At 42.6% G+C, this 70,328-nt stretch overlaps 6 protein-coding genes across 9 annotated transcripts in view; 5 read left to right on the forward strand and 1 right to left on the reverse strand.

The window, feature by feature from the left end:
* Positions 1-249: 249 nt before the first annotated feature.
* LOC310789355 (aspartate aminotransferase, mitochondrial-like) lies at positions 250-11,306 on the forward strand. The gene is made up of 10 exons (XM_083650982.1): positions 250-372; positions 4,986-5,142; positions 6,257-6,385; positions 6,486-6,545; positions 6,628-6,789; positions 7,034-7,138; positions 7,366-7,516; positions 8,416-8,581; positions 9,479-9,629; positions 9,845-11,306. Exons 1-10 carry the CDS (start codon positions 290-292, stop codon positions 9,965-9,967), a joined length of 1,287 nt encoding a protein of 428 aa, XP_083507108.1. The 5' UTR covers positions 250-289; the 3' UTR covers positions 9,968-11,306.
* Positions 11,307-12,516: 1,210 nt separating this feature from the next.
* On the forward strand, positions 12,517-23,962 carry slc38a7 (solute carrier family 38 member 7). Its single transcript, XM_083651226.1, has 12 exons — positions 12,517-12,563; positions 15,017-15,526; positions 15,817-15,870; positions 16,775-16,919; positions 17,565-17,709; positions 18,239-18,337; positions 18,591-18,648; positions 18,775-18,889; positions 20,071-20,218; positions 20,809-21,008; positions 21,107-21,158; positions 21,276-23,962. The coding sequence occupies exons 2-12, from the start codon at positions 15,272-15,274 to the stop codon at positions 21,376-21,378; spliced, it is 1,374 nt and encodes a 457-aa protein (XP_083507352.1). The 5' UTR covers positions 12,517-12,563; positions 15,017-15,271; the 3' UTR covers positions 21,379-23,962.
* Positions 23,963-23,980: 18 nt separating this feature from the next.
* LOC310789583 (lysosomal protective protein) lies at positions 23,981-29,010 on the reverse strand. The gene is made up of 11 exons (XM_083651227.1): positions 28,705-29,010; positions 27,832-27,943; positions 27,605-27,742; positions 27,358-27,516; positions 26,976-27,067; positions 26,083-26,170; positions 25,723-25,878; positions 25,472-25,608; positions 24,726-24,888; positions 24,540-24,629; positions 23,981-24,373 (listed from the first exon to the last, which is right to left on the reverse strand). The coding sequence occupies exons 1-11, from the start codon at positions 28,878-28,880 to the stop codon at positions 24,284-24,286; spliced, it is 1,401 nt and encodes a 466-aa protein (XP_083507353.1). The 5' UTR covers positions 28,881-29,010; the 3' UTR covers positions 23,981-24,283.
* Positions 29,011-29,380: 370 nt separating this feature from the next.
* LOC310789587 (transcription factor E2F4-like) lies at positions 29,381-37,105 on the forward strand. 3 transcript variants are annotated; one of them, XM_083651231.1, is made up of 11 exons: positions 29,381-29,585; positions 30,241-30,397; positions 31,629-31,738; positions 31,834-31,994; positions 32,599-32,643; positions 34,192-34,256; positions 34,348-34,657; positions 35,981-36,028; positions 36,162-36,206; positions 36,313-36,447; positions 36,952-37,105. In XM_083651231.1, the coding sequence occupies exons 2-10, from the start codon at positions 30,245-30,247 to the stop codon at positions 36,420-36,422; spliced, it is 1,047 nt and encodes a 348-aa protein (XP_083507357.1). In that variant the 5' UTR covers positions 29,381-29,585; positions 30,241-30,244; the 3' UTR covers positions 36,423-36,447; positions 36,952-37,105. The 3 variants fall into 3 exon arrangements, with proteins under 3 accessions (XP_083507357.1, XP_083507358.1, XP_083507359.1); XM_083651232.1 differs by having other exon boundaries at positions 30,244-30,397; XM_083651233.1 differs by lacking the exon at positions 36,313-36,447.
* A 4,977-nt stretch (positions 37,106-42,082) lies between these two features.
* LOC310789066 (stereocilin) lies at positions 42,083-59,310 on the forward strand (the record flags this gene model as incomplete). The annotated part of the gene is made up of 29 exons (XM_083650667.1): positions 42,083-42,182; positions 42,290-43,426; positions 44,359-44,383; positions 44,760-45,348; positions 46,068-46,979; positions 47,092-47,154; positions 47,261-47,386; positions 48,208-48,374; positions 48,467-48,653; positions 48,854-48,969; positions 49,074-49,206; positions 49,370-49,552; positions 50,376-50,414; positions 50,506-50,682; positions 51,097-51,246; positions 51,895-51,953; positions 52,112-52,235; positions 52,428-52,510; positions 52,629-52,764; positions 53,228-53,433; positions 53,904-53,994; positions 54,123-54,294; positions 55,197-55,366; positions 56,619-56,774; positions 56,895-57,037; positions 57,542-57,690; positions 58,357-58,454; positions 58,583-58,727; positions 59,222-59,310. The coding sequence occupies 29 exons, from the start codon at positions 42,083-42,085 to the stop codon at positions 59,308-59,310; spliced, it is 5,925 nt and encodes a 1,974-aa protein (XP_083506793.1).
* Positions 59,311-61,640: 2,330 nt separating this feature from the next.
* Positions 61,641-70,328, forward strand: part of furina (furin (paired basic amino acid cleaving enzyme) a) — a 118,066-nt gene continuing 109,378 nt past the window's right edge. The window contains exon 1 of one of the 2 annotated variants that reach the window (XM_083651121.1): positions 61,641-61,717. The gene's annotated coding sequence lies outside the window, so the exon portion shown is untranslated. Of the gene's footprint in view, positions 61,718-68,265; positions 68,328-70,328 lie in introns of those variants that run through there. The other variant, XM_083651122.1, reaches the window with a different exon arrangement.

Below are 70,328 nucleotides of genomic sequence, written 5' to 3' on the forward strand. Positions count from 1 at the left end.
AAAGACGATGGGATTCAAGCTCAAGCAAGACGGCCCAACTTCAACTCACTTCCTGTCATTTTATCGCGTGGGTTCTGTTTTCCACGGACACGCCCACTTAGGAGACTTGCGGCAGGTTTGACTCATGTCTGACTTAATGGTTGACCACGCCCATTTAGGAGACTTGCTGCTACCATTTGTTAGAATTGGCGGAGCCTGCGGTGACCCATCTATAGTAATATAATATCTATGGTTGTGCCTGCCCTTCATCCACATCCTACCAGGCTCGATTACCAAGTGCAGCACAGCGATGGCCCTCCTGAAGTCCAGCAAGGTGCTCTCCAGTCTCGGGAATGTTTCCCCTTCCCTGGGAGTTCTTTCCACCAGAAATAGGTACTAGTCATGCCCAAACGTAATGTTCATGTTGAGATATTACAGTTTTGGCACATGCTATCACAGCATTAGCTGTGTGACAGCAGACAGCTAATGTTAGCTTAACTTGTTAATTGTCATCTAGAGGTTAACGTCAACGTTCCTGGCAAATTGTCAATTAACCAACAAGCTGAGCCTTTTGGTGAGCTGGCTAACTTAGCCAGCTGGGGTCAAGTGGTCACTGGTCACACAACAGGTCCGTTGTGTACGTTAGCTGACGATCACGTTTAAGTTGTGCTATCACATTTGATGTCATTGGGAACCACCTATGACATAGGCGAACACCTATCGTTATCATCCATCCCCTCTGATTTGAATGCAGTTATCGTGCGCTACGGTAGTTTAGCTAGTAAAGTTTCCTTAGCGTTAGCTAGCTATTTCATATACACCGTTTTCGTGTCAAGTGCATGTGTACCGGTTAGGTTTATTGAATTATAGAGACTCTACTTTCATAACATGTCATCTAGGCTGAACATTAATCCAACGTGGTCTACTTAAATTGGGTGGATTTGCAACGTTAACATGGTTTCATGCGTCGTGATTAGTTAGCTTCATGTTATGACGGAAGTAGTTTTATATTTTGATCTAAGCGACTTTCCGTAGTTGGTGAATTCGTGCGAGTTGATTGGTCATCGTGTTCGCACCTCTGATCGTCGATTGGCTATATTCTGATGACGAAGTGGAGAAGTCACCGATGTCCTTTCATGATCTGGTTGGAGGGCAAACTCTCCCAGTTCGGCTATCTGCTATTCTGCCGGATATTATGTTCACAATGTATGTGCAGGGTGTCGTCTGTTGATATTCTGATTCTTATCGAGGGGAACTGAATCTATTCGGCTTCTGAATCTGTAGTAGTACAGTAGGGGAGGCTTGGCGATTTGCTAGGCCGCTCCTATCAGGTTTCCCACTGTGGAGGTGTAGGAGGTTTTCTACTCTTTTCCTGTACTCTCTAGTCTAGTGTCATGTTGATCTCGTTTCAAATAGTAAAGACACAAATATTGGCCTATACTCCCATGCCACTAGCCAGACACATCAAGAGAAGCTCCTTACTTGCTGTAAAGAATAAAGTAGAACCCATGTAAGTCCTCGATTTGGCCAGCAGTCATCTATGAAGCTATGCCTTTGGTATATTGAACCCTCATATTGGAAGCTTACCATGACGTTTGCATAAAGCTGAAAGTTCAGATGTTCAAAGGTTCAGTGGCCATGCTTACTACATGCTAGAAAAAACATATTGGGCAACTGTATGCTTTCTATACTTGCAAGATACCCAGTCTTTAATGCAACATAGCTTATATGGGATTGGTAAAAAAAAAAATACTCTGGAAATGTCAGTTCCTGGATATATTTTACTGCTAGGCTTGAATTATAAAATAGCCTACATGTATATTGTGACGTCACATTATAAAATGTAGCCTAGACTAATTATTTGAGGGGAAAACCTGTATTCAAATGCATGATGATATTGTTCTGTGTGACTGTCACCTCACTGTCAGTTTTGTCAGAGTAAACTATAGGAGGGGATATGCAGCAAAAACGGAATAGTAAAATGAGTCCTCCTACTCTGCATCCTTGAGTGAGTGTACAGATAGAAAACATATAATATTCATAAAGATAAATCATCTAATATGCATAAAGACAAGCAATTTTAAGTTACTTTAATTTAAGTTATGTTTTACCCCCCTCACAAGTGTAGCTAGTTGATTTTAACACACATTCAACATAAAGATCACCCATGCATGTAGTGTTAAGAATGATCTTATTCTTTTACAGTATTCTTAGGTTGGGAGATTGGAGACTCCTGCCCTTTGCAGAGCCTCGAGTCCTAAGTTTAGCTGCAAGCTTTAGTGTTTGAAAGGAGTTGAAACCTGAGATGAAGTGTGAGCAGCGGTGCAATGCAACCCACATCACAAGATCCTCATTTATCAACCAAGGCAAGTGTGTGATGCAATTAGATCCAAACCAAAAAGTGACAAGAGAACTGAACTGTTGCATTAGTAAACAAGGCATTTTGAAATTGGATCTGACACTGATAATGACAAATGGTAAAAACTAAAAAGAGAAATCCTGCTACAATCATGGGATCTGGTAACAGTCTGTGAATGAGACGACTGAATGTAGCCATTTGAGGCAGGTGAAATTAGAATGCTACTTTCTTTAAAAAAAAGTGGAGGTGTGTACATGCTTGCATTATATTTGAACATGGAATGTTGGAAACATGAGTTGTACTCACAGTCACATAGCCTCAAATGTCTCTAATCCACTTGTAAAACAAGGACCACTGTGCTGTGACAGATTAGCCTGCAGGTTCTGTGTGGCCTGATGCTGAGGTCAAGAAGACTGTTATGTAATTATAAATTGTAAATGTAAACTTATCTAATCTTATGTATACATTGTACATTTGATGTGTAACAAGCTTGCTGCTTTAATCTTCTATTTACTCCTTTGTATTGACTTTTAGTTTTTTTGGTCAGGTATTATTCTCATTCTTACTATTAGGGATATTCATTCCCTTTTCACAGATTGATCAATTCCAAGATTGAATTGTCCATTAGAATAATTTAATATTTGAAGATTAACTTAAAACTAGCTTGTCTGTGGTGAGAGTCCATCCTGTCACCAAAAGGGAACAGGTTTGATCTCGGCAACAGATCATGTGTCCAATCTCCAATGTCCATCAATGTCCAATGTTTGTTGCTCTGGACAATAGGGTCAGCTCAATGAAGTGTAAGCTTTGTTAAATGTACAACACCTGTTATTGAAAAGGCTGATGAAGCTACCATGGAGGATTTTGTGCTAACTGTGAAAGGGGATGTGCTGCTTGAAGCGATGGGAATGCAAAAGAAAGGGACTGGCTGAGTAGGTCGAGGCTACTTCTTCCACTTTGTGACATGTGGCTACCAATTACATGACCACGAAAAGGTCACGCAACCGCTGGGTAAGGATGTTTTCCCACGGCCTAAATGCAACACTTATTTTGTTGCATTTAGTGGGAAGTCCAATAGAAAATGTAACTGTTTATGACTCACCTTTGACCTTTTGACTGATGATTATATTTTTTAAATGAGAATGAATGAGAAAGTGTTCATTGTGTAAGCAAAGCAAATTGGAAATGTTAACAAACGCGGATCAAGAAAAGGTAACAAATAAGAGCTAAAATTGGCACGTTTGCTCATGATATACGTTCCCAAAATCAGTTTCATGATTGGCTAAATATTTTTGCTGATGATTTTGCAGCTCTATTTTGTGGCACACTGGTCCTTGGAGTATTTTAGCATCTGTGATTCAAAGTAAAAGAAAATAGTAAAAAAAAAAATAACATCAAGAAAATAACATGGGCAATTTGGGCAATAATTAGCAGATACAATTTCCAAATTATGACCAAAGTGACGACATTTGTTCATTGCAAGTGCTGAACAGAAGGGGTTACACCCGGTCGACGAGGAGACGAGTTGCCAGAACTGCACGAACTGTATAACCAGCGGTGCCTCAGGAGGTCCCTGAAGATCATCAAAGACACAAACCATCCCCACAACAGCCTGTTCTCCCTGCTACCCTCAGGGAGGAGATACAGGGTTCCAAAAGCACGCACAAATCGCTTGAGGAACAGTTTCTTCCCGCAGGCCACGAGACTCCTTAACATACACAAATAGTGTAGTAGTCGTACCGTACCGTACTGCAGCTGCTACCATTATGTATGCCTAATGTTTAATTGTATGTCTAACAAGGTACATGCTATTTGCACCTGTATGTCAATTACGTCGAATTTAAAATGTCTGAACACGTCTAACGTATGCACAATGCCTAATGTTTAATTGTATGTTTAATAAGGTACATGCTACTTGCACTGTAATGTATGTCAAATATGTCGAATTAAAATGTCCGAACACGTCTAACGTATGCACATGACGTGCACCTATGTGCAATGAATATGCCACTGACTTGTCTTATCGCTATTCTGCCGCATTGCCTATTGCTGCTTAGTATTGCTTATTGATGCCTATTTCTTATTGCCTATTGCTCATTGCTTGTTGCCTATTTGTACTATGTCGTAAACGGAGTCCACAGCACAAGAATTTCACACGTGATACTTGTACCATGGAGTGACAATAAAAATCTTGAATCTTGAATCTTGAATCTTGAATCGTCACTTTCTCTTATGTATACACCCCTGATTAGCTGCCCTACTTGTTTTTGGACTCTGGACTCTCTGTGAATGGATTATAATGTTTGTTTCATGAAACGTGCCCCCTCAGCGTGCACCACTCATGTCTATACGTCAGTGTGTTAGCCTCAGCTCACATGGGCAGTTAAGCTGCAGTATTTGGTCCAACATGTGTGAGAGGGCACAGCTAGTAGTAAGTTTAGTTTAGTGTGACCAGTGTTGACCAGAATTGGTGTTTCATGTTTTTTTTGTTGAACACATATTTGTTTGTCTGTTTCTTAAGGCCTTTGTTTTTCAGTGCAGTACACTCAGATGACCTTTCACCTTTGCCTGACAGTCGCCTCAACACAGTCAATGTTTCAAGCCTGTTTGTTCAACCATGCTGTGTACCTGCTTGGTGTGGTTGCAGCTCATTCTGGGGTGGAGTGCAGATGGGTCCCCCCGATCCCATCCTGGGGGTGACCGAGGCCTTCAAGAGGGACACCAACCCCAAGAAGATGAACCTGGGGGTGGGCGCCTACAGGGACGACCAGGGCAAGCCCTTTGTGCTCAGCTGTGTCCGCAAGGTACAGCTACCTCTACTCTCCATTGAAAGCACAACTGTAGTACTAAACTTTTGTAAGCACGCGCGCACACACTCTCACTCTCTCTCTCTCTTTCTCTCTCATACATTCACTAAACAAAATCAATGTAGTTGCACCATACTATTAATCTTTCATTGAGTCTAACTGCCATGATGCAATGGATCGTTTCCACGCCGACATCGAGAGAGAAGTGGAAACGGTCCAATGCAGCCTGATGCAACAGCTGGATCCCGCAAGCGTAACCCCCGTAAGGAGGATAGTAGTGCTCATTATATCATGCCTCCACCGGTGATAGCCGTGGCCGGAGGCATTATGTTTTCAGGATGTCTGTCCTTACGGACGTCCGTCTGTCCGTCCGTCCGATGCTCGTTATTTTATTTTTATTTATTTATATAGCACTTTTCAAAACATAGTTACAAAGTGCTGTACAATAAAAACAAAGTCCTTCTGGGCACAAAGAACATGAGGACAGTAAACAAAAGCAAAAAGACACAGCATAGAAGAACAGACAAGTAATCAAACTTAAGGGAAGGTTAAAACCCAGCAAAACAACTCAACAAGTAATAGAAACCTAAAGGAAAGTAAAACCAACGTTAAATCACATAAAATTGGTAAAAGCTTCCCTATAAAAATAGGTTTTGAGTTGAGATTTAAAAGAAAGCAGTTATGCGATATATCAAGAACGCTTCCACTTGGACTCAAGGATGAACTGATTAGATTATAGTGGTCAAATTTCAAGGTCACTGTGTGTGACCGCCCACCTGTTCCATCAAGGAAGGGGGCGGGGCTCAGTAAAAGGGGCAGAATCTAGGGTTAGGCTGGATTCACACCGGATCAGGTGCTCTGCATTGAACCCCCCCCCCTCGTCCCGCGCTACATTCATAGTCAATGGAGGTCGTCCATCAGTGGGCGACGCAGAGGTGGTACGGCGAGAGAGCTCAGGCCGAACCTACTTTGGGGGGATGCAATCCAATGTCACGCTGCGGGGATAAGGGAAAAAAGCCAACTACAACACAAAAGTGAGTATTACAGTGTTGTATAGGTAACTAGCTTAGTTCTATCTGATCCCTTTTGCATCTTCCATCTCGTTTCTTAGGCAGAGGCTATGATAGCGGCTAAGCAGCTGGATAAGGAGTACCTCGCCATCGGCGGTCTGGGAGAATTTAACAAGTCCTGTGCCCAGCTGGCTCTTGGCGCTGATAGCGAGGTCTTGAAGAGCGGCAGGGTAAGTGGTGTCTGAGCTACTCTAAACTACAGGAGTATCAGATCTTTTCTGAAAGGTTTGGAGCCAAGTCAGTAAAGCAGTTCTCCTCCTCTCCCAACAGAACATCACCGTCCAGACCATCTCAGGAACTGGATCTCTGCGCATAGGAGCCAACTTCCTGGTGAGGAACTTTTTTTATTTGTTTATTTGCATAAATGGATATTTGGGGCTGGCTATCTCATCCGATCTTTTCCTCGCCATAGGCCCGTTTCCATGGTGGTCCACGCGATGTGTACCTGCCCAAGCCTTCCTGGGGCAACCACACACCCATCTTCAGAGACGCCGGCATGCAGCTCAAAGCGTACCGATACTACGACCCCTCCACCTGCGGCTTTGACTTCAAAGGAGCTCTTGAAGACATCTCTGTAAGAGAAGAGTGGGGGACAGTCGAGGGTGGGAAGAGTGACGGGGGAAGATGACAAAAACAATTCTTAAGCCGTGATTTCCACAAGCATGTTGAGTCAGGGGTGATGAGGCCTAGAGAACATTTATTGTGCTTGTAGGAGAACACTGATTGGCTCCATTTTAAGTTGACTAGCCAGAATTTGGGATGACAATTTTGAAAGAGAGCAACAATTGTGTGCTTTGTGTGGTCCGTGGATTTGACAGAACATCCCAGAGAAGAGTGTGATCCTGATGCATGCTTGTGCACACAACCCTACTGGTGTGGACCCCCGGCCCGAGCAGTGGAAGGAGATCTCTGACCTTGTGAAGGTGAGGATGCACCATCTCTGCTGTAAAGGTCTTTTTGAATCTTTGCAGCATTTGTGCAATCTTACATAAAATGTCAATACACTTTTCCAATCATCTATAAAAAAAAGTAGAGGGTCTTTGAATGTTTAAAAGTCACAAACGTATACTTGGAACCAGCTGTTCTCCCATAAATTTGTATTCACCTGTTGTCCCTCTCTCCACCCCTCCCTTCCTCTCTCCCCAATCAGAAAAGGGACCTGCTTGTGTTCTTTGACATGGCCTACCAGGGCTTTGCCAGCGGAGACATCGACCGCGATGCCTGGGCCGTGCGGCACTTCATTGAACAGGGCCACAATATTGTTCTGTCCCAGTCCTTTGCAAAGAACATGGGTCTCTACGGTCAGTCCCACTGCGCTACAAGCTCCTCATAGATCATTGAATTGTTCATTGATAAAGATGACGTATTGACAACAGCACAGAAATATAATGGATATACAGTTCATCAACACTTAACTGCCACTGGATTCTGGTAATGATGTCCCCGAAAGGAAAATGTGTGGACAGAGACGAGATGTGATGTTGGACTGTTTAATCGGTGGTAGGAAGGGACCCAAATGTATTTTGATCAAGTAGAACTATCCAAGAAAAAGTAATATTCATTTGAGTGTGTGTTTGTGAATGAGAATTATCCAGGTTTTGGCCATGCTGCAGTCTGTCTTCCCATAGAGATTAGATGAAAATTAATATAACTGTGTTGGAGGCGAAAAGGCATGACCCCTAATTACAAAGGATTGTATACTATTATTGTATACTATTATTGTATGGTGGTTGGAGATTAATTGGGAGCCAAATGACTGACTACAGTACATGTCCCACAGAAAGGACTGGTTTGAGGAACTGCCATTGGTGCCTTACTGCCACTTAGTGGTAAAAGTTATGTAGTGTAACAACAGTTTGCCACATGTGTGAGATTGGCTCCATAATCCACATAGTCAAAAGGACTTGTTCTCTCTATTGTTATGAACCAATACTTTTAACTTGTCTATAAAAGCTGTTATAATAAACATACAGACTTTTCCAAAGTAGTGTTACTAAATATGTAAAAGTACAATAATCAAGTCAAATTAATTAATTTCCATTTGTGCTGTTATAATTCACTTTGATTTAATAGCCAGGTGAAATCCTAGCAGTCAATCAGTCATAGCAAGTTATCTTTCCTTGATGAGGTGGTCCTAATATCTTTTAGGCTCCGTTTAGATCAGCTGAGTTTGTTTCACACTGTGTTTTCCTGCTGGCAGGTGAGCGTGTGGGAGGCTTCACTGTGGTGTGTAACGATGCAGAGGAAGCTAAGAGGGTGGAGTCTCAGCTTAAGATTCTCATTAGGCCCATTTACTCCAACCCCCCGATGAATGGAGCCAGAATCGCATCAACCATTCTCAACACACCAGACCTGCGCTCAATCTGGTATACGCACACACACACACACACACACACACACACACACGTACACACACACACACACACACACACACACACACACACACACACACACACACACACACACACGTACCACTTACCCAAACAAATCTGTTTTCTATTTTTGAGATTTTTATACTGAAATAAAAACACTTCATTTACACCTCTCCATCTCTCATATACACTAAACCAGCCATTCCCAAACGTAAGAATGCCGCAGCTGCTAAACCCCAACAACTTGTCTGAAGATGGAGATACCAACTGTTTGACTGCAGTAACGACATAGACGGGAGTCTTTCCCTCTCTAAATAGCTTAAATTCTGTTTATTTAACATGGCATCATGTAGAAAATGATTGTTCAAACAAATTGATGTTCAAGATATTTATTTACTTATTTATTGTATATTGTTTAACGGTATTCCTAAAACCACAGATGAACGATTAGCCGACTATGATGCACAGTGTCGACTAGTGATTTTGGTAAACGATTAGTCTGTGAAACCCCTAAAACTTTACCTTTGTCGAAAACGTTGCTGATTTGGAGCTATATTTCGCCGGCTTCTCGGCAAGCTAGCATAACATGGCTGATACCTACGTATTTGTCTGGATGTCTAGTTTCTGGTGATACCGCGTGTTTATTTATCTGGTAATACCAGAAACTCTAGGGTAAAAAGTAACTGAGCCAAACATGGCTTGTGTCGTGCCATAAGAAATTACCGAGGTCCTCCTCTGACCTCATAGCCGTGCTCGTAGCTCACCTGCAGTACCTTCACGGCCCACACTTTGGGAATTGCTGCACTAAACTGTTCCAATTTGCTATAACGTATTCCTTGGTGTGTTTTTACTTGAAAACCGTGTGTTTATTTGCACCTCTCTCGCTCCCAGGCTGGAGGAGGTTCATGACATGGCCAATCGCATCATCAAGATGAGGGAGCAGCTGGCCGCCGGCCTGAAAAAGGAGGGCTCCTCCCACAACTGGCAGCATGTCATCGACCAGATCGGCATGTTCTGCTTCACTGGCCTCAAACCTGAACAGGTACACGCAATCACACATTCTGTATCCATAGGATTTGGCCAAGAATGTAGCTTTCCTTTTGACCCCTGTTCCACCACCTAGGTATATTGATTTGAATGAGTGAAAGTCTCTTTTACAATCTTCCTTTGGCCGGGTTTGGGAGGGGGGGGGGGTTCTGATTGTCTCGATTGATCCGATTTATCTTGACTTGTGTATATTCATTTATTTCCCTGTAGGTTGAGCGCCTGACGAAGGAGTTCTCTGTGTACATGACCAAGGATGGCAGAATTTCCATGGCAGGTGTAACGTCGGGCAATGTGGGATACCTGGCACAAGGAATCCATGCAGTCACCAAGTAGAGCGGATCCAAAAATCAACGCAGCAATGTTAAAGAGGAGCTTTACGTCATTTTCTCTCTCCGTTCCCTCCATTCCATCTTAGAAAAAGACCTGGTATTCTGTTAGACATTTCATGGATTGGATTTCATCAGTTCAGCTTTGACTTGCATGTCTCTATTGTGAGGGTTGTTGAACTATTCAGATTACAATTACCCCTGTTTGTTTTATTTGTTTTCCATTGGACAGGCAGCCGTGACAGGTTGTAAAAGACAGGTTTCCCCCACTACTGACTGAGCTGATGTCTTGCGTTCTCTTGTCTGTGCTTATTTATTACGTGGAATTAACTGTTGGCTGTTCACCAATGTTAGTGATTTGTTTGTCTGCTGTGGGCCCTCTCGTTAGAAAAAAAACAAAACGCAACCAACATTGGGGTAATGTTAGTCTGTACATTACGTGAATGCCTACCTATAGTCGTGAGTACAAGTTCTTTTTTTCTTTTCTTTTTTTCTTGAGGCTGACCATAATAGTGGTGAAGTCGTGTAGCACTTTAAGAGAGATAAGGCACTGTTTCAGTTAAGACTGGCATTCTGCATTTCTATCATTGAGCTATTAATACTGTAGTAACAGGCAAACATTTGTCAATCAGCCAATCAATCCACTATCAGCCTAATCTATTGTTGTTCATCTGATCTACTCACTAATTTACTCTCTTTATTGTCTTTGTCTCTGGAATTGCCCAATCATGCCTCCGTTGTAAACGGTAAATTATATTTTTGTCTCAATCGAATCAAAGTCGAGTTGGTTGCAAGGCAACAGTCAGTTGCTCAGTCAGTATATTTTAAGCCCCTAACAAGGAACACTAGAGCCATGAGCGGTAAACGGTATAGAGAAGTATTTGTTGTTAGATTTCCACCATACAGATTCCTAGACACTTGTTATTCCACTTTAACCTTACATCTAACGCCCTATTTGTTTTTATTGTTTTCATAATGGAACGTTTGTATTTAATACAAGTACAGATGTCTCAGTGTGAGGGGGACAATATGAATGGTTGCTTTGGGGTAATGCCACCCATAACTTGGTGGTCAGTTCATGAAGAAATAAGCACACACTGCTGCATAAATCACATGTCAAAGTCCTGTGTCTGAGTTTGTCCATCATTGAGATTGTGGGATAGAAAGGTACAGATGACATTTTAGGAATGTGGGGGATTCCCCCGTCCTCTCTGTCCTCTCTACTTGTGTTTCATAAACTGGGCATTTAGCCTCCATGTTTTGCATTCTGTCATAGGTTAATGGAGCATCGGTCATGTACGTCGCCCAGAAAAATAAATCCGTAAAGAATAAAGATATTAACTACTTTTTGTTTATTTTATTTATTTTGTGTCCTGGGATATAATGGAGGGTAGACCACTGAAACCTTTTTATTTACAAAGTACACCTCTTTCTAGGCTAAAATGTAGGCTATACCAATATGTAAATTGTTGATATACATCAATACAGCTATACTTTAAATGTATACAAGGTATATGCAAATGAAGCCTATTGGGGTGAAAAGCTATGTACTATATATGTGTGTGTGTGTATATATATATCTATCTATATATATTATATATAAAGTCTAATCTACTGCAGCCTGTTGCACCAGCTGAACGTAAGTTCTGTCTTAAGTTAGGGTGTAAAGTCCACACTAACTGCTACGTTCAAACTAGTTAGTTTGACACTAAAGTTGTGTCTTTGTTGAGTTGCACCACGGAGACGTAAGATACATCTTAACTAGTAGTCCTTAAACCTCACACTAGCCAAAATAGTGTCGCAGAAAATGACGTGTACAGTATCTGTGACCAATCAGTGAAAAGCACGGTGGAAACGGTGTTTATTTACCGTTGTTTAAGTAAGTGGAGTGAAAACAGGACATGTTGCCCACCGCAAATTAGTGCTTTTATATTTCATCAACACTAACCAAATGAGAACGTTATTGAGTAACGTTCGTTTAGGTTCATATTACTGTTAACGTTTATCTGTGAGCTCTATCAGTATTGTAGGCTAATTTAGCACCATCCGCGCCTGCTAAATTGTTGCGGTTATTTTAATTTGTATGCAGTGCTGCAGCTTGTGGGAAACAAAAGCGTGAGTCATCAATATCAAAGGGTGTAATATTGATCACGGAGAGCGCGTTACCGACGCAAAACAACGATGCGCCACGGTGCCAAGTTGCAATCCGTGCCAATGCTTATTTTACGGAGGACTTTACACCTAGTAAGACGTAGGTGTAAAATTTAAGTTCTAACTTATGCCTACGTTGTAACTATTTCACTTGGTGCAACCCAAATATTTTTAGTAGTGCGTAAACTCGGACTTAGTGAGACTTTACGTTCAAACTAGCTTACGTTTCAACTTACGCACAGCTGGTGCAACCCACTGGTCTTGTCCTTGTCAGTGGTGCTAGTGAGACTACATTAACAACTACATTACCCATGATACCTATCGTTTCAATCACGTGACGCAGAGTCACATGCCTCGCTGTTTCTATCAACTCGCAAACATTCAGAGATTCATTCACACGGGCGTCTCATCCCTCATCCCCGGCGGTCCCAGTGGAGGCTGTCACACTGAAGGTTAGCGGTAATGGCATTTTATCCTCTACCATCAGGAAACTGCAGCAGGCCAGGGTCTCAATTAAAGATGAGTCAAGTGTGTGGACTGGAGAATATTGGTTTAGCTAGTTGTGATTTTTGTTTAGCTAACGTTAGCTAGCTATATAACAATGGGGTTGAGTTGACGGTGTCGTGAAGCTTACTGTAACGTAAACTGTAATTGTAACGATAACGTAAAAAACGGGTGGGTAAAAAAAGGTCAAGTGACTTGACCTACCTTGGCTAACGCGTACACGGTAACCGGTGACCTGTGGTGTTTTTGTGCAGTTGGTCCTGGTCGTGAGTTGTGTGTCAGTTTCCATAGCATAGCAGTGAGGTGATCATCAACATCATGTGTGTTGGGTAGCCACGGTGTCTGTAAACTTGGTTAGGTGGTGAAGATGACAGACTGAAGTGAAGAAGAGTCAGAACGGTATCACTGGTGTGAAGCATCATTGACAGACTGAGACCAGTAATATCAAGTCAAGTTGATTTGTATAGCCCTAATTCACAATCACAAGCATGTCTCAGTCTAGGGCTTTACAGAGAATAGGTCTAGCTAAATCTAGCTAAGCAGCACTAACAATAATAATATTACAAACATGATTGAACACTCTTATATTCAGTGTTGGGGGTAACTCATTACAAAAGTAACATATTACATGTAATGTATTACTTTTAGCAGTAACTCAGTAATATAACTTATTACTTATAGGATTTCAGTAATATTATACCAGTTACTTTGTCAAGTAACTCAAGTTACAAATTTAGTTATTTTTCTTTAAATCAAAGCACATATTTAAATAAAGATACAATCATTTCCTAATCAAACTGTTTTTATGCAAATAAAATGCGGTTGAAATAATTTTTCGGGATGCATTTTTCGGCAGCAATGTCATTCTGCTGCTGCTGTTGTTTTGGTAAAAGTAATGCAAAAGTAGTGTAATAAGTAACGAGTTACTCTACAAAGAAAGTAATATTGTAAAGTAACATTACTTTCAAATGAAAGTAACTAGTAATATGTAGTATATTACATTTTGAAAGTAACTTGCCCAACACTGCTTATATTAGAGAGACAGAGGGAGGGGAGAGAAGGAGACAGAGGGGGAGGGAGAGAAGGGAGTGAGCAGGGGAGAGCTAGAAAATGGGAGGAGGGAGGTGGGAGAGAGAGGGGAGCAAGAGCAGGAGGGAGGGGGGAGGAGAGAGCAGAATAAACAGATTATATTGGAGCTGGGTGATACCTTGACATCGATATCACGATCACAGGGGTCAGTTTCGATACATACCAATGTATATCACAATATGGTTCATATAAGCAAAGTAAAATTTAGTAATCCAATTATCATATATAATTACCTGGCGATATGATGCCACTGAATAGACAACAAACGATATTACTGAATTATCACATAGCTGTTACTCATTCCGCCCGCCCACACCGCTGCAGCGGCCGAGGCAGAAGCGGCACACTAGGACCGGAAGCGTGGTGGCCGGGCCAAACGAGCAACAGCTGCAGACATTCTGACTACTCTAACCTTAGCCTGAACTAATAGCACACAAGGAATCTAACTAATCTACAGCCTAGTCTGCCCGGCCCCTGTCCTAACCTAACCTACTCTAATCTAATCTTAGCCTGAGCATTATAACAATAACAAAAAATCTAGCTCAGAGGTTTTCAAAGTGGGAGGTGGGCCTCCAGCTAGGGGGGCTCCAGACAGTTTCCGGGGAGGCTCAGTGAGTGGGAATGAATGATTTATTTTTTATTTTTGAATTATTTGTTTATTTTACATTAATTATTACCAAGGCTATCAAAATGTATCAAATCACATACAATAGTCTAAATGTGCGTACTAGCCAGTTATACTGACCAGTAATACAGGCTTGGCTTCAGTAAAGATAGTAAGTAAGACAAAAATATGTTAAAGGGACAGCTCACCCTAAAATCCAAAATCCATATTTTTCCTCTCACCTGTAGTGCTATTTATCCATCTATATCGTTTTGGGATAGTTGCCTGAGTTTTGGAGATATTTGGAGATGTAGCCTTCTCTTGAATACAATGGAACTGGATGACACTCGGCTTGTGGTGCTCGAAGCACCAAAAAAATAAATTTGAAAAACTCAACAGCATTGTCTCTTTCCAGAAATCATGACCCCGTTACTCAAGATAATGCGCAGACTTTGTTGTGAGCAGTTTCATGTAGGAACTATTTTCTTTTGCAGTCTCAGAAAATTGCAGCACAGACTATATTTGTCATTTTTCCTTCAGCTTGTGTGGTATTACAAAAACATCACCTTTGTGATGTCCTTTCACAAGAATCCTAACATTCAGCTAATTAACCACTTTGTAAGACTTTGCATTTTGTCCATGCACGCTGTATCAGTTGGTTTTCTTCCAGTGCAAGCATCTTTAAATGCCAACAATATGTCATTACAGATCACTGAACGGCTGCACGTCACATTCACCCTGGTGGTGATAACTTTCTCAGAAACATCAGCTACCTCGTGTCCTGGAACTTAAACAACAGCCTCAACATTTTAACTGCAACCATAGACCGTTAAAAGAGACACTACAACGTGATTCCTTGTCCCTCCACCCAGACTGAGTAATCTGCCTTTCCTTTCCTTGGATCCAGAGTCAGAGGCTGGTTTAGTGGAGTATTTGAGGCATTGCCAGCCAGTCTGTTAACTCATGGCCATTAACACGGATGTAGAAGACTGGGGCGGCATGGGGAGTAATGACCCGGGAGAAAGAGCGTGGCTGCTGCAGAGCCCCAGCGTGGATTCCGTCCGGCATCCGGAGTCGGACAGGAGCCGGGGCGGGGGCGTGTCATCTATAGCCGCCGTCTTCATCGTGGTCAACGCGGCGCTGGGAGCAGGTCTACTCAATTTCCCAGCAGCCTTCAATATGGCAGGAGGAGTAACTGCTGGAGTGCTGCTTCAAATGGTGAGAAGATACAGACAGTTTATCAGAAAAGCCATTGCATGAAACATTCAGACCAAACAGAATTTGGTATATGATCGTGTTAAGTCTGAATCTGGCTTCAGCATATACAGGCAGTCATTACTGATACACTGGTAGACGTGCTAGAGATGGTTACTGTTTCTAGCCTAAAACAGCAAATACATGCATTCTCTATTGTCCCATGACCAAACGCAAAATTGCTTATGGACAATCTAGTTTAGTATAAGAATAAGGAACTATAATGTAATTCTTCCTGTTTCTTTGCATTTCAGTTTATGCTGATCTTCATCATCAGCGGGCTGGTGATCCTGGGCTACTGCTCCCAGGTTGGTGTGGTCAGATCCTGACAGGCTTGCTTTAATTATTTATTTATTTATTTATTTATTTATTTATTTATTTATTTATTTATTTATTTATTTATTTATTTATTTATTTATTTATTTATTTATTTATTTAATTTGTCTTTCTTCCCCATCTGCCTTAGTCCTTTAAGTCTGACATTAGCCTGTCATTAGTGGTGAGAATATTGGAGCAGTCTTGTGTAATTAGATGTTATTTCTGCTGCGTTTGCATTTCTGATCAACCGTGGGGTAGTTATCCATAGAAGCAGACTTTCACTTCCTGATTGGCTACACACTTTACACGTTGAAACACAGTGGAGAAAGGGTGAGTCAGTCCACCCCGATCTGAGTCAATCACCAATACGTTATGTAATTACATTTTTTGGATCACTTACACCTCTATAATATTACTGCATTACATTTTGAACCAGAAAAAGGACAAAAGCCTCATGTATAATGATGCATGTTAATGAGACTTCTGCAGTGGAGGACCAAAATGCGTGACTCATTAGCCAATCAACAGCCAGGAATGGGTCTCGCGCTACTTTTGAATGCAAAAATAAAGCTGATAATGTACAATTTGATAAAAAAAAAGAAAAACGTTCAAAGTACAACACAAACTGTCCATTTCGCTGCAACTCGAGAGTGCTGCTTAATCCAGGACCTTACTTCCTGGAACTCTTGAGAGTAAAAAACTGGTCCATTGGAGTGAATGGAGATGTCACAACTCTTCTATATATACGACTCTGGATGTACCTAATCAGGTAGATACAAATGGAGCAAATGTCAGTAATACAACAAAACTGTTCCAATACATTTACCACTGATCGCATGTCCACTCATTACAATGCAGTGTCATTACCTGTCTGGTTCCTTACTCTATTACCAGGTCAGCAATGAAAGCAGCTATCAGGAAGTAGTCCGGGCCTCCTGCGGGAAGGTCACAGGAGTCTTATGCGAGGTAGCCATCGCTGTCTACACCTTTGGTACTTGTATTGCTTTCTTCATTGTCATCGGAGACCAGCTGGACCGCTGTGAGTATATTTGTACCGTTATAATGAATTACATACAAACCATCCTCTAGCTTTAAATAATAATATAATAATTTTAGTAGAACCGAGCTTTGTCGGAAACCAGGAGTGCAATTATTTCTTGCTCTGTAACATACTTTGACGTCGTCATATATATATATATACTGTACATTTAGCGTTGTTTTTTGTGCTAAAGCAAAGGTTTAGTCGATCGTATCGGTCATTTTTGTGTGTTGTAAAAAAAAAAGAAGAGGAAAAAAGGAAACTGTGCATCATTCTAGACGAGGGCAAAGAGTGTCCAAGATGACACCAGTCTGCTAACTCAGTACATGTTTGTCATGTGACCCACTCGTGCATTTCCGTGCCCTTAAGTGCTGACATAGTGGAAATCCTACTGCCGTCTGCTTCTCCAAACGGACTGTGACCCTCTGCTCTTCTTTGATTGGTTCAAATGAACGGAGCCGCTGTGACTTCAATTATCTACTTTGCTAAATCTCTGTCCTGTGCCCAACGGTGTGCTGCTCGTCCCACTGTGACACTCAATCCTCGCATCCTGCATAGATTCACTTCGCAATCTTTCTGTCTTTTCTGAAAGATTTCTGAACTTCCACTTATTTTCCTAACTCCATGTGTTTTGGTTTTTCTTAGTGTTAGCTGCAGTAGATCATGCCACGGAGGGTGTGGTCACTGGACATTGGTACACTGACCGCAAATTTACCATCGTTGTTGTTGCAGTCCTGCTTATTCTTCCTCTCTCCATCCCCAAAGAGATTGGCTTTCAGAAGTATGCCAGGTATACATATCCATATATCACTTATGACTAAACAATACGCTCATTGGTTCATTACACTGTGGTTCATGTAACACTACCAGTCAAAATTTTAGACACATCCTTTTTTTAATTTTTCTATTATTACTACATTTTAGAATAATTGTAATGACACGAAACTATGAAATAACACAAATGGAATTATGCAGTTACCAAAAAAGTTGGAAACAAATCAAAACTGTCACATATATTTTAAATTCTGTCAAGTAGAAAGCCTTTGCGTTGATGGGAAGGCAAATGCTTTGGAAATAAATGTATCCATAGGCATCAACTTCACTATTTGTATTTGTCTAAAAGAAAAAACCTGCACGCAATAAGCATACGCTTTTAGATTAAAATGGCTTTAAGATAATGATCAACAACCGTCCAATCAAGGTGTGTCCAACCTTCTGACTGGTAGTGTAGGAGTAACATTGGTGAATGCTTTCTTGGCTTTTATCATTGCATGATAAAAATGCTGAATGTGTCTGTGTTGCTGGTGTTTTCATTGCAGTGCACTAAGTGTCATGGGTACCTGGTATGTCACCATAGTGGTCATTATCAGGTACATCTTGCCAGATAAAGAGGTGACTCCAGGCCATATTCCCACCAGGTGAGCTCTCCATACTTTACAGTTTATTACCATAACCGCTTATATACAGTATTCAGCTAGCAGCTTTTGCTAGATCACTAGATATAGTGTCCAAGTCGCCAGTTCTCGTAAAATAAACAGCTTGCACACTGCAGGGCTCCAAAGTGCAAGTGGCAGGTTCAGCTTGTTCACCACTCACTCATTCAGACAGAAACCTCAGCATACCTCCTCATCTTGCTTTGCTTGAGTTGCTAAATGCTTGTGTTTGTTACAGTGCGTCTTCCTGGACTGCAGTGTTCAATGCAATGCCCACCATATGCTTTGGTTTCCAGGTATATCCTCATTTTGTATCATTTTGAGATATCATGCATGGATTTGCCTCTGATATTTTCTATGACTTGTTGTGACTTGAGTTTGAAAAAGATCTTTGTCTCCTCCTCGTCTCTGTCCTCTCACAGTGCCATGTGAGCAGTGTGCCAGTGTTCAACAGCATGAGCAGGGTTGAGCTCAAGCCGTGGGGACTTGTAGTCACTCTTAGCATGATTATCTGCCTCTTTGTGTACACAGGCACAGGTATGTTGTTTGCGGGGGGGTGTCGTGTCGTATGTGCTACTAAATGCCTAATAATGTCCCTAATAAGCTGTCTTTTGCCAGGTTTATACAGGTGGTTGGAATACTAAAATGTTTAAACTTTGGTTAGGAAACTTTAAAGCAATATTCCACTTAATTTTTGACCGCCATGAAAGCCAGAATAGAAACTACTCGCCAAGATCGGAATGCAGCTGGGACGAGTTTGTAGTGTTCAAATAGCCTGGCTAAACCCAGCCTCCACGTGACCTGCTCTCAGACCTGCTCTCAGTCACTTGCAGGTCTGAGAGCAGGTCACGTGGAGGCTGGGTTTACCCAGGCTAGTGTTCAGATAGTTCCCATTAGTGATGCCATGGAAAATAACCTGAAAAGTCACATTTAACAGGTTTGTGATTGTGTGAACAGATTCAACAATCCCTGCAACTGCCAGGAAACTGAAAGCTATCCCTTTGTCAGGCGTCCGGGTAGTGTAGCGGTAGATTCCCTGCCGGTTCATACATCCATACAGGTACGATTGGCTGTGTCTGCGGGTGGGAAGCCGGAATGAGGGTATGTGTCCTCGTTGCTGCACTAGCGCCTCCTCTGGTCGGTCGGGGCGCCTGGGGTGGAAGGAAACTGGTGGTAATAGCGTGATCCTCCCACGTGCTATGTCCTGCCGCTGTCGGGTGAAAAGAAGCGGCAGGTAACCGCACATGTATCGGAGGAAGCATGTGCATGTGTGTGTCTACGGCTCTCCCCAGATCGGCAGAGTGTGGGGCAGCGACCGGGGCAGCAGGGGGAATTGGCCAAGTACAATTGGGGAGAAAATGGGGGGGAGGGGTCTGAAAAAACAACAACTGCAAGGCGCATCTGTGACAGCTTATTTAAAAGATAAAATAAGGATGTTTTGTTATCCAAATACATAATGATGTAATGGAGACCGTTCATTCATGATGTATGTAAAATATATTGATGCGTAAGAGGATTTGCTTTTCTGCAAATACGTATATAGCAAATTATTACAATATTTGCTAAAATGATGTTTGCAAATTATGCCGTTGGCTGTTTCAAGTCAGCAGGCTGCAATATCTGAGAAATGTGATTGAGTGCCAGAATACTGAAGTCTTTGTTGTTCTGATCTGATCTGTTCTGTTCTGATCTGATCTGATCTGTTCTGTTCTGATCAGGTGTGTGTGGCTTCCTGTCATTTGGCTCCAATGTGAGTCAGGATGTGCTGATGTCATACCCTCCTGATGACATTGCGGTGGCCATCGCAAGAGCTTTCATTGTCGTCTGTGTCATCACCTCCTATCCCATTTTGCACTTTTGCGGCAGGTAAGATGTAGTGAAAATACGATTTGTACGAGCTTCATCCTTTGGATATCCAGCACAGCTGGCCTGTGTCTAGCACACCTCCTTCTCCTTAGGCTTTGGGTGCAAGAACCAGGACATGATACAGTAGCACTTGTGGACTCCCTAGTTGCCATACTTTGGGCTAGTGTCAGACTTTCTCAGTGACCAGAACTAGGCTTGTTTTCCATTCCTTTCCACTCTTTTTTTCTGTTTCAGTTCAGGGTAATCAATATGGTTGTTTGCATAGCATATATGTACCAAATTTTGTCAATCCGACTTCTAGTTTCAGAGAAATTATAGCCTTTTAGGTTTTGAATTTTGACATGAAACTAAACCACCGCCATCTAACTAGAGTTTGTTACCCATTTACCCACCATTGTCTGTTGCCATAGATTAGAATAATGGACGTAGCCACTATTGCAAGACCCCATTTGTGACCTCTCTGCAGACACGGAAGAACAGCTTTGTGAAAAGATCCAAATGGATGATGCTACGGATAGTAAAGTAATTGTACGGTGTAGTTAAAGCAGCATTTCCTCACTGCACACTGGTGTCATCACATGTCTCTCCAGGGCCGTTATAGAGGGACTTTGGCTGCGTTTCCATGGCGAGCAGGTGGAGGTGTGTGTGCGACGTGAGCAGAGGCGCAGGGTCCTGCAGACGCTGGTGTGGTTTTCTGTCACACTCGTCCTCGCACTCTTCATCCCAGATATCGGTCGGGTAATCTCCCTTATTGGAGGACTGGCGGCCTGTTTCATCTTTGTCTTCCCAGGTACCGTGGGCCCTCACTGTTGGCATGAAAGACTTCTATGTAAGGCTAATTTTAACGTCACACCGTAATGTCTGTGTCTAATGTCTTTCACTCAACAGGTCTGTGTTTGATTCAAGCCAAGCTTTCAGAGACTGAGAGCCGATCTGCCAGGTGGGACTGAGCTCACCCTTAGCCGTGTGCTAATTTCATCAAAATAGTTGTCTCAAAACCCATTCATTTCTCTCCTTAGTCAGCATTTCCTTTATTGTTGGTCCTCTCCCCCTACAGCTGGCATGCTTTGGTGGTCTACGGTGTTGTCATGGTTACCACTGGAGCATTCATCTTTGGCGTCACCACTACCAACTCCATCTACCAAGACGTCGTCAGTTAAAAAGACCCGGACCGATCCCGAGTCTTCAACCGTTGGAGACTGCTGCTATTCTGAACTAGTGAATACTGTGGAGAAGCATCTCAAGACTCGTTTTAAATCCTCAAGACTCTACTGCATGTCACACGTCTACTCACCATACTGAGTAAACCTCCCAGAGTGCTTTACTCTGTCCATGGAGTGCTGTTCTCTGATTGGACAGATTCAAGAAGCTCCACAATTATAACTGACTTGAGAGGCCTTTTTCATTTTTGGCTGCACTGCAACAGCGGGGCCAGTCCTATAAACTCCAAAGTCTGTCACTGACTGACTGACCGAGTGATGAAGTTACACCGTTGGCCGTGGCACACCCATACTAGGTTTTGGCCTAGTCTTGTGAATTTTAAGTTGCATGTTTTACTTTTTGTTTTTACAATGTTTTCCAACTTGCAGTGAAAGTAGTTATTGCTTTTGTAGCTGTCCCATATGTGGGGCACAGAAGCCCTTATGTCATCTCCTGATCCCGCATGGACGAAACATCCCTGTCCTGTTTACAAGAACTGAGGAACCTCAGCTCATGAAAGGAAAGGTCTATAATCAAATTGGATTGTCCCAATTTGTGTACTCTGAGTGCATGTCGAAGTAAACATTAAGTTTGAGGTTGACATGCAATAGTTTGGAGTTCTAGGCCGAGTCCAGACTTGATGTTGGAACTCTTCATAGTGGCAGCCCTGCATTTATAACAGGACTGAGTTGCTTAAATTAATTTTTCCACAAATTTAAGGCTTGTGTCCTACTGTAGGGCTTCCCCCCACTTTAAGCCACAATTGTCAACCTCATTCTCAACTAGACTCAAACACTAATTGAGGGTGTTCATAGCATAATTGCTGAGATCATCCAAGTGAAGCATTTTGAATGGACGTTGGATTGCAATGATTTCTATACGATATGACAGGTACCCAGGCTGAAGTATGCAACTTGAATTCATTTTATGATTTTTTTTTTTTTTAAATCAAGCTGAAGATGAGTTGAAGTATATTATCTAAAATGAGGTTCTAGATTTTAATGGCTGATTACTTTCAAGTGACTTAGTAACTCCATTGTGGCCTAGAGGATAGAGAAGGAGCATCCAAGACTACATCGTCTTGATTTGGATAAGGAAGCAAAGGCAGATTGTAGCAGACCAAAGAAGCCAGGAGCTCATTTGGTTTGCTGTAAAATACACATTTTTAATGTGTTTTCCTCTTTTGAAATCACAGAGAACATTCAAAGTCTTAGAATGATATGACCGGCCCACATGCCATTTGTAACAAAGAATTTTATGAATGAAATGGCGGCTAAAATAAGTGCTTTAAATCCCCAATTTTACAATTACAAAATTGCATTGCAATCACAGTAATGATACCCAAGTATGGTCAGTATATTGGGAATCAATATTTGAATGAAATTCTAGAATTCTCTGATCTATGTTTTACTGGTTTATTTATTTGACGTAACATTTGTCTGTGTACATATTAGAAGATGGACTGAACAATCATGGTAAAAGGGATTATTCTCTGAAATAGCAATTATGGTTTACCAATGACACTATTGACTGTTGACATTTTGTCACATTTACCCCATAATTGGGAACAAGGGAATTGATTTTGTTTGATGAAACAATGCTGTATTGGTGATCAGTGTAGCATCTTGTGATCAGTAAAAAACCTTTCAATCTTTGAGAGGATTTTATTGCATGTCATTGACTTTTTTTCTTCCCATACTTTTTTTTTGTACGCCTAATTTTTTTGCATTTTTTTCCTGATTGGTGGGTTAGGCACTGTAAACAAGGTTATTTACTTTATATCCAACTCTAGGGTGACCAGATGTCCCGCTTTCTGTGGGACTGCACAGCATTTTCATGCCTTTTCCCCATGTCCCACATATTGATTGACTAGTTTTCAAAAGCCAAAGCACAGAAAGAGACACCCACACACTAAAAAAAGTTTTCTCTTGTTCCGGCTTTCTGATGTCTTTAGTCTTCTATGACAGACTATGTTTGGGTTGTGGACTGTTAGTCAGGACAAAAGAGATTTGAGGGATGTCATCTTGGACTTTGTGGAAACAATTATCGCCATTTTTCACCATTTGGGGTGACATTTTATAAACCAAATGATTAATCGATCAGTCTAAAATAATCTTATCAGATTATACACATTTGGTTTGCTGGGATCTGGTCACCCTATTGACCACATGGAATGTGCATGTTAACATTGTTGGTCTCTGATTTTCCCCCATCCTTTTGATTCTAACAGTATTTTGCAATAGTTACATAAGTGAACATTTGCTGTATGCATTGACTGCTGTGTGACAATACAGGCTGCATATCGATTTTTGTAATGGCACCTTTTGTTTTAGAGTGAAATGTGGAGCTCAGGACTTATTGTTATTTTTTTCAAACAAAAGGGATGCATTTTTTCAAGCTGTTTGTAATCATGAAGAACATGTCCTCCTGTTGTCATTCCAAATAGTGACTTGCAATCATGAAGTTATGCTGGAAATAATTAGATAACAGCACTACCTGTGAAATTCCAAAAATAATTTCAGTCATGGCATGTGAATAAATCAGATAATCCATATGACACTGGCAGTTTCATCAAATGTTTAATAATAAAAAAGTCAAGTCATGTACAATGCAAATTAAAATTGCAGATTGATCATCAACATTCAGTTCAGGGCAGGCAAATGCGGTATGTTATTTGCTTCAAAGTCAACAGAAAATCAGTATAAACACCACAAGTCGATTCTGTTAACTTTAGTGCTACAGAAAAAAGCTTCATTTGATCATATTTTTTTATTAAGAATACAGTTGTTTCCCCCCCAAAATGGATCTTCCCTGAGAAAAATGCCCCGACGACAAACGAGTGCAGTGAAAACAGAAGGCAGTGCATCATGCACAGTAGGAGCCATTCGTTATGAAGGACTGGAACATGTGGAAAGCCGGGCCAGGAGCCCACTGTGGGACCATGTGACCTGCACCCTGAAACACAGAACAGCAGCATTTCACAACAGCTTGTGTCTGGGAGAGTTACAAGCACTTAAGCAGTCCTAAGTCCTGTCCAATCAGATTAGTTTTTCAATTTGATTTTAAGAAAGGACCATCATGCTTTTGTGCCAGATGTGGCAGCCATTTTGTCTGTGTTTACCTTAACTGTCAAGAAGGTGATGTTTCCAAATTGTTGGTAGAAGCCAGCAATCTGTTCATCATATAGCCAGCTGCTGTACTTGGTGGTTGGCTATGAACAGAAACATTGACATTTTGGTTCAATTCATCTGTGGGGGTGGACACCAACTATATTTTCATGACATCAGCCCCGGTTTACAGCCTTTACCTTCAGGCCCAGGTCTTCCACAAACCACTGGTCTCCCAGGAAGTTACAGGCCATGTCTGTGTCTCCGTTGTAGACCAGAGCACGCAGACCCACAGACAACAGCTTCAGATACACATCCTTCATTGTTTGGTAGAGGGTGATGTACTGCTCTCCAACATCATCACTGCAGTGAAGGAAACCATTCATTATGGGCATGATCGTGTCTAATGGGACACTAGATTAATCTCACTATCCTTGTGTAATCTCATTTATTTTAGATCATTTCCCCCTCCAAAATAACACAAAAATGTGAAGTTAAATGAACAATCAATTTGAGATAAGCCAGTTAGTTACTACTTTAAGTACCTTTACATACAAGGTATGTAAAGGTACCTTTACATACAAGGTATGTAAAGGTACTTAAAGTAGTAACTAACTGGCTTATCTCCCAAACTGTAATCTCCCAACCTAAATGCCTCTTTTTCTGCACAATTCCAGTAACTGATAGATTGAAGTTAGCATAATTTATAACGAAACTAATAATCATGTTAGATTTATCCATGGATTTATCCCATAACTTCCCAACCAAGCTTGAAGCATCACGTTTTGTTGCACCAATCTTAAATTCTCTACAGAATGTTCTCACAGAACAAAGTACTCTTAAGTTTAATTTGAAATCCACCTGTGTTGATAGTAATGCTGAAATGGGAGCCAAAGTGATTTAGAGCTCTGAAGTTGATAAACAGACTAATTTGCTGATCATCTACCTGCAAAGGTCCCATGGTGGCAGGATATCTGGAATATGCAAAGCTTTCCGCACATCGCCTCGGTTCAGCCAGTTTATCTGAGCTGTGCTGTTGATGCAGGGAGGGACTTCACCCAGAGACACGGAAGAACCTACAGTCTTCATTAAAAAATATATATATATTATGATGATACCAAAATAAAAAATAAAAATCCTTCCAATATACTAGACAAATCACATGCATAAAGGTTGTCCATAAAGGGGAAGCCTCACCTTGGACTCCCAGGGTTTCTTGTACTTGTAACTCTTAAACAGCTGACGCATGCTCCTCTCGTAGCCTTTGTGGGATTTCACTCCACCCTCGCAATCCATGTAAAGTGCATATTCATTGAGTCCGGACGCATACACAACACCGAGGGCCACATTCACCTGAAGGAGACACGGTGCAGACAAAGACAGAGGAGATTTCGCATCAGCCATCCAACAGCACTAGAAACGTAGCCTGGCTCCAGACCTTCAAAGCCACGCCCACTCCACAGTTGTGAATGGGCTCCTGAGTTTCTGAATTGACGATGCAGTTTGAATATCAGGCTACTAGAAACACCCAGGTGATTAAAAATGATGCATACGTACCATTATCTTGCAGGTTTCTGAACTGCTATTGTAGAAGTTACAGCTCCCCGCCTTGTCACAGCAATTTATGTTGAGATCGCTCCATAACCTGCACAGAAAACATTGTGTTAAAATTACATTCACTGCATCAACGCTGCAAAAATCTCAGCGTTTCCACTCGCGATATACATATTGTGAAACAGCCAAAGTCCCTCTACAACTGCCATGAAGGACATGTGATAATACCAGTGTGCAGTGAGGAAATACTGCATTAACTACACTACATCACAAAAATCAAGGTGATGATTTTAATTGGCGTCTCATGCAGGCAAGAACAGGAAGTATTAGCCTTTGTTAACGATAATGACACATAACTTTTTCTCTGCTCTCTGAATCTAGTCACAAGCCATTGGCCTATTTCACATCCTACCCAAATCACCCATTTTGTGTCTAAAAGGCAGAAAGTAAAACGGGTGCAAGCAAGATATTGATTAGAGCCCCGGCACTGGAACATCTAAATGGATTGGAAGTTTACTTCCAATCCATTTAAGCTTTACTTTAAGCTTTAAGCTTTACTTCCTGCCTTTTAGACACAAAATGGGTGATTTGGGTGAGATGTGAAATAGGCTAATCTAATATTTTGGTGGAGAGGATATCTTTTCAGCCCTTTCAAGAGGCTAAGCTTAGCCTAGCTTTAGGATATCTCAAAAAGTTATGAACAGATTTGCACCAAACTTGGTAGAAGAGCAGGACATGGGCCAAATTAGAACGGATTAACTTTCCATGCCCACTAGCCAAAAGGGGGCATGGCCATAGCCAATCACAAAATGGTGCATAACTTCCAAACAGATGTTGATTTATGATCCACTTTACACTTTAAAGCAGACACGTTGGCTCTAACATGTGCTACTTACTCTTCTCCCAAGACGGCGTGGTAGTAACCAAAGTACATCAAACTTTGGTCATTGAGGGCGAAACTGCTGAGACCATTGCCTACTGCAAAGCCCTAGAAAAACAACCATACATGAAAAAAGACATGTTAGATAGTTTACTTGCCTAAAAGTGTGCATATGTGTGTGTGCAGTTGTGCACATGTAAGGTATTTTGTAATTTGCACAAAACTGCTTCTCGATGACAAGTAGCAGCATTTTCTGCATTAAACTGCCCTCTAGTGGTGCTACTGATACTAAGTAAGCAGTTGCTGGTGCCAATACAAGAGCATCTGTCTGCAGGCTGCAAACAGACCCTTCTGGAGCAAAGTAGGCTATTTGTGGACAAGGCCATGAAGCATCTCACCTTGAAGTTGATCTTGGCAGTTCCTGAAGCCACGCGGAGGCTGAGGGTCGGGGCATAAATCCCACCATAACTTTCTCCAAAGATGAAGAACTCATTGCGGATGAACTTTGGAAACTTGACAAAGAAACTTTGCAGGGCAAGGTAATTATCATCGGCGACCTAAGAGAAGACGCAAGACAGAGCGGTGTTTCAAGGCGATGTTTTCATGAGATCCTTTTAAACTAGTTACTCCCCAAACTGAACTCACCATGTCATCGTTGGTTTTGTACTTCTTATCATCAGAGTAAGAATAGCCGACTCCTGCAGGAGCTTCCAGATACAGAACGTTGGCGATCTTGTTCCAGCTGAATTTGTTCTCATACAGCGTAGCCCCATCGTCATTTACCTAAAAGAGGAAACTCAACAATGCCTATTCAGAGTTACTTGAATTCAGCGCGCGGCGCAGGTAAAGCTACACAAGCACATGCGGCTCACATGAAAGGGGCCGTTCTCTGACAGGAATCCATCCAGCGAGCTGCAGCCAGGGCCTCCGTTCAGCCAGAGCACCAGGGGGTCGGCGAGCGGCTTCCTCTGAGACGTCACAAACCTGGGGACAGAGCAGAGCTACAGATCAGCAGATTCATGACATATTTTGATGATGTCACAGTGGGATTTATGACATCACAGCAGGACAATCACAGAGAAACAAACAAACAGAGCCCTAGCTCCCATTTATATGCTGATTATTATATAGGTAGGCTATGTTTCCATTTTCAAACAAGTTTACAATAAACGTTTGTCAGAAGTTTCAAAGTCAAACTATTTTAAAGGTATTGTTGCTGGAAGACTTGAGGAAGCAAAACAAGCTTGTCTTCCACTTCCCTAAAGTCTTCCTATTATGACGTCTTTCAGAGCTATATGGACTTGGTGCCAGTGCCACACTGGGGCTATTAAACATGTCTCATTCCAACCACAGACTGCATCAGGTGACTTCAGTGATTAGCTCCTCCTCTCAGGTTGCGATCACCTGTAGTTAGTTTGAGAAAAGTGAATTGCATCTTGACTGACAAGTTCAAATAAGCTTATTTTGAGATAGTCTTCCGTGAGTCGAACTCTCCATAGTTTAGGCAAAGAAATAGATATATATAAATTAAGTAAACAGTCTCACTTTCTTGATCTGATCAGTTCATGAAAGACACCAACTGTCCCTCTACCCCTAGTACAGTACATGCAGGAAGTACCCTACTGTTTTGTTGCGAAGCTGTTGAGTGACAAGATACAGTTCAGCCAGGCAAACAGCAGCTGCCAAAATCTAAATTAACGATACATTATTTGCAGCATCCTTATTCAGAAGTTCAGAAAACGTACCAATAGTGAAGGAACTTTCCATGGCTGGCATTCAGATAGCCAGACCACTGTTGATAGTTGGGTTTGAAGCGCATGCCTGGCAGCTCGGTCACCTCGTCAGAGTCGTACTGAGCCCACGCGCCCAGAACAAACACAGCGAGGAAGCACGAGCGCAGCAACAAACCACCGGCAGACATCCTGATTCTGTCCACACGCCTCGCTGCTAGCTGGCTAATCTATTCTACACAACCCGGTGTAGAGACAGTACAACGACCAGCGACTGTTCAACTTCCTACTGCAGTGCTGGTCCCAAGTAAGTGCTGGTGATCATATGACTGCAACTGCAGCTGTACTCTGTCGTGTCACGTGACCAGTGAGCGGCAGCCGAATGAAAGATAAAATAAAAGAAAGATACAAATCCCCCCAAAGTAACGTAATCATGTTGCGCCTGAAAATTGCTATTTATAGACCGAATGTTTATTTTTTCTAGGATAAGTTGAAGTTGTTGTTTTGTTAGTTTAAATAATAGACCCCATGATAACCCTTGACTATGTGGAATTTAGCATTTTATTCTGGTGAAATGGTGATTTCTTGAGCTTTTATTTTGAAACCCGGCCGGGAACCGGAACAACACGCGCCTAGTAGGCGGAGCTTACTTGGTTCATTTAACAGTGACCGTGACGCTGATGCTCGGGAAGAGTGGGTAAATTGTTGTAGAAAAAGTATATCTAATTTAATTGTGTGACAATTTACAATCTGTAAATTGTAACGTGAAAATACTGACGGGAATCGACAGTCATGTTGGAGTAGCGTAGCGATACCCCCTAAAATATCTATGGTAGCAACCCATAGATATATGGTAGCAACTCTGTGCCCGCGCTTGCTCCCGAATCACGATCAAGGTAAAAACAACAACAGTAATTAATCGCATTTTCAAGCCTTTCATCAAGATCGTGTGTGACATTATCGTTAGGTCTACGGTAGTTGTGAAGTGTGTGCATGAAGAATCAGCTAACAGTTAACTTGTAGCTAGTAACGTTACTCGCAAAACACTGCTTTTTCTTTTTACAGAGTAACGTGAGCGATTCGACTAACGTTAGTAGGTACATCGGTGCATGTGTTGAAGCTGAAAGCCACATTTAATATGAAATAGGGTTTCCGGTAAATTAATAAAATAAAACGTTGCTTTGAGTACAAAGCAGCCTAGTGAAATTATCAATCTACAGTAAATTACAAATTGTTTTCTACAAATTGTCCTTTTTACAGCATACTGTCACACCCATTCAAGCAGCCGCTGCAGGAAGTACAGCATGTGTAACTATTATTAATGATGGTTCCATTCCATGTAGGTGTTCCAGTGCCAGGGCCCTCATTAATGTTATTGGTTACACCTACTTTACTTCCTGCCTAATACCAACTCAAAATGGTTGATGTGAAAAGGGCCTATTAGCTAGAGTCTAGCTCTGCTGCTCATCCAGTCCGCCACCAACGTTGCAAAGGGGGGCGAGGGAAGAGAAACTCCAACTTGTAACACTGTGGTTTCGCTCTTCTCTCCAGCAGCATGGAGCACGAAGGGAGCACGGCTGTACCTGAAGCCACGAAGGAAGTGCACGAAACCCCGCTGATGAGACACCAGAGGAGCCTCGGAATGCTCACCCAGAAGGTTGTCACCCTACTGCAAGAGGCAAATGATGGCGTGTTGGATCTCAAAGAAGTAAGTAGGCCAGGGGCCAAATGTAGAAACCATGTGTACACGCAAATTAGTGTGCTGCACCACTTTCCACACAGGTTTCCGAATTTATAAAAATCCACGGGCTGTGAGAATGTGCGTACCGGTACACATCTCTCACACCATGAATTTGATAATTTCATCAAGGTCGGTGGTCGGTGGTTCGATTCCCGGCTCCTCCAGTCTGCATGTCGAAGTGTCCTGGGGCAAGATACTGAACCCTAAATTGCTCCTGATGGTGTGCCAGTACCCTGCGTGGCAGCTTGCTACCATTGGTGTATGCATGGGTGAATGTACCTACTGATTGTAAAGCGCTTTGGATAAAAGCACTATATAAATGCAGGCCATTTACCATTTACCAATTTCACTCGTTGACCCCTCGATCATAGCTAGTGTCAAAGGAGCACCCCAAAATGGCGTTGCAGGCTCCGTTCAAAATGGCCCTACTTGTAGCAATCACATTTAAACAGTACTTACACGCAAAGTTGCTGTCCATCGCTACGGGCAATTCGTGTTCCTAAATATTGCGTAGTTTCTAATACCAAGCTCCTGTAATCTTGCCAGAGTCTGTATTTTCCGCTCTTCCGGATGTGTAATTACGGGTTTCCACCCATAACCACAGCAGAGATGGTGCTGTTTCCCCGCTGGGAAGTGGAAGAACAATGGCGATTTTCAATGGAAAATATAAATTACAGGCTCTGGTATGACACAAACTGCTCAGAATTGGAAACTACACAATATTTAAGAACACGGGATTTGATCCAACTGACTCTTGCTTCATAATTAAGAAGTGCTTGTGTAGATAGAAATGTGTCTTTGATGCCAAAGAAAAGGGGGGAATGAGTGTGGGTCATTCAATCCTCGTCTACCACTTACAGCCACTGTACACTGAAACAAATACTGGTGGTTGGCATTCAAACTGAATACCGCCCAATTTAATATTCACAAATTCTACTTTGAAACATCAGCAACACTTTAACTTCAGGCCTCAGGTTTTTATTTCAGGCCTCGAGACAGTGAAAACATGAACATTTGAAGCGGTGTGTTGACTTCTGTATCTGTAAATGACTCTGAATGTTGCAACGCCACCGCTGGCTGATCCCTGATGCATATCATTCCAGTCAGACCTGTTGGAGGAAGCCTGAGAAAACGTGATTTCTTTTAGAATGGCTCTGATTTGCTGTGTGGCTAAACTGGCTTCCTTCTGCTTTGCCAGGCTGTTAAAGTCCTGGCTGTCACACAGAAAAGACGCATCTATGACATCACCAATGTGTTGGAGGGCATTGGTCTGATTCAGAAAAGGTCCAAAAACAGCATACAGTGGAGGTAAGTTTTTACCAGTTTGTCTGGAAGAATATGTACACAATCGTGTGAGAGTTTTGGTGCGTTTGTTAAAACAATATGTTTTGCTTTATCTGAAGGGGCGTTTACCCAGGAAGCAACACACAGGAGACGGCCCAAAGGCTGAACGCGTTGAAGTCAGAGCTGGACGACTTGGCGCAGAAGGAGAGTGTGTTGGACCTGCAGAAAGTTTGGGTGGAACAGAGCATCAGGAACACAACGGAAGACTCCAAAAACATCCCATATCCTTCTTCTGCGAGAAGCACTGTCGAAGCACAAACACATTGTTACCTTGAAGTTTTCGTACATTATTACACTATGCAGGGGGGATGCAGTATTCAAGTGTATTTGTGCAAAATCCACTGTATTCAATACAGTCACATTCTTCTGATTACAATTCTAAAAATATGGCAAAGTGAAACAGAAATGCATTCTATTATTGTCGCTTGTTATTTTGCTGATATCTTGGGTATTGCAGTTTTATTGTTCCTGAAAGTGCATTTGAACAGTACTTATCTTATACTGTCAGTTACCAGTGAAGAATTGATCATCTTTATAGATTCAGGTTGACAAGAAGATACCAACCAACTGAATATCTGATGTTTGAAATTGAGAGCGGTGAGAACTGGACGGCAGTCCTACCTTCAATTGTATCTCATAACATTAAAGAATAGGTGGGTCTGAAGTAGTGGGCAGATAGTGGAGGTGACACGTATATTTTTTGGAGAAAACAATCACTATCATACTTGCAAGTTTACTCCTTTCTGATGTAATCCTATAATTCTTCAGGTTATTCTTTGATCAGATCAACACCCTATTCCAGGTTGAACCTTAACTCAGATCAACTCTTGCCTATGTGAACCATGATGATATCTGCAGCTGCTTCAATGGTATTCTCTCTTTATTCCCTCTCACTTGTTTTGTTTACGTTTGTGTCAGCAGCATGTCTTGCTACAGATGAAAGTGCGTAAAGCGGTAAACCCAATCTGCTTGCAAAGGTCTGTGGTTAACAAATGTTGATGGGAGTGGTAATTTGGGTTCAGCAGGATAATCTTCACAAACGTGAATCACTTTTATGCCTTTTGAAGCGTTTTCTAAAAAATCGTGTTTAAAAAAAAACGCATTTACGTTTCAAAAGTCATAAAAGTGATTCACGTTTGTGAAGATTATCCTACTGAACCCAAATCACCGCTCTCATAAACTTTTGTTAACCACAGACCTTATTTTATGCATTCAAGTGAAATCCTCATTCTAAAACCCATTGACTTTTCCCTGTAAGATCCAGGAAGTCCGGGACTTCTGCCTTCCGATACAAAAACACGTCATCCCTGCGGCACTCTATACTATACTGATTGTTTTTTGGTTATGGGTCATCATTGGCCTCAAGCCGTTGGAGCAAAACACGCATCTGAGCCAATCTATTGTCAAATATTAAAGCAGAAATCACTGAATTTGATATCACAGTTATGCCCAAGTCGGCTTTTAATCAGTGGGTCCACTGTAGGGATGGCAGAGGATAACTCTTCACTTGGGAGGGAGGGGGAGTCTGGCTCTGAGCAGCAGCACAAGTTGTTTGGTGCAGATCAGCAGTTATAATCCATCTCTGTTCCTACTCAGGAAGTGAACATTGGAGAAGCTGATAGTTCAGGAGGCGCAGCACAGAAAGCTTGTCTCTTCCAGTGGTGCAGTGCCGCAGCTCGTTTCCCTCTCCTCCGTCTCTGAGCTCACTGCTCGTTTCCCTCTCCTCCGTCTCTGAGCTCACTGCTCATTTCCCTCTCCTCCGTCTCTGAGCTCACTGGGCTCGAAGCCTGTGCTGCTATTGAATAGTCTTGATTAATATATCTGCAGGGGAGCTTAGAGAGTTGGGATTAAAAGTATAACAGTATATTCCAACTTTTGAAATGGAATGCACACTGAATGTGCAAAATATTAGGGGCACTTGCTCTTTTCAGGAACTACACTGATGAGCCGAGTCCAGGTAAAATCCGTGATCACTGATTGATTTCCCTTATTAAATGGACCAATCACAAAGGAGGATATGGATGAAGAAAAGCAGAGGAGTTAGATAATACGTTTGAAGTTTTGAGGCTGCAAGTCAATACCAAGATGTCCCTAATATTTTGCAAACCAGCAATCCGTCGGTTAATTCCTGTGCACCCCCCCCCCCCAACCTCTGGGGGCAAGCTTGTTTCAATAGCTGTATAACCGGAACCCGCGACTCAACTTGCCTGGCCACGCCCCTTTATGCTAATTTTACCAAGCGCTCGTGCTATTATTAGGAAGCGCTATTATGCGGATTTAATCTGTCTGAGTTCTAACATGGTTTAATATACATGTAGGCAAAAAGACCCCGAACAAAATTACATTTTCTTTTGATTTAAAATGCACAAAGACCAAATTATTGCTCAAGGTTTTCACTGTAGCTCTTGTCTCTGCAGGTAACACCCTCTTGGCAGTACGCGCACCATATGGTACACAGTTAGATGTTCCGATACCAAAAGCTGTAAGTCCTGCACCAATACAACATGATTTACTTCCCACTTTGCTTGATCTCAAACGGGGGTGATTTAGTGCACGTGTGCATCTCCCCACAGGTGCAGAACGGTGAGACGAAGTATCAGATCCATCTGAAAAGCACCAACGGGCCCATTGACGTTCTGCTTATTAACAAAGACCCTGTAAGTTCTGTTCCTGTGTTGCTGCCGTTCCCACCGCCTGCAGAACTTCTAGAGAGTGGCAAATTAGCCGCGTCTTGTGCATTGGCAATGGAAGCCTCGGCTATTAGCAACCAGTCTGCTGACAAAGCTAGCACTCAATCTGGTCAAACGGCCTCAGCGGACTCACAGCCTCTTCAGTCATCACCGCTGATGAAGGCTGAGCCTCACGGAACTGATGCGTCTGAAGGTGAGTAGCTTTGTTTGGGGAATTGGCTCCTGAACTGGACTGTTATGGATATGACCTGATCCAGCATTTGTGTTGTTCTCCCTGTAAGACCTGATGCAGCGTCTGCGTCGTTAACCCTTTCAGCAAAGATACTTTATAACCTCCGGGACACAAAGGAGGGACCCCGGAGCACACTGATAGATTTACAGCTTTTATTATTGCGAGCAAGACTAACGTTTCAACACTACTGTGTCATCATCAGAGACAAAATGGTCCATTTTGACTGCAAGGGACTTAATATGATGGAGGGTCTTTCTACTGGAATAATCCAAACTCATCTCTCCAATCTTTTTTTTCTGATTTCCCCCCCCATTTTCTCCCCAATTGTACTTGGCCAATTTTTCCCCCTGCTGCCCCGGTCGCTGCTCTACCCTCTGCCGATCTAGGGAGAGTAGACTAGCACCATGCTTCCTCCGACACATGCGCAGTTGCCAGCCGCTTCTTTTCACCTGGCAGCGGGGAGCTTGACCGGCAGGACGTAGCATGTGGGAGAATCATGCTATTCCCACCAGTTCCCTTCCAGGCCCCGTACAGGCACCCCGACCGACCAGAGGAGGCGCTAGTGCAGCGAACAGGACACATACCCCTAATCCGGCTTCCCACATGCAGCCACAGCAAATCATGCCTGTATGGACGCCCGACCAAGCCGGAGGTAACACGGGGGCGCGAAACCTGCGACCTTCGTGTTGGTAGGCAGTGCAATATTGATTGGCTGAAAGCCCGCTGTAAAAGTAATGGAAAGTAATCAGTTAGATTACTTTTATATTGTGATACTTTGATTACCTACCTTACTGATTACAATTTTAACAGGTTATTCATAATTGTATCGGATTACATTTTTAAAGTAACTCTCCCAACCTTGCATATAACGTTACCATAATAAATTGCATCTAGTTACTCATGATGTTACTCACTCACTACTTTTTTTTCCTGAGATACTTTTTTACTCTCTTACTCAAGTAAGTATTATTATTTTTATGGGCACTTTTTTACTTCTACTTGAGTAAATATATTATAAAGTAACTGTCCTTTTAATTGACTTCCGTTTTTGTTTACTCTCCCCTCCACCGGTTATATTATGCATACATTGTCTGTATCTATCTATCTATCTCTCTCTCTCTCTCTCTCTCTCTCTCTCTCTCTCTCTCTCTCTCTCTCTCTCTCTCTCTCTCTCTCTCTCTCTCTCTCTCTGACACATGCATACAACTAATCATGTTTTCACATCTCTTGTACTATGTTTCCCTTCAGTGCTGAGTGTTCTTATAGTGATTTTTAATGTTTCAGTGCTGGGCTTATCAAAGGGCATGGCAGACATGCTAGATCCAACCAAAGGTACTAAGCATGTTTCATGTTGTGTCTGGCAATTATTTTGGTCTACTCTGAATTCCACTGTGAATTTATTGACTGTATATATCAATGTATGAATAAGTGTGTTCTCTTTCTCTGTCTCGCCTCATTTCTGTAGAATTTATGAATGCTGATCTAATCACAGAGCTTATGGCTTCTGAAGGTAAATGTTTCAACGCGCCATATTATCATTCTGACAAGATCATTTGGGTCAGTCTTACATTGGTACTATATATCCTATACACTCTGCTCTCCACTCCTTTTCTCAGTTTTCTCTCCACTCCTCCGTCTGTCTCCCCCCCCAACTCACCATGACTACAACTATAACCTGGAGCATGAGAGTGAGGGCCTGTGCGACCTCTTTGACATCCCTGTTTGATCTTGGCCTCCCGGCCAGTGAAAAGGCAAGGCTGCAGAGGAGTATTTTTGCTCCAGAACATGCACAAAGTCATCTACTTCTGAATAGTTAAATGCTGATTTGTTGGAGAGACAAAAAAACAACTGTGAGTGCTCCCCGTGGAGGGGGGGGAGTGAAATATCATTTCTCTATGGAGATGAATAAAGTCTATTCTTGCTCTTTTATTCTCAAAATGTGTCATTGATCAAAACCTCCTCTAGAGGTCGCACTTCTCCACTGCAGCATTTATTGTGCATTTTGTTGGAAGAGGAAGCACATGCATCACTTTGCAAGGAATTCCAAGTTATTAGAAAAACAACCAAATTAAACTGGTGGAATGTCCTGGGTATCATCAGGCACCTGAACAGGGAGGAGGACTCGGGATGGTTCCACAGCAGCTGAACTGGCTGCTCTGGAGCTGCAGAGCAGCATTATTCAATACATTTATTTATTGATGAAATTAGTACAGATGAAATAAGTTGCGTTGATGGGTTTGTGCTCTCTGTTCTAGGTGATGAGACAACTCAGAATGCTGAAATTAGGAAAAGCCCCGTGGAGAATGCTGAAGGTGTCAGTGTTGCTGCAATGAATTGAAGTGAATCTTTTAGACATTTGTTTTTGTATGTCTTGTATGTATTTTGGAATAAAGTCTGTTCTTCTCTTTACTCACTCTCTACATCTACTTTGTTTCCCCTTTTTTGCTGAGATTGTCCCTGTTGTAACTATTATCTCTCGCCCTGTAGTAGAATAAACTACTGACTGATTTAACCACCAAGCTTAAGGTTATTCATGCGCTAAACGGTTCATAAGATGCAAATGAATTGTAATGACAGAAGAACCAGGGAATCACAATGAGGACGGAACTATATTGCTCTACTCTAGATATTCATCATAGAAATTGCCATTCTAGTAAATGAAAAGAAAAATGCCAGTGCAGCCGCAGACACCATAATGCTACAAATAATATGAAAATTATGTGTATCTGACTTCTGTCTGTCGCTTATGATTTTAGATTTTATAATTAATGCTGCACTTCCAGTTTGTGGTTAGACAGTCATCAACATGGAGTGTTTTGTGTGTGTGTGTTTGCAAAACAAACGTAGCTGACACAGTTTAAACTAAAGTACCGGTATTTGATTTAGCAAAACGAAGGCTTCTAATAACATGTTTCATATTGGAAGCTATGAAATGGCATTGAGGGGCAAGAAAGAAGCCCATTTGCGGTGACAGTGATGTCATGGGTGTGGCATCAATCTATGCATGAGTTTTCAAACTCTGAGACTGTGGGCCTCCCCTCAGACAAAGCTTGGAAAAAGGTGCCTCCCCTAGTTGTTTACTTTCTCAGTTTCAGTAAATTCTTGGATGCCTATGGGATCATGATTATTTGATCCCATAGATACTCAACAATTGAGCCAAAATATTGCTGTTTGACATACTTACAGACTACATCAAATACATAAACATTTCTGCCTCTCCCTTTAACAAAATCACACATTTAGGCTATTATATGATTGATTGATTGATTGATTGATTTTCTTTATTTAAGTGTCATGCTTCGAATGAAGCCCAACCCACATGGGCTTACAGGACAATTTTACTGTTCATCATTTAAACAAACAATGATCAAAACATAAAACCAACAGAAAACACCCAAAATACACACAGTAAAGTTGTACAGCATGAAAACCACCACCTGAACCTACTTAAAGAGCTGTGCTTGCCTTCTATTCCAGGCCCTAGAGATAAAGTTAGCAGTCTTAAATACCTCAGTCTTAAACAACCACTCCAACTTCTGGCCATCATCTGCCCAGAAGAGCTCAGGTCTTTGCTTTTGCATTTCGTCAAATAAGGAAATCCTGTGTTATATGTGATGTGATAACTTGATAACTAAATGTAATAACTAATGTCATATTTTTTCACTTCCATTCACCAAGCCTTCCCTGAAACTGCTTGGAGCCCCCCTGGGGAGGCCCGCCTCCCACTTTGAGACATCATCGGCGACCTGGCCACTTTCTTTTGCTGGGGACAGACAGAAGGACAGACCAGACCCTCTTGTAGACGCCTCGGCCCCAGAAGTTCAAGGTGACTCAGGTCTACCGATTGCAAGAGTGCAGTCAGTCAGAGGCTACAAATCTGACTACAACCTTGTTTTGTGGAAAGACACATGGTGATGTCCTCAACACCACCTAATAAGAATGCGAAGTGTGTATGTGAGCAGAATTGTGTTCAGCCACAGCTATGCGATTTTACGTGCGATCGGGCTGAACCATTCAGGAAGTGGAAAGAGCACCCCTGCTGCGGGTGACCTAACGGGCCGTATTTCTTAATTAGGTAATTAGGGCCGATTAATTGCCGTATTTACCTAATGATTGCCCTAATCACCTAATGAGTGATGTCACTCAAGCACCGATGACATCATCTGGTGACATCATCACTGATGACAGCAAAGTGTCTGTGTGTGTGAGCAGAATTGTGTTCCGCCACAGCTATCTTGCGATCGGGCTGAATCTTTCAGGAACTGTAAAGAGCACCCCTGCAGGTGCCATAAATCACTGGTGATGTCATAGACATTGTGACATCATCAGTGATGTCATAAATCTTCCCTGCTGAGGTTATACATTTGATTACTTGCTCACCGCTGCAGCGACAACATGGAGTGGCATGGCAGAGGAATCAAGTCGGACATGAGAAGTGACAGTACTACAGAGGACGACAAAGCCATTTTGGCACAGGATGTCGGTGTGGAAACCCACTGTGCTCGGACTCCAGCTGGCTCGACCTCGGAAGGTCCTGCTTCAGCTTTGCAGACTGATAACAACCTGGCTCCAAAAGTGGAGGTTTCCTCTGCTCGGCCAAAAAGTGAGCATGAGGCTGCCCAGACGTCTATCTTAAAAAATGATAACGATAAAATCCCAGATGTGGACGCAGGCAACCAAAGTGAGTGGCAACCTGCCCTAATTGACTTGGCAAACACTGTAGTCGGTGATGTCATCGAAACAGCCAAGGCAATTGTGGCAAAGGAAAACAAAATGGAGAGACGGCAAGCTCCAATAGTGGCACCTGGCACCTCTAGCGTCTTCCCACGGCAGCTAGAGAAGAGATGCCGTTAAAGCCAGTAAAGATGCGGAGATACTGGCATCTCAGAGATACAGGTAAAGATGCCAGCATCTTTCAGAGATACCGGTAAAGATGCCAGCATCTCTGAGAGATACCGGTAAAGATGCCAGCATCTCTGAGAGATACCGGCAGTAGCGGAGCGTACACCGGGGCAGAGGGGGGCCCCCTAAGAGCTTCGCCCCCCGTGGGCTGATGGGGTCGCTCCGCCCCTGGATACCGGTAAAGTCACCATCTCTGAGAGATACCGGTAAAGATGCCAGCATCTCTGAGAGGGGCCAGGAAAGATGCCTGCATTACTGGCATCTGTGAGAGCTGCCGGTAAAGATGCTGGCATTACCGGCGTCTCTGAGCAGTGCCGGTAAGAGATACCGGTAAAGATGCCGACATCTTTACCAGAGGAAAGACTTTCATCATTCGAAAACAGTCTTCACTTCAGTGCCCAGTTAAAAAGCAAATTTGATTCTGTTTTAATTTCCTTGGTAAAAAAAAAAAAAAAGCAGCAAAATACAGCATGTTGTTCACTTTACATAAGAAGGTAGCTACATAAGGTGGTTAAGGGGTTTGTAATAACATCAGGGAAAATGGTGTTTAATATGAAATTGTTTCCGAAAATTAGTTCATAATCTCGGGTTAATCTCCAGTTGAAATAAGGTATCCATCTAACCGTTAATGAAAACTGGGGCTAGCTACTTACAGTATTATGAGGCTAACACTTGGAAGCAAGCCAAGTATTCCAATCTCAACAGCTACTTTCTCCAGCTGATTTCCCCAGTGCCATGCTTGTGTTTCGAGCAGAGAGAGAGGAGGAAAGTCTGGGGTGGATCCAGTTTCTCATTGAATATTCCTGCGGCCAATCGAGCCGTGCCGCACTGAGTGACTGCTGTTCCCCGTGGTATCAATAATACAAGAGGAAGTTATTGTCCCTCTGCAGGCCGCAGTGTCACACAGCTAGAGGAAGGGGAGTGGGTCCTTTCACTCTGCCCTCTAGGGTTTCAGGGCCTGCAGACAGTGGGGCTGACACTGGGGAGCCTGCTGCTGCTGTTGCTGTGCCCCTTGTACAGAGCTTGATTGTATGGCTGGCGTGACCGAGGGATAAATGTGTCTAAACAGTGACAGCCTGGCCCGGGCCGGCAGGAGCAGTAGGTAAGACTACACCCCCACAGAAGCACAGTCACAAGATGAGTCCCAGCTGAGAGACGAGTCAATAGAGAAATTAGTCAGTGGGAGACATTGGACAGTAAGAGAATGGGATGGATAGCTTGGGTGTGATTAACATGATCCAGATTTTCACCTTGTTTGAGTAGCTAGCTGACAGCTGTGACCTTCCTATAGAGCTTTGCGATGGTCCAAAATACTGCACTGGAAAGCAAAAATCGAGTTATTTTTGGTGTGATTTTAAGAATAATCACACAAAATAAATAGATTTTTGTTTCAGGACATCAGATCAGGACGTATGTCTATAGTATAGAGTCTATAGACATACATCCTGATCTGATGTCCTGTATAGACTATACAGTATGTCCTGATCCACTGTTGATATTCTTTCTATGTATTATCACAGAAAATAGTCAACCTATGATGGTCAGATGACTCCATGAAGCCATGAATGAATTAATTTATTTGACAAATTAAAAAATACAAGACACCAACAAGCATACAGTATAAAATGATTCAGCAGGATATGACAATAAAGTCGTGAAACTTATTTCCATTGTGGTAATGCATCACTCAAGAAAAACGAGTTGACAAAGTAGAGAGAAGCACCGAGAGAGATCAGCTGCTAGAGGAGGTGGGTGGGAGGGGTGCAGAAGGAGAGAGTGACATGTAGAGAAAGTAGGAGAGATGGTGAAAGAGAGAGTGGCAGTCCAGAAGAGGTCGGCGCAGAGTGCAGTGATACCTGCAAGTTAGAGATGCTGCCAAAGCCTTGAACGGATATTTAAACTAATGAATGGAACGTAACTGTTGGTGAGTTATGAAAACATTTACTTTCCTAATTTTAATTATTGTAAATGATCATTGGCATTTTAAATTGATAGAACTTACTCAACCTAAATTAGATGTATTCTGTGGTTAGCTTTTTGAACAGTGAACTTGATAACAATCACATTGTGTGCACATTGGATAAAAAGATGTGACATATTTGTTTATATCAAAAGACAATTCACAACTTAAACAATTTCTTTGGGCATTCCTCGTCCGCAACCCTGTTCATGTTCAGTATCACAAATTGCTCCACCTCTAATTAGTTAATAGAGTTATGGTTATGGTAAGGAGAGATTACTGCTACTTGTTTTATTAACCATGCTGTGAAAGTGGTAAGGTTAGCCAGCCAGTCATTAAGGTTTAATATCCCCTCTCCGGTATAGTCTACTTTACTCCCTGTGTTAATCCCTTCAATGAAAATGAAAAAATCTAATAATTAAAACAAATGCATCTATTTAAGCAGGGTTTTACGTCATCCTTAGGACAAACAGACTGAAGAGAAGGATGTGACATCACTGTGGTGTTGTGCACACTGGCATGAGATGAAGATGGCAGGGAAAGGGCCAGGGATGGCCACTCTTGGATTCACAAGCATCTTAGTTTGTGTTATTTTACTGGGACAAGCATCCGCTGAGAGGACAGGTGAGTACATCATCTAAACGTGTCCGTCAAATACAGTCTTTGTATATTGTGCTACATGTGCATGACATAATGCTGGCATTAGCTCTCCTTCAATTAAATTCTTTCAGGAGGAAATAAAGAGGACCAAAGAGATGCCATTCTCAGGGAAATAGTTTCAAAATGGAGTAAAGGAAGCGGTTGGAATCCCCCCAAAAACTCTCCAGAAACTAACAAGGACCGCAAAGTACACCCTTTGGTGAGGAGCATCATGGGGAGTCTGAAGACACTTGGTCTCCTGCCCAGCAAGAACATGCCCCTGCCCTCGCTAAACAAGGGGGTGGACAGGCACCGTCTCTCTTCCTTCCTATACAACATCTCCCATTACCTCCAAGAGGTGGGAGCCGAGCTGGAGGAGAGACAGACGGTGTCCGACGAGGAGCAGCTATGGGAGAAGGTGCTGCAATCCTTCTTCCAGTCTGAGGGGAGCGCCGCAATGAACCAGTGGAACGGGAGGCTGCCGCCCCGGCCCAGCGTCCGACTCCAGGACTGGTTTCTGGCCCTGCGGGGAAGCCCTCACTGGGACTGGTTACTGGGGCTGCTGCAGAGTCTCATCACTATGTCCGAGCGTCTCGCCGACCGACCGCTCTTGGCTCTCCTATCTCAGAACTGGAGGACAGTGAGCGCCGTGCTGGAAACTGTGCTCCAGGCACTGGTCAGTGGAACCTACGGGCAGGCCAGCGCCGGCCTGCAGGGCTTCATCTGTGCACTGAAGGGCCGTAGTGACTGCGCCTTCAACGTCAGCTGGCTTCAGCAGCTGCTGCTTTTCCTGGAGACCCGCAACTGGAAGCCCGTGGTCAGTTTACACCCAGAAGGTGAAGGCGGTGAACAGAAAAGGGGCTCAAGTGCGTTTGGACGTTTAAAGCCCTTCAGCTTGCCTCCTGAGGCCATGAGGCCGGAAAACGGGCTTTCTGGAAATGCCTCTGTGGGAGACACGGGCGACGATGCAGACTCCATGCAAAGCTTACTGTTGCAGGCACTGTCACGCTCAGGTGGAGGAGCGAGGGCAGCCCACAAGTTAGCGGAGAAGAACCCAGCTCTGGTGCAAAGCCTGGATGGGCTGAGGAGGGGTCTCCTGCACAGGGTGGGTAGTTCTGTCTACAGTAACCTGAGGAAGAAAGTGAACCGCGTTACCATGGCGCTGCTTGATGATGTCAGCGGCATGGCGGATGTGCCACAGCCGAACCCACGGGGGCGATGCTCAGTGGGTGAGTATGTGGAGAAGTTGGACTCAGAGAGGTCATTGACACCAACACAAGAGATAAACATTCCCATGACACAAAGAGAGCGGTTGAGTGATTGTCATCTTCATAAAGCATAGCTCCTTGATATCAGATCAGAATCTGACAATCAAATCATTAGATAAGAAAGAGAATGCTCCAGTTACATCGGAAGAGGGTTCAGGTAACAAATACTTGAAGAGCAGGAGAAGATAAGGGAAGGCAAGTGTCATGTTGTGGTATGAGGACGGTGACGTTCTCTATGCCGAGTGGCAAGTAGCAAACACAGCCTGCAGGCTTGATATGATTTGGCTTCCTCCTAACATTCACTCTGCTTCACTTGCTCAGTCTGTCCTGAATGCTGAGGTGATGCTTTGAATGAACAAACAGGAATACTGAATCTTCACAAGTGACTAATGTTCCAGCTTGCTGCTGGCAGCAGGCCAGTGCCAATTTATGAAGGCACACAACAACATTTGGACGCTTTGCTCCAAGTGAGGCTCCCGAGAAAAGCAATGACTGCTAAAAGCTTGCTATTAACTACTTAGTAAGACAATTTAAATGTACTGCAGGTCAAAAAGAAGTCATACGTTCTTTTGATTGTACTCAGTGTCATTCACCAAAATACAGAAAGGGAAAGCCACTGTGACTGACACTGCTTTAAAATCATTATGTTCATCTTGGTTCATTGAGAGCATCTGTCATACCTTCAATCCCCTGGCCCGGCTAATCTCTTTATCCTTTCATTGATGTCAGTAACATGATCGCCCGGCCATTGTGTTAGCTGAGCTGTGCTGTTGCATCGAGCATAATTGTAATGCTGCAAGGTCATCTAGTTGCTTTCTCCATCATTCAGCCCCTTTGCCTGACTCCACTGTGATTTTTATGTTAATATCTGCCTTCCATCTGTCTTTCTAAAGGTGACCTGCGGCAGCTCATATTGTGGTAAGATATTTTATTCATAAAGATGACGATCACTATATCATTTCCCTGGCTAAAATATACAGTGTATACACACACACACACACACACACACACACACACACACACACACACACACACACACACACACACATATATATATATATATATATATATATATATAAAAATAAATAGTTGTATATAGATACAGTATATATAGATATAGATAAAGAGATATATACTATATACAGTATATAGATATATAGTATACTGTATATCACAACATTAATATTAGACCTTCAGGTTGATTCTTTGTTAATAAAAGAACAGGAAGGTCAAAGTCCCAATAGCTTCATGTTTCTATGCCATTGTTTTCTCTAACCTGCCCATGCATATTTAGGGGGATAAGACATAATGTGACGTGGAACACCCAGGCATTGGGTTTTAGCTCCCAGGGCCTCCCCAGCACCCTCCCCTTCCTGTCCTGCCCCTCCACCGAGGGAGCTGAACTCAGTTCAGGACTCACATCGTCCCGCTCAGCTCAACAAACTCCGCCAACACGAACAGTCTCCAAAAAGAGTCATGGGCCTGACCTCCCTCCCGCACCTCGCCGGCACCACCCCCGGCACCACCAGCCCAGCATCAAGGGAGGTGGAGGAGGCAAAGACCAGCATAAAGAGGCGGATTTCTCCACCTCCACAGAGATTCTGGAGGCAGCGTGTAACGCATCCATCCCAGGCCTGACAGGAGTCTCCAACTTCACAGTGTTCCTCTATTGCAACCTGTTTGAAGGGGAGAATGGCTCAGTGAACCCTGCAGTGGCTCAGATGGGACTGGACCTGCATGCCACTTGCTCTGATGCGGCCTGGTACCTGTCTGCAGCCGAGGAGGATTTCCTCTGGCTCCATGTGTGCAGCGAGTACTTTGCCCATGAGTTCAACAACACTGTGTGTGCCAACTCCTCTTTCTGGCTTCAGAAAGCAAACCAGGTGAGATAGGACTTGGTAATAATGGTCATTTTGAGCACCTTTACAATACAATCACATTACCCACAAATGAAAATTCTGTCATCTCACCCTCATGCCAAATGAAACACAGGTGAAACTTGTCCATATAACACACATATAACACACATATAACACACATATAACACACATATAACACACATATAACACACATATAACACACATATAACACATATAACACACATATAACACACATATAACACACATATAACACACATATAACACACAGGGAGGTTGCCAGTGCAACGTAGTCGTAGCAGCCTTCTCCAAAACAACTGACGTCAATGGGGACCTGAGTTCCATAACAAAAACAGACAGACAACCACATGGTGAAGAAGAACTGAAGAACTGGTCCCCACAGACAACCACATGGTGAAGAAGAACTGAAGAACTGGTCCCCACTGACTTCAGTTTTGGAGAAGGCTGATATGGAGATGTGCTGGCAAACCTCCCTGTGCGTTAGATGGACAAACCTCAAAACCATTTTCAACTGGCATAAGGGCGAGTAGTAGATGATGACACAATTTCCATTTTTGGGCGAACGACTCCTTTAATTAATGTTTTCTAGGAATATTTGCTAAATGATTAGCCAGGGCAAAGTGTATTTGTGCTTTGTGTATTATTTCTTACCACTCCTATGCCCTTTTTAACAATGGTACACATTCTAACTTTGGTATTTGCAGGAAGCAGCAACAAAGGACTATCATTATTACTTCAACCAGTCCAGCATAGATGACCTGTGTGTGCAGCTGTCAGGTGAGTCGGCGGGCAGCACAGCACTGGATGAGAACTGTCTGGCTCAGCTGGGCAGCAGCTCGCTCACCGCCCGCGACTTCAGACACTGCTTCCTGCCCAACAACTCTGTCCTCATCGCGGCCCTGTGCGGCAGAGAGCCGCCCAGCCCGCGCCACGCCTTCCCAGAGGGCAGCTGGGCCGCGGCATACTGCACCAAAATACACAACGTCTCGGGGCGCGTCGACCCCGCTCTCTCCCGCGTCGACGACCCCGCCGAGGAGACTTGTCAGTACCGGGAGTGGGCGACGGACCACTTCACCAACGCCACCCTGCTGGAGCTCTGCGGACACACGCAGGGCCTGAGAGAGTACATCTGTCAGAACGCCTCGCTCTATCACCAGCTGTTACAATCCATGCCTCAGTTCTCCGACGTGTGTGCTCAGCTGGAGGCGGAGCTGGAGGGCCAGAAGTGCTTGCTGCAGAGGTTTTTCGACATGCTCCCGGCGCCGTACAAGTTTGACACGTCGCAACTCTGCGTGAACTCCCTGGTGGAGGTCCTGCACAAGCTGAGCGTGTGCGAGGTCGAGGGCGGGGAGCGCGGAGGCTTTCTCGTGGTGTTGGGCTACGTGCTGCGGGTGCTGGACTTCATGGTGGGGCTCTCCTCGGGTCTGGAGGAGGGCGAGGGCGAGGCGAGGCAGGGGTTGGGCCAGGCCATCCTCCTCTCCAGTCTCCTCGACAACGCCTCCTTCTGGGCCACGCTGCAGCCGGAAGCCTCCCTGAGCGTCCTTCAAACCGTGGGAGTCTTCCTGCGCAGAGAGCAGAACCCCTCTGTCAAGGAGGACCTGCTGAGCTGCTTCAGTGTAAGATAGATGATGCCCACACACACACACACACACACACACACACACACACACACACACACACACGCACATGCACACAGGCCAGCAATGATTGGATAACATGTCTCCTCAGCCTGTCTTGTGGGACCTCATACAGCAAGAAGACAACTCCTCCGCTCTCAGAATTCTGATGCAGGTACCTGGCTGTGCAGCTACTGTACATTCACACAGTTCACACACACACCCATGTACAAACCATGAGTTCATTGAGCTTGATTGGTTGGCTTTATTTACTCCACCAGGAGTATCTCCAAATGCCAAGAGAGAGCATCCGCACTCTCGTGATGTCCGCCGAAAAAGATGCCGTCAAGAGATTTCTTTCTCATATGCATCGAAGCTGGGACCAGCTACACGTCGAAACCACCCAGGTTTGTTCTACATCCACTGAATGTGCAACGTATTAGAGACACTTTCTTTGTGAATACACTGATTAGGTCAGTGGTTCTCAAATTGTTTTCACATGAAGGACCCGTAAACTGACAAAAATTAGACCACGGACCCCCATTTGATAGGATTTTGTCCCACGGTCCCCCATATGATAATAAGATTGATGCTTTTAGATGTTTTAGTACAGAAAGTGTATGAAACCCATGTCCAAAATAGTTATTGTGATACTTTTGAATGGAATTATAGCGAAAATAAATTACCCCCCTTTTGGCTGGGGACCCCCTGGAACCCCCTCAAGGACCCCTGGGGGTCCCCGGATCCCCATTTGAAAACCACTGGATGAGGCGAATCGAGGTGAAAGCCATTATCCCGTATTGATCTCTCATATTAAATCTATACGAGTCACAAAGGAGGAGATGCAGATGAAGAGAAGCAGATGAGTTAGAGACGGGTTTTTTTCAATAGCTTTGACACTATTGAGATGTGGATCCCTAATGGTTTGTACCTTCAGTGTGCTATCAATGCAATATGAGACTTGCTGGCTCTCTCTTGCACTCCAATAGTGCTACAAGTGTCGGTTGACACAGTAATGATAGTTAAAGAGGTCCTACTTGAATACTGATCAGTCTCTCTCTCTCCCTCTCTCTCTCTCTCTGTCTCTCTCTCTCTCTCTGTCTCTCTCTCTCTCTCTCTCTGTCTCTCTCTCTCTGTCTCTCTCTCCCTCTCTCGCTCTGTCTCCCTCTCTCTCTCTCTCTCTCTCTCTCTCTCTCTGTCTCTCTGTCTCTCTGTCTCTCTCTCTCAGCCTTCGCAAAAAGAGTTACAAGCCATGGAAACAATGACAGCTGCCTTCATTCACAAGTTCCCGCGAGTGACCCCAGAGCTTTTTGTGGACCTGTCTCAGTTCATTCCCTTCATGTCCGTCTCCGACATCATGAGCTTCCCAGCCTCCCTGATGATCAACGACAGTGTGTGAGTTGCCGGGAACCAACAACTCTCACTTTTTAATCTCGACGTTCTGCGCGTCCAGAATCGATGCTGACAGCTTCTACATCGTTGTGCAGGTTGATGGCCATCCGCGACCACAGCTCGGAGATAAAGTCGCTGCAGAAAAAGGCCTTTATGAAGAGACTTCTGCAGTCGAGTGTGGTGGGTGATGTCCCTACATGGCCACCGTACTTCCTCACCTCCATCTTCCCATTGCTGCCGTACCTCCCAGTCAGTCATTTTCAGCAGCTGACATCACATCAGGTTAGAGGCACTTTCACTCAACAGTTGCATCAAATGAAATCACTTTCACTGAGAAGGCAACATCCTCAGACATGCATGGGCAGGAGATCAGTGTAGCTTTTGTCTTCATTAACTGGCTGGCGTCTAATAGCAAATAGTTAAAGAATATTGTTTTTAGCTGTTTAAATTGATAATCGTACTTGATCTGTTGTCTCATGTAGCTTAGTCCTCTGGTGGAGTTGCTGGGCAACAGCAGCCTGGATGGCACAAGGGGCCGCCATGTTCTCCGGACCCTGTTCAGTAAGAGGAAGAATCTCACCATTGAGAACATACTGAGGTAGGACCCAGACACTAGTCATACCCCGCCCATGGTCCCAGACACTAGTCATACCCCGTCCATGGTCCCGTGGGCAGAAACTGAAGGAGAACATCTCTCTGCAGGTTAGGAGTTCTTGCATGTTACCTGGATCCTCTGGAGCTGCGTCCATTTCTTCAGGCTTCGTCGCAGTCCGCTGCACTGTGGCAACAGCTGGGCCAGTGCATGTCTGAAGGACTGATCAGTGACAGTGGCAGGGTAAGAGGCTCAACTCTGACTGCTACCTGTTCTGACTGCACCTTGAGTATATTATCAGCACAATCCACTTACAATCACCATTCCCAAAATAAAGATTTCTGTCTTGTTACTGTATGTCATATAAATGAATGTCTAACTCTGTTCAACTGTGTTTCATGGCTAGCTGTCCTCTTGGTTGACACCAGCAGTTCAGACCCTGAATGTGAGCAGCATGCTCTCTCCGGAGCTGTCTGCTCTGAGTGGACTGCTGCCTCAGCTAGGAGCTTCCTTCCTGCTGTCACTTCCCTCACAACAACTCCTGGAAGTCCTCACTCAGCCAGGACTGCACACATATTCCCCAGCACAGGTCAGCCAGCAGAGAACACTGTTTGTTTGTTTGTTTGTTTGTTTGTTTGTTTGTTTGTTTGTTTGTTTGTTTGTTTGGTTGGTTGGTTGGTTGGTTGGTTGGTTGTTTGGTTGGTTGGTTGGTTGTTTGGTTAGTTGTTTTCCCCACATGTAGACACATTGTCTTTATTTCAGTCAAAGTTAGTAAATGAGATCATTCCATTTTCCATTATTTCGATATTAGTCATTTTCTGCTGCATTCTCACTGGCATATAGGCTTCAGATGCTACTGAAAAGTATGTGAAATGGCTTTTTATACCCTGGGAAATTCCCATATTTGATCAAGAATGCCATGCCAATTTATGCAGCATCACTTCTTTAAACATTGCTAAATTTGACCATGTTAGGAAAGAGCCAGCCCCCCCCCCCCCCCCCCCCCCCCCCCCACACACACACACACACACACACACACACACACACACAAACACACACACACACACACACACACACACACACACACACACACACACACACACACACACCAATAACACACTATGTAGCAACTTTGAAAGAAGAATTAATTAAGAATTAAGGGGAACATGGCACTAATTTTCAGATATACTGTCAGCCAATGGTTAATTGCACAATTAATTGGTTGGCCACCAAATATCTCAATAGTAGGATAAACAGTGATTTGTATTAAGTCATATCAAGGCAGGAATGGCCCATTGGACCATTTTCCCAGAACACTGCTAGTATTGTTTAAAATGTTTTACTATGTGACTGTATTGCCCTTCTGTCATACTGCACACACCCTTATGAACAACTTCTGCACTTTTCTTCAGGCTTTTCAAATATTATCCAAGATCTCAGAGGACAACAACGTAAGTAGCCGTCGCGTTCAACTATTTCCGCTGACTTTCAGCCAACTGTCTTCTAATCGGTGTGTGTTTCTGGTGATCCTCCCCCTGCTAGCTTACCATGGAAACCCTGTGCAGATTGAAGCCATTACACGCTGGTCTCTCCCCTGCTGTGTTGAGAGACCTCCACTGGCCTGAGATCAGGGGAGCCGTCCACTGCCAGTGCTGGAGAACCTTACTGAGCGAGCTAAAGCCTGGACAGAGAGCCATGCTATACGATGCAGCGCAGGAGGTGATGGTGCTCTTGTCTTTCTTCAGTAGGACTAGATCACTTTCTCGTCTCTCGGTCCATCCTTAATCATTTGCAGTGACTCTCACTTTGCTGTCACCTCCTGAGCAGAAGACACTGTGGAGGTGGAGATGTTTTTCTGGCAGATAAACATCACCAGCTTTCTGTACATATGCACTTACAGATTGCCTCATAAGTCTAAAAATGCCTCACTTACTATAAAAGAAACAAAAATATTTCATATTAAGAGAGGGCAAGAAACTGGTCAACAGCTCAACAATTACTCTAACACTACAGGCTTGAAATTCCAGAAAGTCTCTGTTCATCTGATCCGAGGAACCTGTCTTGTGTTTCTTAAAGGGTCTTAAATGGCTGTTTGGGGTTCATTTCTTTCTGTTTTGTGTTGTGCACCAACAGACTCTACACAGACGCTTGCAGAACATCACTCTGCAGGTACTTTGTTTTTTGCCCTTTGTCCCCCTAAGGAAGCTGACGGAAGCCGTGAATGGAGAAACAATCCTGAGAGATGTCAGCCTGTATAGGGAGCTGCACTGGTCTCCACAGCAGGTGCACATTTTGCTTCAACATAGTCTTGTTTGACGCCGCCGCATTGACCCGACTACAATGGGTCTGCTTTTACCATGGAAGAAAATACAAGTTATTAGCTTTGCTCCATGCTCCCATTGATCTGCAACTCATTGGACATGCTTCACATGAGTCATTCAGGATAGTAATACTCCATACACATCAGCCGCCATCAAGCTAATTAGTTTGGATGTAGTACAATGGTCTCGAGGAGTAGCATAAATTAGTAATAGCTACCGTAAAGGGATTTTTGACACAAGCAGGAGTGTATTAGACTGCTTTCACCACCTGTTCTCAGTCTGACCAGACCTGAGCCAATTGTATTTCAATTGATCACTAAATATTGATCACCTTTCTCAATTGATTGTCATATTGGAATATGTTGTGAGACTGCAGATAACATCTAAAAGCATTTCTTTTAAATAATGTGTAGACAGTTTGAGTAATTTATATCCAGTATTTTGCTTGATCATGCCTTTATTCAAGTACTTACTTACACACTCTCTCTCACACACACACACACACACACACACACACACACACACACACACACACACACACACACACACACACACACTTTTCAGCGTAGTTTCCCCAATGCTGACACAAACTTCCACTCTTTCTGGATAGGCTCAGCTTCTGTTCAAGAAGATCCATGAATTTGAAAACATTACCAAGGAAACAATTAAGTAAGTTGAATCATTTCCCCCCCAGAGCGTACTATTGTTATTGTTGTTTTTCTTTCTGCAAACTGAAATGAAAACTCACAGCTGCTTGATACTGTTACCATTTTGTCAGGCAGTCACCCAATAGAAAATTAATTGTTGACTTGTCTGTTGATTTGTAGAGATTTGGGTCATATTGCCAGTGGCGTGAGTTGTGACTGGCTGAGGCTTTGGATCAATGAAACAGATTTCTCCGAGTTGCTTCAGTTTGTCATTGGGCTGCCTGGAGGCATGAGACCTGCTCTGGTGAGAAACTGATACTGCCACGACCCTCGACCACACACTTATACTGGGGCCGTCTCTATTACACTGCCATTATTCATTAGATTGCTCTGTTACATGCACAGAAAATCAATGTAGTTATAACAACCTAAGAATAATAATGTATTTAAATATTTGATACTAAGAGGTTCAGATGTGTTTTGGCTGTGTTACCAGCGAAAATGTATCGTAGAGGAATTGAGGAAGCAGCCAGAAATGGACCTCAGCGCTCTGAACTCTCAGTTTGCTGCAACATTACCGTAAGAAGCTTCTTGTTCAAGACGTACATGACTCTTTACATACAGTAAGCATTTCCTTTGTGTAGGTGTTCGTCCATATGTTATAATGCATTGGTATCTCTGCTCTGTGTCTCTGCAGAGTGAAGATGATAGAGAACCTGTCTAATTCATCCTTGAGAGATGTCCTGGATTACATTCAGCGGCATTTTCCTGATTTCCTGAACCTGCCTCGTTATAAACAGATGTATTTAGCAGAGAAGGCCATCACTGTGCTGGTAATACAAAGAGATACAAATACAAATAGGCCATATATATCCTAACATAATGTAGTTACTGTATCTATTTTTTACACATTGCTGTATAGGTTTTATGGAAAGATGAGTGTGGCTGTTGATAATTTATAAATATCATTACGAAATGATATTCTAAATTAACCCAGGGTAATTAATCAGACATCTTAGCTTCATGAGCATTCAGAGGGCACTGGAACTCAGAGATGTTCATCACTAGTGAAGTGATGTCTTTATTTTATTATGTTTACACAACATTTTTGTTGATTTAATCTACTTAGTAACACACATACGGTACTCAAAGAGAGAGAGAGACCTTAATCCTTTAGCACATCAAAACACATCCTGCTCATCCACTCAATGGCTGATCAGTTATGGTATGGTATTACACAAGTGAGGTCATATGAGGTCTGTGAAATCCCAATGACCACTGTGTCCGACGCTGCAGGGCTCTTCTCAGGAGGAGGGGGAGGAGATCGAAGGTGGCGCTCTGGACCGTTTGGGGCCTTTACTGCCTTTCTTGGAGCGGGGCAGTCTGGCCCTGGTGGACAGAGGCGCCCTGGCTCTGCGGCTGGATGAGATGAGAGCCTACTGCCTCCCTAAAGAGGCACTGAGGGATATCAGCACCCTGCTTACTGGGAAAGACCTGCTGGGGTAAATCAAGTTTGATATCTGTTGTGGTTAGGAGATCTGGGACAAGAATATGGGGAGAGTTTCGGTTCAGTATAATATATAGGCTACTCACATAGGATACATTCACAAACTGATTGCAGGCATGACTGTGAAACTCATGTAGCTACCTAGATGTTTACCAATTTTTGACATTTTAAGAATGTCATTATCTGTATTTGTGCATTAGGTCATGAAATCCTGGTTATATATATATTGTTTTGTAATTGAACCCCCCCCCCCCCCCATTATATTATAGTATTTGAATACATATACATATCCAAACTGCAAAAACAGGAAATGTTGGAGGTTGACTGTTCACAAACTTTTGTGGTTTGATTTATGCAGTATCATACACCACTGAAAATGTCTGAAAGTGGCGATTCCAGCATTGTGTTTGTGATTTCTTCTTGCGTATGGATTACAAAACTCTAATGGCTAAATATGTTTGCTAGGGAGCCGTCAAAATGGGAGGTTGGAGATGTGGAACATTTGGGCAGGCTGGTGTTTTCTCTCTCATCAAAGCAGATCAACTCCATTCCACTGGTGAGCACCCGAAAGCACGAACCCACATATATGATATAATATAATATAATATAATATACCGGTAATATAATATAATATAATATAATATATAAGACGATGTGAAGGACTGTGTTGTTGTCCCTGTTCAGTCAGTGCTGGATAAAGACACGGTGGAGCAGGTTCTGGTGGGTCAGAGGCGCTGGGAGGACAGTGTGGTGGGCGGAGTCTGTGTCAGCCGCTGCATGGACCACCATCGGCAGCGGGAGCAGACCCAGAGCCTCATTCGAGGGATCGTCAGGGCAAAGAGCAGAAGGGCCAAAGGTTTAATCATCAATACTTCCTGTAACCTTTAGTGTTTCTGTGTTTCAACTTTCCATTTTCAACCAGCTTTGTATTGTTACAATCAGTAGTATATGTAAGGGATAATGTATATTGAGGCGGTGATTACGGGGGAAATAATGACCGACAGGTGGATTGAGCCCGACGCGCCAGCGGAGGGCTTAATCGTTCACCTGAAGGTCATTATTTCCCAGTAATCACCGCCTCAATATACATTATCCCGCTTAGAACACGGCCTACAACTAAATCATTCAATAATCTGACAAAAATAATTATTCAAATAGATTTTTTAATAGCGTTTTCAACCCAAAGCGGTTTCATTCGTAATTGGCACACAAGACACCACAGCTGCAACTGGTTGGCCTAATTAGTAGCGTCTGCGGACAAAATGCTCTTATCAACTGATTAATCCAGGTGTGGCAGAGCAGCGGTCGGTTGTCGAGAAATAATGACCGGTGAATATTGTTGATTGACCAATCAGAATCGAGTATTCGAGAGAGCCGTGTTCTAAGCAATGAATAATGTTTAACGTCCCTCCATCTTGCCTGCCTGGACCGAGAGCTCCGCGTTCATTCACAGAACTTCCTGGACCTGGTTTTGACCGAGTTTGGACCTGGAAGTTCTGTGAACGAACGGGGATCTCTTGGTCCAGGCAAGATGTAGGGAAGTTAAACATTGTTTATTTGCATAATATACTATGATTTTGTAATGATACAAAGCTGGTTGAAATCAGCAAAATGGCCCTTTAATGAAGTGTTCCTACTGCAGTGCATCTATATATAGTGCCGCACTACAAGTGTGAAGTCAGACAAGTATCATGGTCAAATGTTTCCGTTTGTATCAACACACTGAATTCACCGCTGCCTCCTGCTCTCCGACTATAGTGCCCGTTCCAAGCTGCGCTGACGTCAGAGGGATCTTTCCTTCAGCTTGGACGTCCCTTCAGATTAACCGCATGTCACAGGACGATCTCAAAGAGTGTGTTGAAGTCTTTGGTCAGGACGCTTCGCTGAGCCCCGAGCAGCGCCGGGCACTGTGGGTCAAACTCAAGCAGGTCAGTATTGTTTCAGGCCAGTGTAGCTTACAGAGCTGCCTGCAAAACGCTGTTGATTTTTAAAACTATTAGAGTCACTGCTTAGCTTGTTGTGTTTTTTTTCCATTTATTTGATGTTATTTTCGCTTATTTAGGGTATCAATGTATTGTTGTTCATCATACTATTCCATTAGTAGGGTTATCATGTCAGTTAAACATATCGTCCCCCACAAATGATGCAGGTATCCCCTATAGGCCAGGCATTTTCAATGTCTGAGACTGTGGGCCTCCCTTTTACTTGCTTAGTCTGGCTCAATTCCTGGGTGTGTATGGGAATCATGATTATTCAAGATTCAACATCCTTTATTGTCATTGTCATTTACACAACAATGGAATTTAAGTGCATCCTCTGCAGTGTAAAAGGTTAAAAGGTTAAAAAGAGCTATAAAGACAAACAGTCAATAAACTAAAACAGACATCAGATCAAATATAAATAATGTAAACAAGTCCCTATTAAAAGAAAGACACATTCATACAGTCTGGGCCTTCCTCCTCTTGCACGTCTCCACAAATTGCAGTGAGAAAAAGCAGCAAAAAAGAACATCCTTAGTGCATTTAAACAGCGTTAAGTGCAATTATTGCTTTGGGGTAGAAACTGTTTTTTAACCGGTTTGTCCTGGCTTTGATTGTCCTACGTCTCCTGCCTGAGGGCAGCAGCTCCAACAGATGTGACAGGAGGAGGATTGAGGATTTTTTTTGCTTTGGTGAGACAGAATTTGTTTCTGACTCTGGGAAAGTGGGAAAAACAGTCAGATTCCCCAAAACTACTGTATCTCTGAAGTATCTCTTTAACCAAATCACCCACGTAGGCTATTCTTTGTGATCTTCTTTTCATAACTAATATTGTTTCACTTCCATTCACGGAGCCTCCCCTCAAACTGTTTGAAGCCCTGGGGCCTCATTTACGTTCAGCAACCAATTTCTGACATTTGTTGAATTCAAACCAAATGTCAGCTTATAAAAGCTACCTATGATCACTTTGAAAACACTTTACTTAATTATGAAGCCTCCATTATGTGAGCCTGTGTAACTTTTTTTAAACAGCAAGAAGGTTGGTCCAAATCAGCCCATTGGTATCTGAGAAATCATCAGATTTCGTGTTTGATGGAGGACATTAATGTACAGACAGACCCAGCCCAATCCGTAAGCCCCGACCCTGATTTCATTGTATGAATTGAGGTTGAAGTATGCTCTGGCTCTTGATTGGATCCAGGCCTACAGTCCGGTGAGAGAACTGGCAGTGGATCAGCTGCTGGCTCTGGGCTCTGTGGTGACGGAGATGGCAGAGAGGGAGCTGCACGACACCAACCTCTCTGACCTGGGCCTGCTGGCACATCTTGGGACGTTGACAGACTGGAGCCATAAAAAAGTGAGCTTTTGAATTGTTCACCTTGATTTGAAACTTTAATGAGAACATCTCAACTTAATGACGTTTTACATATTTAATATTTCATTTGGCAAGTGTTGGATATACCATGTGACCTTCCAGATGAGAGCAGTGATTGTAGGTGTGATGCGGAGGCGCAAGCTGAGAGTGGAGCAGTTAACGGCTGTAGACCTGGCAACACTCGGCCATCTGATCTGTGGTCTAAATCCCTCAGAGATCAACAGACTGAACGCCTACAACTTGAGGTCAGTGAAATCCAATGTGTTATTAACCTGCTTCATCAAATGTCAAATCAAATCAATTGGAAAGTTATAGAAAATCACTGGTCCATATAACACTCAGGCGTCCGTTTCTATTAATGCGGGATCCCCCCAAGGATTTTTAAATCCGGTGATATTAGGAATCAGTCAAACAAAATCATCCTAGGGGATTACATTTTTTTTCATGCCAAACCAGTGGGGCACACAACCATTTATTACTCTCAAAGTTACATACAGGCCCTATTATTTATTTTGTCTGTTTCTATAGCTATGGAAATATAATACAACTTGGAGACTTGCATGTGATTTTGACAGTATATACTGTATATATAAATCTTTTCTATCACAAACACTTGCATCGGGACTGCTAACAAATGCCAACAGAAGGCTGGTGCTGATTTTCAGTAACACAAAATTTAAATGTTTTGATGTCCTCAGAAAGGGATAAAAAAAAAAAACGTAATTGTGAACCTTTCCTTCAAATGACAGTGTGGCAGCCCTGTTCCTGCGGGAGATGTCCCTGCCATGCTCAGAACAGCAGATGGAGGCATTGACTAGCCGTTTGTCCAGACCTGAGGCCTTTGGTCCTGTCAGTGCCTGGGGGCCGGAGGTTTTCACTGAAATCGGGACGTTAGCAGGTATAATAAGAAGAGGTGGGGACTTGAATTTGACCTGAATAAATAAGATTAGATTTGTTCCACTAGAGTCCAGTGCAAATTCCAGTGCAAATTACAACTGAATTTGTATGGAATGATTGAATTTATTGAAGTTGATTATAGAAATCAAACTCATCATGATGCACTCCTAGTATGTTGTTTTATTTAAGATATTAAATTGAGCGGGACTCTTGATTTGTTCTGACTTGACTTGGTAATCTATATTAGACTTGGAACTTGAATAGAGTTGTGCCTCAAGACTTGAGACTGACTTGGGACTAGAGCAAAGTTGACTTGGTCACATCTCTGATAGTAGGCCATATGATCCCTGGGCGTATAGACGGTTTTCACGGAATTGTGTTGCTAGGCAACAGTTTGAAACCTAGCTTATTTCCTGTCAGCTATTGTATTAGCAAACACTGCAACAGGATGTACTATAGGCTAGAGGCAATTTAGAATGTTTAGGTTGTCAAGTTAAAACTGCCTATTCTAGCCCTCACACCTCAAGTTAAAACTGCCTATTCTAGCCCTCACACCTCAAGTTAAAACTGTCTATAAGGCTCCTAGGTCTTCCCTGAACTTTCTGTGTATGACATGAGAAACAGTTCCGTCAGTGGACTCATCTCCTGTCTCTCTCTCTCGGTCCAGCGGGCCTGGAGGACCTGGTTCTGTCGGCTCTGGTGCCAGAACAAGTGGAGGGAATCACACCCGAAACGATTGCCCTGATCTCACCGACAAAGATGGCAGTGAGTTTCATCACATATTTTTTCTAGTATGCGAATCAACACAACAGTGCATCTCTATTTCTTTGATCAATAATCAAGTTCCCCCCCCGTGCGTTACTGAGCGTTTGTGCTGGCTGTACGTCTGGCAGGTGGTGTTCAGTGCAGCTCAGCTGTCCTGGCTGAGTGTGGAGCAGGCGTGGGCCGTCACCGAGGAGCAGCGGGCCGAGCTGGACAGCGGGCAGAGACACGCCCTCGACCTGGCTCAGTACGAAGGAGACCTGCGTGACCTGAGGGGTGAATAAAAACACCTCTGCTTTCAAATCCTCCGTCATAATAAGGAGTCCGTTATTATTGTTTGCAAGGCTGAAAAGAGCATGCATTCGGGGGCCGAAACCCTAGGCCTCGCCCGCAGCTCGGCTGCTGCTGCCTGCTCTCTATTAGCATGCGCAGGGCACATTTGCCCAACTTCGCATCACTGATGACATCACTGTCACTGATGATGTCACAATGCCTATGACATCATCAGTGCCTATGACATAATCAGTCATAAGAGATGATTTTGGTCAATAATGTCACTGATGACATCACTGATGATGTCATAGACATTGTGACATCATCAGTGGGACAAAAATTGAAACAGACAGACAGACAGACAGACAGAACCCACTTACTCAATTTTGAAAGATGCCCTGCTTCTGCCTGTATTAATCAATAGGATTTCTATGTTTTGAAGCTGCTGTTTATATGATGGTGATAAATGTTCTGTTCATCTGCTTCCACTTCCACAGGAAGAAACTTGGCTCCAGCGACCCTGATCACAGACCGCCTCACTATATGCTTATTGGCTCTATGCCTTATGTTATGGCAACTATTGTAAAATGCTGGAACACATTTGTATTTATTCGTCCCTTGACCTCCCATGGTATTGTCGCATTTGTACTTAAAATAAAGATTTTGAACTGTGTTGTACTTGTGTGTTGGTCCTGGATTTAATCTTTTTCACCTTGCACTTTGCTCCCTATTGTGCCCCGCTGCACATGTAACACTTTTATACTTACTTTACTTTATTCGTTTATTTTGGAGGGACAAAGCATAATTAATGAACACGTTGAAACATGTAAAATGATGCAAGTGTAAAAAATGCCAGATGTAGCACGAGGCTAGTTTCCATCCGTAGTCCCCAACATAAAACAACATAAGAACAAGGATATATAAACAGCACAACAACACAGGAAACAAAGCGCATCATTAAAACAAAGTGCATTAAGAGCATTAAAAGTGCATAGAAAAACCATAAACAATTTACAATGTTGTGTATCAGTGTGTGAGTGTGTATGTGTAGGGGTATGTACAGTACGTGTTATGGATGAGTGAGAGGTTGCGTATATGTTGTGTGTGCGTATGTACTTGTGAGTGTGTAATCATGTGTGTGTGTGTGCTACATAGTGCAGCGTGTGTCTATAAGCGTTCACAGGTCTGGTTGGCTTTCAGCCATTTTTGATCTGTTATTAGCTTGGAAATATGTAATTTAGTTATGTTCAATCAGCAGATGTCTAGTCATGTTGAGAAGTGAATCCATTGAGAATGTTGAATCCACTAATTGATGGATTGAATCAATTTTGTTCTTTCATATTCAGCTCTTATATAATAGTGAACAGTTGCTACTCTGCTCCTTCATCTCATAGCTTGCAGTCACGAGTCATTAAGTTGTGATTAGTTATGAAGGTGATACAGGCCCGGCGCTAGGGGCGGGCCTGACCGGGCCGGGCCCCCCCATTCAACAAACTGGCCCCCCCATTCAAAAAAAAAAAAAAAATTTTTTTTTTTTTGCTAAACGTTTTTCCGTTTTTCTGTTTTAAAGTTTAACATGGAATCTGGCTGTCATTAGGCATTGATTAACTGAATGCTATTGCTAACTGTTACTTTGAACATCCATTTGCAATGATTCTGGCTGGATATTAACTATTGTAAATTTGTCACAATGAATGCAATTTGTGCACAATGTGTAAATACACTTAATATTAATTGTTTAGGCCTAATTATTTGTAAAGTCACAACACATTAGAGATGTGTGTAGTTCTTCACAGATTTAGCCTCTTCATTTTGCTCTCAAATGCACCAGGTTGACGAATTTTACTTTAAAATGTACAAAATCTTCCGGGGGAGAATCCCCCCGGACCCCCCTTGGGTAGCTTGGCCCCCCCAAGCTAGTGGCAGGCCCCCTCTGTAACTTGGGTCTGGAGCCGGGCCTGAGGTGATAACTAGGAATTGCAGATTGAAACTGACAAACAGATCTATATCCACGGAGTTCATGGTTAAAGATGTGATGGCTTCACTAAATTGCACTATGGGTTATGACAGTGTAATATTTTCTCCTGCCAACAGTTATCCCCCTGTCATAATCACGTTGGCTGTCATATATTATTTTGATAAGAGATGTGGGTAGGACTATAAAATTGTAAGGTGGACTTCATTTAGACTGACAAATTGCACTGCTGTTCTCCTTTGATGTTCCTCTTTCACACACACACACACACACACACACACACACACACACACACACACACACGGTTGAACTGACTCAAACAAAAAGAAAAACACTAAGATGGAAATGGTTGATTTACACTCACACATTGGTGCAGTATGCTGATACAAACATGTCCACGAAAGGCAAAATACTAACTAATATTTAATGGCATACCAGACTACGAATCAAGAGAGTTAAACAATACATGTAATGCATCAAATACCACCTGGAAGATAGATTTAATATTTTATATTAGTATTATTGATATAGGCTAACATAACACTATGACATTTCAGATATGTTGTAAGAAAAAAGAAGAACAGCATTTACAGAATTAAATTAAACTTCCTGAAATTCCTCAGTTGAACTGGAATTGATTGACCCCAACCAAAGGAACCTATAATAAAATAAATGTAGTTCCTTGCCCCCAACCCAGGGCACAGGGCAGGTTGTACCGGGATGCACTGCGGTCTCTGACCAGTAGATGGAGCTGTTACAGCGCCGGTGGCTGAACGACGAGCAGCGGAGTAGGTGTGCTCTGGCGGGTTTGCACTGTGTCCATCGCAGTGACGTATTTCCTGGGGGTTGTGCGGACCACTCAGCGGTGTACCAGAGGGGTATCATGACTATTTATAACCAACAATTTTCTGTTATCATTTCTTCACACATTTCGCCGTATGTTTTGCCGTGCCGTCGCGCGCTGTAGCGCCGTCGAGTGAAACAACACGCCGGGTAGAACACCATGTAAAGGAAGCTGGTAAGTCGTTCCGTGTAAAGTTTCCTCGCTATATTTCTACTTGTTTGGGCTGCGAGGCGAGTTCTCCAGTTAGCTAAGCCCTGGATCCTCGGCCCTGGTGCCAGCGAGACCCCGACAGAGGGTCGCAGGATGTGCTATTGGTCCTGGTTGCTGTCAGTGTGTGTATAGAAGTGTAGTGTCTGTATCGGCTCGGAGGGGATCACACACACACACACGCCGAGGTGACGTCGACGGGGCGCCGCGTCCGTTTCTGTGGTTTCCTGCGGAGTGAGTGGGTGCTTCTCGTGCTGTGGTGAAAATGTGTGTTTAGTTGTGATCAGTCTGGTGGTCGGATCAGGACCATGACAGTTAGTAGAACCAGTGGGGAAATCGGGGGGTTGAAAATGTTCGGGAAGGGCTCGGCGAGAGAGGAGGAGATAACGCAGTGGGTCAGCCTGCTGTAGACGACTGTGTGAAGTAGCAGATAATAACGCGATACAGTTTCAGACATCTTGTCGGCATGATCATCCTTTTACCTCCTGACGTGAATCAGATCAGGAGGAAAGCCAGTGTCCAGCCTCGGGGGGCGATGCCAAACCAAACCAGTTGACTTCACGTGTGCGGTGATCATATGATCAGTAACGTTAGCCTATTCCCATCAGCTGGTTTATTGAAACGCCTTGAAGTAACTTTAGCCAACAAACAAAACAAAAGTGATTAGCGCCAGGCCTGAGCGTGAGAGGTTTCCCTTCCTCCTGTACTGTAGTTACTGCGGTCATCTCTGCTGGAGCAAACATTTAAGCCAGGCTACTGAGGGACTTTGTTTCCACAGAAAGTCCAACTCAGCTATGAGAAAATCCCGCTCTGGCCATCTTCATTATGCCTGTCATCATTCAGATTGTTAAACATGTGATTATCTATCTATCTATCTATCTATCTATCTATCTATCTATCTATCTATCTATCTATCTATCTATCTATATACATTTGGCAATGTGGGCTCTGTTCTCTGTTTCCATTTTTGTCCCACTGATGCCTTGAACGACTATCATGATCTACATTTTGATTTAGGTATGTTGTATTTTTCATTATAACGAACAGCTGGATTGATATGATTGTTTTCTTTTAAATGCACGTTTTGGTACATTTCCAGACTGATTTAAACTCCCACAGTTAAAGAGCAAAGTGTCACTGATGGTTAAGCTCTTCAGTCTCACAGTCGTTTTCTCTAGAAGTGTGTCTGCTCCGTCATGGGAGCTGAACACCCTGTCATCTCTCTCCAGTACTCTCTGAGTCTGTGGTATACTGTCTGTGGTATACTGTCTGGGGTATACTGTCTGTGGTACTGTCTGTGTCTGTGGTATAAATGTCTGTGGTACTACTGTCTGTGTCTGTGGTATACTGTACCCCCACAGTAATGCAGTATTGAGCTGCTGCTCATTATGGATAAACAACTAAAGATAGCTTATTGAGTCCACTGCATGCAGTTACATGTCATGCACCAAACCAAATGAAAACATGTCTCAGTTAGTCAAATGTTAAGTAACTAAGATTGAGAAAGAAATGACAAATATAATTGTAGCTGTCTGATGGAAAATGATTGATCTAAAGTGAGTTATGTGTGGAGCATTACATGATGTGAAGTTAGTATGTGTGGAGCACTAAATGACTTTTCTAAAGTGAGTATGTGTGGAGCACTAAATGACTTATCTAAAGTTAGTATGTGTGGAGCACTAAATGACTTATCTAAAGTTAGTATGTGTGGAGCACTAAATGACTTATCTAAAGTTAGTATGTGTGGAGCACTAAATGACTTATCTAAAGTGAGTATGTGTGGAGCACTAAATGACTTATCTAAAGTGAGTATGTGTGGAGCACTAAATGACTGATCTAAAGTTAGTATGTGTGGAGCACTAAAGGACTTATCTAAAGTGAGTATGTGTGGAGCACTAAAGGACTTATCTAAAGTGAGTATGTGTGGAGAACTAAATGACTGATCTAAAGTTAGTATGTGTGGAGCACTAAAGGACTTATCTAAAGTGAGTATGTGTGGAGCCCTAAAGGACTTATCTAAAGTGAGTATGTGTGGAGAACTAAATGACTTATCTAAAGTGAGTATGTGTGGAGCACTAAATGACTTATCTAAAGTGAGTATGTGTGGAGCACTAAATGACTTATCTAAAGTTAGTATGTGTGGAGCAGGAGCACTACATGACTTATCTAAAGTGAGTATGTGTGGAGCACTAAATGACTTATCTAAAGTGAGTATGTGTGGAGCACTAAATTACTTATCTAAAGTTAGTATGTGTGGAGCACTAAAGGACTTATCTAAAGTGAGTATGTGTGGAGCACTAAAGGACTTATCTAAAGTGAGTATGTGTGTAGAACTAAATGACTTATCTAAAGTGAGTATGTGTGGAGCACTAAATTACTTATCTAAAGTGAGTATGTGTGGAGCACTAAATGACTTATCTAAAGTGAGTATGTGTGGAGCACTAAATGACTTATCTAAAGTGAGTATGTGTGGAGCACTAAATGACTGATCTAAAGTTAGTATGTGTGGAGCACTAAATGACTGATCTAAAGTGAGTATGTGTGGAGCACTAAATGACTTATCTAAAGTGAGTATGTGTGGAGCACTAAATGACTTATCTAAAGTGAGTATGTGTGGAGCACTAAATGACTTATCTAAAGTGAGTATGTGTGGAGCACTAAATGACTTATCTAAAGTGAGTATGTGTGGAGCACTAAATGACTTATCTAAAGTGAGTATGTGTGGAGCACTAAATGACTTATCTAAAGTGAGTATGTGTGGAGCACTAAATGACTTATCTAAAGTGAGTATGTGTGGAGCACTAAATCACATATCTAAAGTGAGTATGTGTGGAGCACTAAATGACTTATCTAAAGTGAGTATGTGTGGAGCACTAAATGACTGATCTAAAGTTAGTATGTGTGGAGAACTAAATGACTTATCTAAAGTTAGTATGTGTGGAGCACTAAATTACATATCTAAAGTGAGTATGTGTGGAGCACTAAATTACTTATCTAAAGTGAGTATGTGTGGAGCACTAAATGACTTATCTAAAGTGAGTATGTGTGGAGCACTAAATGACTTATCTAAAGTGAGTATGTGTGGAGCACTAAATGACTTATCTAAAGTGAGTATGTGTGGAGCACTAAATGACTTATCTAAAGTGAGTATGTGTGGAGCACTAAATGACTTATCTAAAGTTAGTATGTGTGGAGCACTAAATGACTTATCTAAAGTGAGTATGTGTGGAGCACTAAAGGACTTATCTAAAGTGAGTATGTGTGGAGCACTAAAGGACTTATCTAAAGTGAGTATGTGTGGAGCACTAAATGACTTATCTAAAGTTAGTATGTGTGGAGCACTAAATTACTTATCTAAAGTTAGTATGTGTGGAGCACTAAATGACTTATCTAAAGTGAGTATGTGTGGAGCACTAAATGACTTATCTAAAGTTAGTATGTGTGGAGCACTAAATGACTTATCTAAAGTGAGTATGTGTGGAGCACTAAATGACTTATCTAAAGTGAGTATGTGTGGAGCACTAAATGACTTATCTAAAGTGAGTATGTGTGGAGCACTAAATGACTTATCTAAAGTGAGTATGTGTGGAGCACTAAATGACTTATCTAAAGTGAGTATGTGTGGAGCACTAAATGACTTATCTAAAGTGAGTATGTGTGGAGCACTAAATGACTTATCTAAAGTTAGTATGTGTGGAGCAGGAGCACTACATGACTTATCTAAAGTGAGTATGTGTGGAGCACTAAATGACTTATCTAAAGTGAGTATGTGTGGAGCACTAAATGACTTATCTAAAGTGAGTATGTGTGGAGCACTAAATGACTTATCTAAAGTGAGTATGTGTGGAGCAGGAGCACTACATGACTTATCTAAAGTTAGTATGTGTGGAGCAGGAGCACTACATGACTTATCTAAAGTGAGTATGTGTGGAGCAGGAGCACTAAATGACTTATCTAAAGTGAGTATGTGTGGAGCACTACATGACTTATCTAAAGTGAGTATGTGTGGAGCACTAAATGACTTATCTAAAGTGAGTATGTGTGGAGCACTAAATGACTTATCTAAAGTGAGTACCGTATGTGTGGAGCAGGAGCACTACATGACTTATCTAAAGTTAGTATGTGTGGAGCAGGAGCACTACATGACTTATCTAAAGTGAGTATGTGTGGAGCAGGAGCACTAAATGACTTATCTAAAGTGAGTATGTGTGGAGCAGGAGCACTAAATGACGTGGGCTTTGTAGCTAAAAGTATGAAGAAGTATTTCGAGGACAAAGCTTGGCAGAAGAAAACGCAGCAGAAGTATGAGGAAGAACAGAAGTGTTGCTGCCTGGAAAAAAACACACTAATTAACTGACAGTCAACCTATTAAAGCTTCAAATGGGGTTGACAATCTAAAATGCCTTTAAGAATTCATTATTATTCATGAGAAAAGAGTCTTGCGTGAAAAGTTAAAGTCAGTCAAAAACATTTTCTATCAATAAGGTCCTTGAGAAGAAATCTTTGACGGACAGGACGGGTAAAGTGCTGAAGCTTGAACTCTTTTCTCTGCACTATTCAGCAGCCTGGTGGATGTTGCACGGTGCCACAATCGAAAGGCTTTCATATTATAGGCTGCTATACTGTAGATAGGCTATCATCTCATCCTTTTTAAAACCGATTTAGGCCTTGGCCTTCTGCAAATAAGATTACTTAGCTGTTTTTGTCAGTCAAATGATTTTTTGTTTGCCCAAGGGTAGGCAGCAACCACACTTCTGTTTGAATACATATTTTATGGTAACTCCCCCCCAAAACAACAACAACAACAACATCATAATGTAATATTATAGACATTTGCAGCTCATTAATCATTGGAGTCTAATATCTTAATTGCACATAAAGGGCAGAAACCGGACAGATAGTCACACATTGCAGTTTCACATCCAACATCACAGCACATAACTCAAATCTGACAGTAAACAAAGCACACATAATAATAATGATAATAATAATGATGATGATGATAATAATAATAATTATAATAATAGTTGATGTAAAAACACAAAAACAATCAAATTAAAAGCATGGTTGGTCAGAGTCGGTACAGAAAGTGCATCTGTTTGAATCTTGCAGCCTTTTGAAAGATAAAAAGCCATGGCCTATGTAAGCTTCAGATGCTGCAGTACTTGCATTTATAAATAGTCATGAAGGGTGATATTGTGGTAATGATTCAATAGTAGTAAGCCATTATAGTCTGAGAGTACAATCTATATTAAGCCATTATAGTCGGAGTACAATCTATATTCAGGAGTTAAGGCTTTTACAGATAATAAGCTGGACGCCTCCTGGCTCCTGTAAATCTGAGCGTCAGTAACATGTCCCTCTTGCTGTGGGAAGTGGGAACAGACAGGCAACAAACAGGCAGCTCCCTCTTTGATTAGACAGACGTCTCACCCCAGGCAGCCAGGGGGGCGCTGCTTGTCCCACCAAGAATATATATATAACCTGCATATGACCTGGTATCAACAGCCACTTCCAAAAGTAACATACATGATCAATGGTTTTACTTGTTCAAACCAAACAGTACAGATATATTTAGAAACAGGAGAGATCGCATAACATTTAACTCGGACTAAAACAGGTTTAAAGAAAATATTTTTCTAATGTGTTGTTTTTTTAAGTTTTTGGTCCGAGTGAAATGTTCTATGGTCTCTCCCGATTCTAAATATGCCTGAACCGTTTGGTTTGACCAGGTAAAACCCTTTTTATACGCATTTTACGAAATGTCAATGGGGAAATAAATTGCGGAAGAAAATCTCTTGGTACAGTGCTGAAGCAGGAAGTGACGTTCACTTTGCCTCTTTATTCAGTCAACAATTACATAGCTCAAACTTATAGCAAAGTGCATTCATTCATTCAGTACCGTCATTCCATCAGTTTGCCACCCAGGCTGCCTGTCATTTATTTCACTAAAGTTGTCCCTGCACTGACAATCCTTGTCCTACCCAGAAGATATGGTTTCCATGTGTGGCACTAAGTCTGCAGCTTGCGGGACCTGGCAATAATTACTAGACATTCAAATGTGAGCAAAGGGTCATATGGGCTTAATGCTTTTTTTGTTTTGTTTATTTGATTTCAGCAAAATGGGAATAAACTATGATGAGGTGTAAAGCATTTCCCGTTCAGACTTTTTGATGAGTTCCTGTAATGCCTCACATACTTCAGATTTAATGATCCTCTGCTAATGTTAATTTGACGTAGGTTTTCTATTGTAACCTCTATTATCGCAGTCTGACATATGGTCTCATTTACTGTGGCAACAGTAAAAAAAAACCCCAGGCACGGTTAGATAGTTGCCTTCTCCTTTGTCTTTTGCGAGCAGTAAAGAGTCGCTGGGCTTGTGTTGTTCCACGGTGTGTGGTTTTCACATTGACGTTGAAGCGAGCTGAGTGGTTGAGCGCTTCGAATGAGGTCACAGGCGTGTGTGTGCACTTTGAGCCATGCGTGTGTGGAAGTTAAACAGAGGCTTGGGAAGGTGTATTACATGTCGCATCTGCTTCATTTTGCATCAGAGTCAAATCTGCTCTCAGGAGAAAGGGTGAGTGAGGTATCTAATCTTACTATCGGATTTGTTGGCATTTGGTTTTGGTATTGGTATTTTCTTTTTGTGTTTTTCAGTAGCTATTCTGACTTTTAGAAATGTCAGACTAACTGGATAAATATGATGAATGTTGGCTTAACTAACTTTTGAGCCTCTCAAAAAACAAGTCTATTTCAGACCGGCAATAATATTGTTTGATTGTTTTCATTCTCATTGTGAATTGAGCAGATGATGCGAAGGTGAAGATAGAACTTATGTTTGCTGCATTTCTTTGTCTCTTGTTTGTTTGTTTTTGTTGATGTGTTTGTGTTTATAGGCTTACTTAGCTGAAGGAATATTAAAAAGAATATTAAAAGAGTTGAAGGTTTTGAAGTTTCTCAATTCCCCGCTTGGTTGTTACTTGTTATAGTGCTATGGTGTTTACTTATGATAATTGTCTCTGACATGAAGCCAGCTAACGTTCTCCAGATGTTTACAAAAATGAAGTTACCACCAAACCAGGTTAAAAAGAAAGCAAAAATGGAACACATGGCCCCCACATGAGACCATCATAGAAGAGATGTACTAATGCAAGATCATCACTAGGCCGTTGGGCTGCCTGCATTTCACAACAGATGGCGTTTAATTAGGACACCACGCTTGTGAATGATGGCTCGAACCACTAATTGGCTTTCGTATGTCCAAACTGTTTGTTTCTCATTCCCAGGTGCGTTCTCAGCCTTTTCTCTGCAACAGACACTGTCATCACTATGCTGCTATGTGACAAAAGTCATTGTTCCTTCTCTATCGTTTAATTCAGTTATCCAGTTAATTCCATTTACAGGTGAAAAGTCTTTATATTTGCTATACTTTCACATGCCATAAATTCCTAGGTATTTATTAAGGAGGTTCAGGGTAGTAGGCCCGTGTGTTAATTAATAATGTCGTTATTGACTTGACGAAGGCTACCAAACGTCTATCAAATCTTAAATCCTTTTGCATCTCGAGCCAGAGTGTGCGGTTTCCCATCTTTTTATTTTATTTAATAATGTTGTTATTGATACAATGCATTGAATGCAACAGTGTCTGTACACAGGAGAGGGCAGTTGTGCATGAATATTGGAAACACCTGTGGTGGTGTTGAGTGTGTAAAAACCGTTGCTAAATAAGTCAGTTAGAATGGTAAAAATAAATAAATAAAATGGTTTGTGCTTGGGTTGTGCTCTACACAGGCAATACTGTGAAATCTGCTGATCCTGGAGCAGTTTGCCTTGACAGCTCGCAACCAGACGGATCTGGAGGCTTGCTGCTGCTAATTTGACAGTGAAATTACCTGTTGGTTCACAAAATCCATCTGGCCCAGCATTGTTTCGCCTGGAAAATCTGTACAAATTACACTGATCACACTTTGATCTTTACAGCTGCTTTAAAAAAAATACTAGCGGTATTTTACTCGGCTAACATTCTTATCAGTTCCACACATGCGTCTATCGCAAACAGTGTTTAAATATTGCTATAAATTGGCAATTACAAACAGTTTGTTTGATATGTACATAAGCCAGTTTTCTGCCCCGGGGCTAAACAAACAACTTGATATTTTGTGACAACAGATAGGCAGCATGTAATAGGAATTAAGGGGACTAGTCTTGCTTGCTTCACAACAAACTCTCCTCTCAAAGTCCTTGTCAACAAACAGACCAGCCAATATTTTATTTGTTTTTATGACTTACAAATGTTGCCCTTCCTTCTTGCACTTTTGAAGGAAATTAACATATAAAACTGCTGCTTGCCTTGCAGCCAATCCAGATTTAAATGAAGCAGTCTTTTGCTGGCAGTTAGTTACTTTCCCATTCAGAAGAACTTTTACTTTCTGTCCTGACTTTCAACATAAAACCGTAACCTTGGCTGTTGTTGGCAATTTGGTTCACGTACAGCTGCAGACGTGCCTTTGTCAAAATTCTTATTAAGTACAATTTTGATAATTGGCCTTAAATTGAAAGAACACTTTTTACAGTTTGA

The sequence above is a fragment of the Poromitra crassiceps genome, assembly GCF_964638095.1.
Source record: "Poromitra crassiceps genome assembly, chromosome: 14".
Taxonomy (NCBI): domain Eukaryota; kingdom Metazoa; phylum Chordata; class Actinopteri; order Beryciformes; family Melamphaidae; genus Poromitra; species Poromitra crassiceps.

Bases quoted from the DNA above. Each gene is read 5' to 3' on its own strand.
- slc38a7 (XM_083651226.1), top strand. From the start codon at position 15,272: ATGGCCATTAACACGGATGTAGAAGACTGGGGCGGCATGGGGAGTAAT. The intron at 15,871-16,774 runs GTTGGTGTGGTC...CTCTATTACCAG, and splicing joins TCCTGGGCTACTGCTCCCAG to GTCAGCAATGAAAGCAGCTA. The intron at 17,710-18,238 runs GTATACATATCC...TTTTCATTGCAG, and splicing joins GGCTTTCAGAAGTATGCCAG to TGCACTAAGTGTCATGGGTA.
- LOC310789583 (XM_083651227.1), bottom strand. From the start codon at position 28,880: ATGTCTGCCGGTGGTTTGTTGCTGCGCTCGTGCTTCCTCGCTGTGTTT. The intron at 26,171-26,975 runs GTAAGTAGCACA...TTTTCTGTGCAG, and splicing joins CACGCCGTCTTGGGAGAAGA to GTTATGGAGCGATCTCAACA. The intron at 24,374-24,539 runs GTAAACACAGAC...TCTGTGTTTCAG, and splicing joins TCACCTTCTTGACAGTTAAG to GGTGCAGGTCACATGGTCCC.
- LOC310789355 (XM_083650982.1), top strand. From the start codon at position 290: ATGGCCCTCCTGAAGTCCAGCAAGGTGCTCTCCAGTCTCGGGAATGTT. The intron at 5,143-6,256 runs GTACAGCTACCT...CTCGTTTCTTAG, and splicing joins TGCTCAGCTGTGTCCGCAAG to GCAGAGGCTATGATAGCGGC. The intron at 9,630-9,844 runs GTACACGCAATC...ATTTCCCTGTAG, and splicing joins CTGGCCTCAAACCTGAACAG to GTTGAGCGCCTGACGAAGGA.
- LOC310789587 (XM_083651231.1), top strand. From the start codon at position 30,245: ATGGAGCACGAAGGGAGCACGGCTGTACCTGAAGCCACGAAGGAAGTG. The intron at 34,658-35,980 runs GTGAGTAGCTTT...TTAATGTTTCAG, and splicing joins CGGAACTGATGCGTCTGAAG to TGCTGGGCTTATCAAAGGGC. The intron at 36,207-36,312 runs GTAAATGTTTCA...TCCTTTTCTCAG, and splicing joins AGAGCTTATGGCTTCTGAAG to TTTTCTCTCCACTCCTCCGT.